At 37.9% G+C, this 72,089-nt stretch overlaps 2 protein-coding genes across 3 annotated transcripts; both read right to left on the reverse strand.

Moving 5' to 3' along the window:
* Positions 1–9,408: 9,408 nt before the first annotated feature.
* Positions 9,409–60,616, reverse strand: LOC110028288. 2 transcript variants are annotated; one of them, XM_020730074.1, is made up of 6 exons: positions 60,513–60,616; positions 36,584–37,846; positions 28,072–28,809; positions 27,667–27,877; positions 9,890–10,541; positions 9,409–9,599 (listed from the first exon to the last, which is right to left on the reverse strand). In XM_020730074.1, exons 1-5 carry the CDS (start codon positions 60,600–60,602, stop codon positions 9,913–9,915), a joined length of 2,931 nt encoding a protein of 976 aa, XP_020585733.1. In that variant the 5' UTR covers positions 60,603–60,616; the 3' UTR covers positions 9,409–9,599; positions 9,890–9,912. The 2 variants fall into 2 exon arrangements, with proteins under 2 accessions (XP_020585733.1, XP_020585734.1); XM_020730075.1 differs by lacking the exon at positions 9,409–9,599 and having other exon boundaries at positions 9,889–10,541.
* Positions 60,617–69,214: 8,598 nt separating this feature from the next.
* On the reverse strand, positions 69,215–69,760 carry LOC110028264. Its single transcript, XM_020730034.1, has 2 exons — positions 69,617–69,760; positions 69,215–69,484 (listed from the first exon to the last, which is right to left on the reverse strand). The coding sequence occupies exons 1-2, from the start codon at positions 69,758–69,760 to the stop codon at positions 69,215–69,217; spliced, it is 414 nt and encodes a 137-aa protein (XP_020585693.1).
* Between the last annotated feature and the right edge of the window lie 2,329 nt (positions 69,761–72,089).

Consider the following 72,089-nt stretch of genomic DNA (forward strand, 5'->3'; position numbering starts at 1 on the left):
TGCATTCTTTGCATTTTCACCATGTATTTTGTTTTATATTGCATTCTCTTGCATGTTCGCCATGGATTTTGATGCGTTTTGCATTCTCTTCTATATTCACCATTGTTTTTTGTTTTTCTTTGTATTTGCTTGCATATTTACATCATTAGGGTGTTATTTTGGCATTTTTGCATGTATCACTATGAACCCTTGCTTACCTTCCCAGTCCATTTTTCCTCCATGCCCAAAACCCTATACCTCGTTTCCCTCCTTAGCCGAAAGCTTAAACCCAATTTCACATCCAACCTTAACACTCTAGACTACCTATACACACTACTTGAAACCATATACATCTATAGACATCCTACCCAAAACTTTACACCAGTTTAGGTACCCAAATCGAAAAACATATGCCACCCATCTACCTAACCCGAAATGACATGATTTCAATAAAGAAATGAGCATTGCCTGCCGGTTTCTCAAGTTGAGCAATGCAAATTATTCTATTACTAGCATATCTCATAGGATCTTTCCAAGCATTGGCTTGTGCGGCCCTCTATGACTTGTCATGGTGAGCATTAGTTCATTTAGATGCTTAGGTTGGGACGAGCTTGGTGACCCCATAAAGATCCTATGGGAGGACTCTTAGCCTTTACATTACATGTCTTGCAGTTAGATGTTGGTTAGGCAACACTTTGTAGCTCTTATTTAGAACCAGAGGTAATGAGTGCTTAAATATTTTTGTGCACCATTATTCTTCTTTGACTTATGGCAGTTGTTGCACACTTTGAGTGCCTTTTGCATGCTTTAGTATATGTGAGGTTTGCACATTAGTATATTAAGTGCGGATTTTTCTTGCAGGGTGCCAAATTTGAAAGGAAGGAGCTTAATGGTTTTTACCAATGCATTTTTTGCATGTGCTGCTTAGCTCTCCTCTTGTTAAATACGGTCTTTTTACACATTGCAGGATACAGACCATGATAACATTTATTTTACATGTCGAGTGCGACTTTCTTTTGTACTGTTAGAGTCCCTTATGAGAGTCTATATTGAAAAAAAGCTACAAGCACAAATTTCATAGCTGAAGCATGAACCGTGCGAAGAGGAGTTGTATGCTAGTGCTTTATACCTTAATTTCATATTATCCTTTTTTTTGTTGATAATTCTAGGATTGGGTGTGTATATGCAAAGCTTGATTGTCAATTTTATTTTAATTTAGGATTGTATCCAACGACATTGTTGGCCTCTTATTTTTTTATATCGGTTGTTTATTTTTCAATATATTGTGTGTTTACTCTTTCTTATGCATTATGTTTGTCTGTATACAATCACGAATAGACTCATTAAAATGAATTTTTACTATAAAACTTAATTTTAAGAGATCACTAATAAAATTTAGTATTAAAATATTAAAAATTTTAAAATATGTTATTTTCTTGCCTACATGGCTTCGAGATAGTTTTAAAATGATCATAAAATGTACAAATATTATCCCTAAACATGTTAATAGGTACAATTTTGAACTAACCGTATACTGTATGAATATTACCTACGAGCATGCTAACAAGGCCTCTACACTCAGGATGTCTTAGCTCACTACATACATACTGCATTACCCGAGGAAATTACTCTTGTTTTCCAATATGACTGACCTATAATTAGGTGGTTGTCTAGTGTGGTATAAGATGTTAGCTATTTTTTCGAATCAACTGGAATTATAAGCCCTATGTGGGGCTGCTTGTAGCCTTTCGGGACTTGCAACCTTCGAAAGCCTTTGAGCGAAGATATTGTAAATCATTTGCTCTCATGGAGTCTTTCTAGCGAGGATCCTGTCAACTACTAGCATCTCATCAAGCCTTACTTCATGAGCTTGTCTTTCAAGGGCATGATAGCTTTCCTTCAAAACTTCTTATGGGGTCATCTTCTAGGGATACAGTAACTTTTCATCGAGTATTGCCTCATGGGCTTTACTTCTAGGGGTTTGATACATTCCCATCATCCATCTCTTATAACAACCATGAGTTAAACCAATCCCTCAGCGGGTCGATTCTCGTTATGTGCTAGCTTGAGAGGGTGGACAATTGGTTGCCCCGTGCCATGAGAAAACCCAATAATCTAAGGTGCTTTAAAAACAATAAAAATCTAAATTCAAACAAAAATATATGATCGATTTAATTTTAAATTGATTTGATTTAGTGGCACATGCTGCAATTATATTAGAATTACACTAAAGGAATAAAAAAAGACTAGAACCAAATTAGTCTTCACACATGCTTTGATATGCAGTTTCTTGATAATTAAATTGGTCAATTTAAATAAAATCGCTTTACTTAGTTTAAGTCAAACTAGATCATGTAACTGCACTCAGATCATCAATCTTTAAAGGATTAAATGATATTACCAAATGAAATGAGTTCGCATACATAGATATAACTGGAAAGAGCACACCTATTTTATTTTATTTAGGATCTGAAAATGAATCCATATTCAAGATCTTAGTTTGAACGAAGGTCTTCATAATACATCATAAAGTATAACTTAAATTCATTATTTAATACACAATTTCAACTAAAATAATATTTATTAAAAACCAAGATAAAAATTAAATAAGGGGCATGTAAGCACATTGTAGTATTTACATATCTAACACCTGAAATTTACTCTCTTTTTTTTTTAACATTTATACCACCCAAATCGTTCATCACATAAAAATATTACTATTTAACTTAAAAAAAAAAAAACAGTCTCATAATTGAAATACACATTTTCATGTATAAGTAAGATGACATATATATACGCAAAAATTGAAGTCTAGAAGTTACATATGTAAATACATAGAGAATTAAGTGGTATGTATGTAAATTTTCCTAAATAAAAAATATAAATAAATATGCCACAGAAACGAAGAAAATGCCACCATTAAATGAGCAGATAGTTGCCTTGATATAGAAGATGATGATCAGAGCTAAAATGTGACCGAACAAAGGAAAGTTATCATTATACCTTGCTTTCACTATTTAGTGATTGAGAGGTCTTATCTTCACAGGAGATAATTGCCCTAAAGCATTTATTCTATCATTCATGATTTGGGCTTATATAAAGCCTGACAACTGTTTTACAAATAAATCCCTAGACTTTTTCTATATTTCCTATTTATCAATAGGACCCTAAAGTAGAAATAAATCTCAACACTCCCCCTCAAGATGGGCAAAAGATATCCACTTAGCCCATCTTAGCCCATCTTGTCAGTCACATAACCTATACAAACCTAAAGAGCTAAGGCTATGGTGAGGTAGTTAGCCAATTACTCTCTAGTGGCTATATGAGTTAGCTCAGTAGTCCGTAATTTAACTTTTTCTTGATGAAAAACCTATCAATGTCTACATTGTTGGTTCCATCGTGCTACACCGTGTTGTTAGCAATACTGATGGTTGACTTGTTGTCACACCACAACTTTATTTGAGCTCATTGGTCCACCTTGAGCTCCAACAAGGCTATCAATCAAATTATCTCGACAACTCTTAAGTTCATGGCTCTGTACTTTGCCTCTGTTGTTGACGTCACAACTACCGACTGTTTCTTGCTCTTCCAAGAGAGCAAGTTGCCTCTTACGAAGATGCAATATCCTAATGTAGACCTCGTATCATTAGCACAACTCACCCAATCAAAGTCACAATAGCCCTACATGTAAATTCTTCCTGAAGATCAACCTCTTTGGTGCACTCTTCAAGTACCTCATAACCTGATACACTACATCCATATTACCCTTCCTTGGATGATGCATGTAGTGGCTCACCATGCTCACTGCAAATGAGATGTCAAGATGAATGTCACTCCGATAGATCAAACAACTTACCAATCTATAGCATCTTCACGATCAGCTGACTCTTCTGCCTCTACATTCAGCCTGGCCTTCTGATCAATTGGAGAGACTAGAGACTTGCATCCCAACTTGCTTGTTTCCTTGAGGAAATCCAATACATACTTCCTCTGGGACAAGACCATTCCCTCTGATTCACGAGCCACCTTAATCCCAAGGAAGTATTTGAGCTGTCCAAGGTTCTTCACCTCAAATTTTTTGCCCAAACTTAGCTTTAGCTGAGCAATCTATACCTCATCATCTCCAGTAACAATCATGTCATCAACGTATACAACAAGCATAGCAGTGTGACCTCCATGTTGTCAGAAGAACACCGTATGGTCAGCATTGATTTGTTGATACCCCATATCAACCATAACCTCTCTAAACTTGTCAAATCAGGCTCAAGGAGACTGCCTCAATCCATGAAGTGACTTCTTGAGCCTGCACACCTTGCCCACTGTCTGGTATGTATCAAATCCTAGTGGTATCTCAATATAAACCTCCAGAAACACACCATAAAGAAACACATTCTTCACATCAAGTTGATGTAACCTACACCAACTATTCACTACCAGAAAAACCAGTCTCTTCACTGTGCTCATCTTCACTACCGGTGCAAAGGTTTCGTCATAGTTAATGTCATATATCTGTTGAACCCTTTCACCACCAATTGTGATTTGTAACACTCTACATTCCCTTCAAGATTTTGTTTCACTAAGAAGATCCACTTGCACCAAACAACTACTTTTCTCTGTTAATAATGAAATTATCTCTCATGTTTGGTTTTTATCGAGAGCTTCAGGCTCTTCATGCATGGCCAATTTCCACTTGAGATCTTCATTAGCTATCTGCTAACACTTGGGTAAGAGACAAAGACCAAAAATCTAATGAATGTTTTATGTACATGTGATATGTTAGGGTATGAAATAAACAAAGCAATACCATGTTCTTACCCAAAACGATCAGGAGGATGTTCTACATTATTGTGAGATATCCTCCTTAAAGTTATGGGGTTGGAAGTAGGAGTCTGAGTCTGAAGTTGATGGTGTAAGTGTCTCAAGAGTTGGAATAAACTAGGACAAGAGACTTGCTGACATGAGTGACACTACAAACATAGTTTCATCATTATATTTCCTCCTTGTATAACCCTCAACTCCCCTCCAGCCTGAATCCCACCACCTCTAGGTTCAATCTTCTCATTCTCCGTCTCCTCAGTCGATTCATCCATAACAGGACAAAACATCACTTTCACATATACCAATATCTCACCATTACTACTTACCCCCTCTTAGTATTTGGCTAGTCACCAAAGGGTGAGGTCATTTCCAGGGTGTAGTACGATTTAAATTCTCCAAAGGACACATCCATGCTCGCAAAAAATGTCTTCTTTATCGGACAAGAAACATACCCATTTTGGGTAGCAGAATAACTCACGAAAACACACTTCATAGCTTTGAGATTCAGTTTCTCTATTGATAGTCTCTTGTCCTTCACAATACACATAACTAAATACTTTCAATGGGAAGATCTCACTATTATCTCCTTTTAACATCTAACAAGAAAACTTGCAATCTAACACTCTCGAGGGCATCCTATTAATCAATTGAGTAGCAGTCAAAATTGCTTGCTCCCACAAGTGCTTTAGGACATTCATCGCGATTATTATGCTTCAGGCAACCACTAAAAGGTGTTTATTATTCTTCTTTGCCACTTCATTTTGTGTCGGTGTGCATTGACATGTGGTTTGATGTTGTATCCCTTGGGTCAAAAAGCATTCTTCAAACGTCTTATTAGTATATTATGTCTCATTATCATACCTCAATAACTTCACTATTATACCATATTGAGTTTGGATTTCCTTGTGAAAATGTTTAAAGCAATCAAACATATCACCCTTATTTTTCACCAGATACAACCAAACAACACAAGAAAAACAATAACTAAAAGTCACAAAATGTCAATAACCATTTATTGAACTCATAGAACAAGGTCCCCAAAATCAGAATGTATCAAATTAAAAACACAAGAACTCTTATTCCCAACACTGATATAATAACTCCTACCAAGCTTTCTAAACTCGCAAGCATCACACAAGTTTTTGTTTATTTGCCTTTTCACACAAAGATGAATACAAACAACTTATTAAAACAAAACAAGAGTGCCTCATGCATCTGTGATGTAGACACATCCTCCACACTATCCAAATCCACCACTCCAACACTCTATCATGAATGTCAAAGTTAAATCCATTCCCTCTCTATCCAAGTACCAAAGTCCACTATGCTATGTTCCGATCCCAAGTATTCAGCCTGTCCCTTTCTTCTGAAAGATCACCTTAGTAATATCAAATGAAACAACACATTTTAGCTAAAAAATAATGACACTAACGAATAAAAAAAACACTGAAAAAGAAACATGCAAAATATTGGACAAAGTTATAGAATCGATACACTTCACTATAGCCTGACCAACTACAGACTAAGATGTACCATTGACAATCTATTCTTTCTGAAAGTGCTAGATGAGTATATGAATCAAACTCTCTAGCAGTACCTGTCAACTGTCGATATGCATCAGAATACACTACCCATTCTAATGATCTTGAGGTGAAAATAGCAACGAGCATGTGTATCACAAGTACCAGAGTGAACATAAGTAACAATGTCACCCATTGATGATGATGAAGTGGAAGCATCCTCGACCTCATCACAGCTGATTTTTGCTTCCTCTTCAACATCTCCAAGAACTCATAATCCTCATCCGTAAAGACCACACCTATCTCTCCCTCGTCATATGCAACCATCAGATTTGTTGGTAGCCACCTCTTTGACCACCAAAACCATGACCACGACCACGCCCATGACCACCAAATTGTCCACATCCACCTGTCTCTGGCCTACTTCACCACAGTTGTAGCACTTGTGAATCTTCCCCATGGCACCTGTCATACATGAGCTTGAGGCAGCCAAAATTGATTGTTTTCTTCGAAGCCTACTCAGCTCAAATTGTAGCCTCATGTGACTCTCCTCCTATGTCAACGCAACGATGGCCTCATTCGTGAAGGGATCGTCGCCTGTCTAGAAGGACTGATCTCTTTTGATCAAAGGTCGGGTTCAGATGAATAAAAAACTGCTTAGTCCTCATCTGTGCAAAGATCTCATTCTTGCACCCTGGATCACCAAAACTCAATATCGATGAAAAGTGGTCAAGATCTGTCCACAGTTACTTTAGATCTATTGAGTACTCCTGAATCAATCTATCATCCTATACCATTGTCATTATCTCATGCTAAATCTGAAACACCATCATTTGGTTCTCATCCCCAACATAGATCCTCTTCAGCTTCACCCAGATAGCTCTCATTTTTCGAATACCCATCTATAGATGAGGCAATCGATGAAACCATCGAGTAGAGTAGTTAAGTGTAAAGCAAGGCGTTTGTGGTCCTTTACTCATCCCCTTCAACACTGCCACTCTTTGGCTCGACCCTCATCAGATATCCCTCTAGTCTCTTACCTACTAGAACATCCTCGATCCGATGAGACCAACTCAGATATGTAGCGGGTCGATCAAGTTTCAGTTCCACAAAACTGAGATTTAGCTTCACATGCGCCAGAGCAAGTGTTGAGATAGAAGCTCCTGCCGAGGCGCTCGCTTCGTGCATGAGCCCCACCAAGGTCTTCAAAATTTCATGATCTATCTTCCCTAGAAGCTCCAATTCTTTACTTCCCGCACTATCTTTGTCTCCTACTATCAAACAGAAGGATCCAAGTTTAGATCACACAAATCACAAGTGAATTTGATTCTTCACATCTGTACGCTGGATCACGTTTGTGATTGTGTGGTGGCTTCCCTATCTTGTCTGCGATCACGTCGCAACCTTCTGCTAGCCCTTTGTGTCTCAATCAGGAAGAATCAAAAATAGAAGGAAGAGAGTTACAGGTCTCTAGAAGCCACGATCCTTCGTGATTGTATGCTACTTTTGGTAATTGTATGCTGCTATTACGCCGCTGACATCCCAATTAACTCTAGTCGCACCTGCTTCGCGAGGAAAAAGCAGAAAATTGGGAGTTTTAGTTCTCTATATGACGATCCTGACTGTTTCAGACCCAGTCTTCTACGTCGAATCGAGCGGTGTTGTCGCGACAGCTAGGATTTAGCTCTATTACCAACAATAAATAATTGCTCTAAAAAAATTGTTCTATCATTCATGGCTTGGGCTTATACAGGGTCTTACAACATTCTTACAAATAAATCCCTAAACTTCTTCTATATTTCCTAATTACCAATAGGGCCCTCAGTTAAATACAAATCTCAACATCTTTTGACCATCACTATTAACATCTAAATAGCAAATACAAGCAATAAATCTCCAAATTTAATAAACAGTTGAGTTGTAAATAAAGAATATAAGCAGCAACTAACAATAAACAATAAGCATTTTTATAAAATATAATGCAGCAGCAACTAACAATAAACAATAAGCATTTTTATAAATACAAGAATGCGTCATCAAACTGCTTACATGTAAAATGAGTTCTAGTTAAGTTTGGCCCCTCAATAAGCTCAGATCATTTGATCAAACACTTAGCTAATCCCACAATCAACTTCCAAGGAACTTGAGCTCCCACAAGAACCTGCTTTCAGTTAAAGATATGAACAATGATCAGGAAGAAGATACAGACTTTAGAGAGGATTCTCATTTTTCAGCCAACGAAGATAAGACGCCACCAAATCCAGTTAGCCCCAAGATAGAGATTCCAGCTAAGGTAACACACTGCTTTAGAAGGTAGTAACTTTGAGGTAATAGGCAGCCCAACAAAGCCTGAGATTATAATGCCTCGAGCCAGCATTTTTCAAACTTTGAGAGGAACTTCAGCTGGACCAACCTTGGATGTCTACAAGAGTCATGAGTTTGAGAAGCCAATATCACATACAAGGTTACCACAAATAAAGAAAATGCAAATATGTCAGATTTATACACCACCTCCTGAGTTACCGAATAGAAATCATTTTGGGCCATCTCGGGAATATCATGTAGAGTTACTTAGAGGTTATTTTCTGTTTCGCATGGTACCCCTCGTCAGATGACCAGACAGAAGAGATGAACATCAACTTTGAAATGTGCCTAATGAGCTTGGGGGGAATGAAAGTTCTACAATGGGGTCCAAGTTCTGTCATTGAAGATGCCTCTCCTGAGTGGCTGCTAGTGAGATTGACACAGCCTACCACCGATTTCATCCCCGAATTAAGTTCTCACAATCTTGTTAATCAACCACCACACGATAGACACTAGAAGTAGAAGAGAAGATTTCAAATGTAAGGATTCTAGATTTGCATTGCGAGAACCCTCCTCTAGATGAAGCTCCCGCTCTGGATGCACCAAAAGAGAATGACTACCTATTCTATCAAAATGTGTTGTGAAATGACAACATCGACAAGATCAACCCCCCACATCACCTTATCCTCCCTCGTCCTCGCTGCTCTCACTGTCCCAACCCTCCACCTTTGCTGCCGCAGCACACAACGACTTCGATTTGTTGTTTTCTGCTGTCCAACAACCCCATGTTGTTGTTTGGACTACAGCCCCTAACTGTCTTGTTGTTCCGGCGATTGCTCATCCCTCCTGCCACCTCACTATAGCTGCAACCCTCTTTCCTCAGCCACCAACAATTGCCCAACAGCCTCTGTCCTCGTCGTCCCCCACGGACGTCTTTTATTCCATGTCGTCATGTTTGTATGTTCTCTCTTGTTTTTCCTGTATCGTGTTTGTAATATGTTTAAAATTCAGAAATAATATGTTTTTCCAACATGATTTGGGCTAATAACTGTATTACTAGCATATTTCTGTTCAAAATAAATGTTGGTTCAGTATTTCCAACATTAAATGTAACAAAACATTTTTACCTTCTAAATCCAACTATGCTCACCTAATTTCTATCAACATATTAAACTGAGGAGAGTGCATAAACAGAATCTACAAATAAAAAATAAAAAAATAAATAAAATAAAATAAAAAATGCATATATATAGCACCAAAATCCCTACATGCTTCATCTTCACTGCAACAGTTAGTCATCGTCTGTGAAGTAGATGAAATCAGGTGAAGTAATAGGCCTCGAATCGATTACAGTTTCGGCATGGGCTTCGGCTGCAGGAAAGTTGGCCAACAATGATTCAAGCAGGCCATCATCAGGTCCGGCATAATGAGGCAGCTCAGACTGAGGTATACCAAAGTAATGGGGTGATGTCCCAAACCTTGCAGGCTGTAAGGTTCCAAAAGTATTCAAAATGTTTGAGTCCATGAAGGGAAATGGTGCTGGAAAAGAAGAAGCCAGATTTGGTGGAGGAACTGCAGGGGTTGCGGTAGAAACCAGAGAGGGGGGTGTGGGCTGCATAGTGGCAACTGAAGCAAGTGGTGTGCTGAAAGTAGAATCTGAAGCATGAGGGGCTCTGCCACGTTGAAGATGGGGAGCAGGTGAACGACCAGCATGCAGGTTCGGACGGAGATTTATGGGACCAGTCTGCAAGATTCCTCGGGGATTTACTAATCCAGTGGAAGACGCTTGGGGTCTTGAAATGGGAAGAAAATGCGGAGTTGAAGCCAGATTTGTATTCTGGTAAGCGTGAGGCTGAAACGTAGTTGAGAGTGGCACAGGAGCAGAAGCTTGAGGATGCTGAGAAGAATTTTGGCTTGGAGCTACAAAGAAAAAGCAGAATTAGTTAGTCAATAGAAGTTTTTGGCGCTCTGCATTGTATGGGAATAAGGATTAGAAAATATTGTTCTAGCAGTATGAAGTTTATGAGCTTTCCGGGTCATGTTTAGAATAACAAGCTTAGGATAATAAAAAATTGAAGCAGGTGTAAGCAATGCATTTAGATAATAAATAAAAATAAATTGTACATCTGTAATGTCAGAGGACTTAATTGTTTAAAGAATGCAAGCATTTCTGGTAAATAAGTGAAGATAATAAAGGTCTTGGTAGTTGTAATTAAGGTTCTGGGCTCGACTCACACTTAAATCCCATTCCATGCATGGACTTTGGAGTGGGCCAAAAAAATGTGCCATGTTTAGAGTTTTGCTGATAAAAAAGCTGAAGGTGCACTGTAGTTTAGAGTGGCAAATTAAATCTAAGGTTAATTGTTCTACTAAAGTTTAATGGCTGACCACAATTTTTTTCCAAATGACCAAAAAAAAAAAAAAAAACACAAATCTGATTACTTTTAGTTTTGCATGTGGTTACTAAAATTATGAATCTGGCTACTCTTTTTATGAACTGTTTAGTAATAATGGATATGGTTGCACATTATGATCTGGCTACAAATTTATTCTTCTCATTTTACCCCTCCATTTCCCTCCTATTAGAAATATTTAAATTGCCCATTGTACTGTTACTGATAACCAATTTCAACTTATAAATAACCAAAGGCATATCTATTTAAAATAACTAGATAATCTAAACAATATAACTGAATTTAGATTTAAATAACCAACTCCTCCTAACCTAGATAATGCTTAAACAACCAGATTCACAAAACTAGAAATCAGATTCAGATCATGAATGAACAATTCCATACACATTTACTTGCAATACCTAAATCACCCAAGAGAATACATAAAATTTTGATTAACAAGATCTCCATAACGATGATGGCGGGTTTCTTCCACGAGACGATGACTATAATGCTGAGATCATTGGAGCAAGGTGGCAGAAAATAGGTTACCTCTGTGCGAAGCCAGCAGAGATGGCCAACTACTTGTGGCAACATGATGAGGAGGGAAAAAACGAGTCCGTAACGGCAATGATAAAGAACAATAAAGGGAAATATGTTTGGCAACATGCATAAAACTAAATTTTGAATTTCCTTCAGTCTTCGACTCAATCTAAAAACGAAATGAAATACATCAAAGGACTGAAGAATAATTTAAGATCAACAACCATAGATAGCTGCTAATATTTGCCCAGAAAAAAATTATATTTCAACTTGTATCGCATGTATTCCACCAGAAGTTAGTTTGCCACAATTCAATTGCAATCTTGAAGATTTCGCTCGTCTGATTGCTCATGTGCTCGATCACAGGGCCACTCCAGCTTGTCATACAAGTTCTCAAGTTTACTTGCACATTGGCTAAAAAAAAAAATTGCTCAAAAACATCCTCTGTACATTCATAACATGGGCTTAAATAGGGTATCACAACATTTTAGAAATAAAATCCTAGAATTCTTCAATATTCTCTTTTTATCAATAGGACCCTAAATAAGATCCAATTCTCAACAGTCCCCCTCGAGATGGGAAAAAGATATCCACTAAGACCATTTTGTCACATAACCAAGACAAATCTAAAGTCCTTTAGTGAGGCAATCAGTCACTTGCTCTTCTTGTCACATAACCAAGACAAATCTAAAGAACCAAAGTCCTTTAGTGAGGCAATCAGTCACTTGCTCTTCGGTGGCTGCATGACTTATAGCTCCAGTAGTCCGTTATTTAGTTTCTCCTTGATGAAGAATCTATCAAGCTCCACATGTTTGGTTCCTATCGTGTTGCACCGGCTTGTTGGCAATGCTAATGCTAACTTGTTGTTGCATCACAACTTCATTTGAGTTCCTTGGTTCACCTTGAGCTCGACCAACAAGACTCTTAGTCACATCATCTCGGCAACTCCTAAGACCATGGAGCTGTACGCTGCCTCTACTATTAACCTCGCTACTACAAACTATTTCTTGCTTTGCTAAGAGAACAAGATGACCCCCGCGAACATGCAATATCCTGAGGTGGATCTTCTGTCATTTGCAAAACTCGCTCAGTTAGCATCATAAAAGCCCTTAATGTCTACATGCCCATTTTCCCCGAAGATCAATCCATTTCAAATACTTCAGAATCTGATACACTGGATGCATATGACCGTTCCTTGGATCAAGCATATAGCGACTCACCACGGTAACTGCAAAAGAGATGTCAGGCAAGTGTGACACATATACATCAGACAATCCACCAATCTATGTTACCTCTCATGATCAACCAGTTCTCCTACCTTTGCACTCAGCTTGACCTTCAGGTCAGTTGAAGAGACTGCAGATTTGCACCTCAGCATGCATGTTTCCGTGAGGAGATATAGTACATACTTTCCCTACGATAAGACCATCCACTCAAATCCACAAGCCACCTCAATACCAAGAAAGTATCTGAGTTGTCTAGAATCCTTCACCTCAAATTCATTGCCTAATTTTACCTTTAATTGGGCAATCTCCGCCTCGTCATCACCGGTGACAATAATGTCATCAACATACACAATAAGTATGTAGTGTGACCTTCAAGTTGAGAAAACACCGTATGCTCTGCATTGATCTAATAATATCCCATGCCCACCATGGCCTTTCAAAATTTGTCAAACTAGGCTCGAGGAGACTGCTTCAAGACATAAAGTGACTTCCTGAGCCTACACACCTTGCTCACTGTCTGGACTGTACCGAATCAAGCGATATTTCCATATATACCTACAGTAAGTCGCCATGAAAAAATATATTCTTCACATCGAGTTAGTATAACATATACCCACCATTCACTGCAAGAGAAACTAGTGTCCTCACTATGCTCATCTTTGCTAATGGTGCAAAGGTTTCATCATAGTCAGTCATATGTCAAACCGCATCCTTTCGCCACCAATCGTGCTTTGTACCGCTCCACATTCCCTTCTGAAGTTTGCTTCACTATGAAGATCCACTTGCACCCAACTATCTTTTCCTTGTCGGTAGTGACATTATCTCTCGAGAACCCTAAGTTCTTTGTGCAAAATCACTTTCCACTAGAGATCCTCCTTAGCAACCTATCAACACTTATGACGTGCAAAAATACAATGAATGCTCCATGTAAATATGATATGTTAAGATATGAGAGAAAGTTGGCAATATCAAGTTTCTATCTAAAACAATTGGGACGGTGTCCGACATTGCTAAAGTTAAGGGGTTAGGAGAAGAAAGTGGAGGAATCATCACCTGAAAGATCTGAATTGGTGGCAGATGGTGTATGTGTCTTGAGAGTCGGAAAGACCAGAACAAGGGACTAGCTGACATAAGTGGCACTGCAGACACCATTTTCTCATTTTTCTTCATTCTTCGTGTATACACCCATGACTGACCTTCAGCCTAAATCTCACTACCTCTGAGTTCACTCTCCTCATTTTTCGGTTCCTAAACTGATTCATCCGGCATCACAAGACAAAGAATTGCTCCCACGTGTACCACTCTCAACATTGCTACTCACCCTGTCTTGCCTCATATCTCCAATAACTGACGAGTCACCAAAGGGTGAGGTCACCTCTTAGGTGTAGTACGGTTCAAACTCGCTAAATCAAACATCTATGCTCACAAATAATCTCGTCTCTATAGGGTTCCAGCAAACATACCCATTATGAGTAGCAAATAACCTATGAAAACATTTCACAGCTCTGGGATCCAGCTTCTCTAAATAACCTATGAAAACATTTCACAGCTCTAGGATCCAACTTCTCTACTGATGATCTGTTCTTCTCAAAACATACACATCCAAACACCTTCAATGGGATGATCATGCTAGTGTCTCCTTTCAACATCTGACAAGAAGACTTTCAATCCAACACCCGCAATGACATCCCATTAATTAATTTAGTAGTTGTCAAAACTATTTTCCCCCATAAGTGCTTCGAAAAATTCATTACGATCATCATGATTCGAGTAACCTCTAGAAGGCGCATATTCTTCCTCTCTGCTAAGTTTTGTGTCGCTATGTACGGACATGTGGTTTGATGTTGTATCCCTTGAGCTGACAAGTATATCTCAAATACTATGTTGGTATACTCTATCTCATTATCAGATCTCAATACATTTACTACTATATCATATTGAGTTTGGATTGCCTCGTAGAAGCTCTAAAGCAAGCAAACACATCGCCTTTATTTTTCTTCAAATATAACCGAGTAACACAAGAAGAACAATCAATAAAAGAAATAAAATATTAATAACCATTCATAAAACTTGTAGAATAAGGTCCCTAAACATCAGAATGAATCAAGTCAAAAACACTAGAACTTTTATTCTTAGAACTGATATAAGAGCTCCTAGTAAGTTTGTCAAACTCACAAACAACACAACCAAGCTTTTGTTTACTTTTCTTATCATACAAAGACGAATACAACGGATTCAATAAACCAAAACAAGAGTGTCACATGTGTCTATGATGTAGCAACACATCCTCCACACTCCAAGATTTTTATACTCCATCACTCTCTAACATGAATGTCAGAGCTGAGCTCATCCCCTCCCGGTCAAAGTGCCAGAGTCCACATGCTACGTTCCAATCCCAAATGTCTGACCCGTCCCGTTCTCTTAGAAGATAAACTAAGAAATATCAAAAGAAATAATACATTTAGTTGAAGAATAATGACCTCAATGAATAAAAAGTTCATTAAAGGAGTATGCAAAACATTGGACAAAGTAATATAATTGATATTCTTCACTATATTCGTAAGAACTACAGGCTGCGATGTACCATCAACAGTTTTGACGCTCTTTGGTACTGCTAGGGGAGTATAGAAGAAAAACTATCTAGCAGTACCTGTCAGATGTCGAGATGTACCAAAATCTAATATCCATTCTGATGACCCATGGTGGAAATAGAGATAAGAGCATCTGTATCACAAGTACCTTTTTCAGAGTGAGCATAAGTGACAATGAAAAACTTGACGATGACTGGTTGGAAGCATCCTCAACCCCTTTCCTGTTGTTTCACATTTCCTCTTCAACAAATCCAGACACTCATGATCCTCATTGGTAAAAATCACACTTGTGTCTCCTCCTCTGTTATCATTAGATTTGCCCAATAGCTCCCTTTTCCACCTTTTCAACCACCAAGACCTCCATCCTATACACATCCAGCCATGACCAAGACCTCCATCCTATACACATCCACCTCTCTTTTCCTAGGTGGCCTAGGACATGTCTTGCGAAGAAATTCGACTTTACCATAGTTGAAGCACTTGCGAGTCTCCCCTGGACACTTATCATACCTGAGCTCGAGGCAACAAACGTTGATCGCGCGCCCGAAAGTCCACTCAATTCAAAGTGTAGCTTCAACCGACTCTCCTCCTGTATCATTGCAGCAATGGCTTCATCCAGTGAAGGAATAGTCGCCCGAGTTAGGAGAATTGATTTACTCTGATCAAAGGCCGGGTTGAGATGGGTCAGAAACTGCATAGTCCTTATTTGCATAAAGATATCCTGTCTCTTGTACTATGGATCGCCACAACTTGACATCGGGAGGAGTGATCAAGATCTGCCTATAACCGCTCCAAATCTATGGTGTATTCCTGAATCGATATATCACTATGTACCACTGCTAGTATCTCACATTAAATCTGCAAAACCCTCAAGTGGTTCTCTGTCAAGCGTAAATCCTCTTCAACATTGCCCAGATGTCCCTCACCTTTCGAATGTCATCTACTAATGAGACAATCAATGGAAACATCGAATTAGAAGTCAGGTGTAAAGTAAAGCGTGTGTAGTCCTCTACTTATCCCTATAGCATTGTCACCCTCTAGCTTAGCCTTGACTCCCGTCAGATATCCCTCTAGTCTCTTCCCTATCAAAGCAGACTCGATATGATGCAACCAACTTATATACGTGTCCGGTCAATCAAGATTCAAATCCAAAGGGGTGAGATCTAGCTTCACCTACGTAAGAGCACGTGTTGGGGTAGTGGCTCCCGTCGAGATGCTAGCTCCCTATATGAGTTCGATCAAGACCTTCAGAACCTCGCGATCTATATTAATCAAATGCTCCAATCCTTTATCTCCTGCACCATCTCTTTCTCCTGATATCCTTAATCATAAGAATCCAAGTCTAGATCCACGTGACTTCCTCTTTCTTGACCAGATCTTGATCTACTTCACCCTCAAAATCGAGATCCTCCTCATCACCTTTCTTTCTCTCATTCCGCTCCACATCTCGTAGCAGAAGTCATGGATCTCTCTGAGTTAGTTCCTCTTTGTTGCCTCCCCCTGTCCTTGCACAGTGTCGCTCCACTCTCGTAGAAATCACAGAAGTCATCTTCTACCCAAATCCCTCGCGATACAGTTGAGAAAGCAACTGGGATCGCAGCATACAAGGAACCCTGCAATACAATTTCGATTAAAGCTTGTTGGGAAGGCAACGACGTGATCAATCGCTTGAGCCCACACCTTTGTGAACAAACCTTGAGAGACAGTCACGATCAGAGCTTGCTGGGAAGGCAACGAAGCGACCAACCCGTGCGACATAGTCGTGATTTGGGAAGGCAAAGAAGTGATTGAACTCTGCGATACTGGGAAGGCAATGACGGGATCGACCCATGCGAAACAGTCGCGGTCTGGGAAGGTCGTGCTATACAATCGATATCTCGAAAGGCAAAGACGTGACCGAACCCGTGCTGCTGGGAAGGCGACGATGGGACCAACCCATGCGATTTAGCCGCAATCTCGGAAGCAGAAGACTTGAGGTGGCTGGGTTAGACTCTAATACCAAAAAGAAGAAATTGCTCAGAAAGTTCCTCTATGCATTCATAACATGGGATTAAATAGGATATTTACAACGTTTTATGAACAAAGCCCTAGAGTTCTTCAATATTCTCGTTTTACCAATAGAAACCTAAATAAGGTCCAATCCTCAACACTAAATATGCTCCTTAATGCCTTGATTGCATGATTGCTTTTGTGGACTCTCACGCTCATTGCACATATGTGAGTTAGCCTACAAATGTGCAACTAGTGTATGATATTCAATCTTTTTCCTACGTGCAGACTTACTGCCACATCTCACTTTGCACTGATGTGTGGGTCATCTTATGTTTTCGCTGCATCGTAGTGGTTGTCGTAGCTGTTCATGATGGCTGCTAGTAATCCATCTAGGAGTAACTTACTTTTATATCACCGCTCTACCTTTCGGAAGACTTTCTCATTTCCTAGTTTGATATCTCTACCCGCTTTTATACTGCATTTATTGGAAGCAAAAGTCAGTCATCCGTCCGCTTGATTCCAATTCCTTCTCACCAGTCGCCCTTCATGATGGTTTCTCTCCTACAGTTCTGTATGTTTCCCTAATTAGGCCAACATTGTCACCACCAATATCAATGGCTCTTATTGACCTGAAGGCTCCTCCTACTTTCAAACCATCAAATAATGTGACTTGTTGCTCCCGCTTCTTGTCCATAATATATGTTCAGGTTGTATTGCCAGGTTCAAGATTACATCCCTCTCTTTTCATCCATTTTCCATCAAATTTTCACTAAGACTCGGTCCCACCTCATCCCAAGCAAGATTCTACAACTCAAGGTAAACATGGGCTCATTTTCTTTCATGATGAGATCTGTAATCTTACTAGAACACTCCTTGTTTCTATTGTAAGAAAATTCTCCTTGGATTGACCAAACTTCAATGCTATTTGTATTTCTTATCAGATCAACGCTTCCCTGTGAATTTTCAATATTTCATCACTGTGATGCTTACGGAATGAAGAAACGAGGGAATAAGCATTTAAGGGGTGTTACTTAAATAAGTTTTAAAGTAATTATACAAACAATATGTAATATTAAAATATCACAACCATGAATTATTCCATCAGCCATTACATGTTAAAATAAGTGGAAAAACTTAAATTCACTAGCATGCTACTGTAAAGAACAATAAAATTAATCAAAAACTTTAGGAAAGTTTTCTCAAAACCGAAACTAATTTGATTACTTCATTATCTTTAAGAATTAACATATAATTTTGCACACCAAAATGATTGTTTTGAAGAATAGAATGCAATAAAATATATTTTTTTTTTGGTGATTTTGAGTAAAATAATTTATTTCAGGTATTTATACCTTATCAAAAAAATTGAGAATGTCTATGAAGGAATTGAAGCGGGGATCAATGAGCCTGGGTTTAGATCCGGTGAAATGAAAGATTGATGCTTTCGAGGAGTGGTGAGCAGAGAGACTTACGGTTAGCATTTCTGAAAAGTCCCCTATTTTGGTCAATTTGCAATTTGTTTTTAAATTAAACTACATATATATGAATTTGTAAGTGGTTCTACTATGAAAAAAATTTAAATACAGCGGAATCGATCCTAGGTTGGAGAAGTTAGATCGTATGTTTGGGGGGTATTGTGGCAACGAGCAACAATGCACGTGCCCTCAGTGAGATGAAGTTTGGTGGCATGCCCCAAAATTTGGTTGGGAGTCGACCAGTCGAGTGATTCCACTGAAAGCCCCAGCCCGGACCTCCAAGAACTCGAGGTAAAAATAAAAAGAAAATGGGAGTTGTTTTTCTTACAAGCTAGATATCACAGTTGATGGGTTCATGCAGCAATAAAAAATTTTGAATGCAACTCCAGAAATTTCTGAAGACATGCCGCTGTATTTGTTTTCAAAAAAATAAAAAGAAAATGGGAGTTGTTTTTCTTAGAAGCCAGATATCACAGTGGTTCATGCAACAATAAAAAATTTTGAATGCAACTCCAAAAATTTCTGAAGACATGCCGCTGTATTTGTTTTCAATGGAGTTGCTTGAAGATTCGACCCAGAGAGATTTTTTCATTGGGATGCCTGATAACCGTAGGGTGGTGTACCTATGATATTTTTATGAGCACAAGAACATTCAAGAGACTTTTTTATTTACAATCACATGGGATATTTATATTTGTTTATTATTTTTCATTTTACTTTGGATATTTAAACTGCTTGGGACATGTCTTTTATGCTTATTCCTTGATGCTTATACATTTAGCATATTGTTTGTAACCTTATATGAATGTAGTTAATTCATTAATGCTTATGTGTTAGCCACTTCAATACTGAAACACATGAATGCAACCAAAGAAAGATGTAGAAAAAGAGTTGCAGCTATCATATGTTTGATACACAAATATTATAACTCATACATAGAGTGTTCCTCTCGCTTGACATCCTCATATACAAGCGAAAAATGGGTTGGAGAGTTGCTTGTGAGCCACCTTACGAGATTTAGCAATATTTTCCGCTTGACACATGCAGTGTTCAACGATTTGTTGAAGGAACTACACAAAAATCATGAACTTCATGGCTCATTCAGAGCGAATTCGCGAGAGGTGTTGACAATAACCCTCTACATATTATTGCACAATGAATCAATGTGATGAGCAATGAAGAGATTTCAACACTCCTCCGAAGTAATTTGCAGATACTTTTCAATAGAGTTGAATGCACTTGTAAATTTTTCTTCACAAATGATAAAACCAATAGATCCTACGTTCGAATGGACCCTCGTAAAGATTTTCACGATGTGCGGTACATGCCATACTTTAAGGTAATTTCTCCAATTTATTGCATTCAATTTTCAAATAAATATCACAATCACACAGCCCTTCGATATCATTCTAGAATTGTATTGGAGCAATTGATGGAATACACAGTGATGCACATGTTTCAAATAATGAGAAGATCACATTCATCAGTCGTTGTGGGTATATAACGCAGAATATCATAGCAGTATGCGACTTCAATGTGTGTTTCACCTTTGTCATGACCGGTTGGAAGGGCAGTGCATATGATGGTTGAATTTTCAAAGCTGCAATACGAAATAAAAAGTACAGCTTCCCACATACTCCCACAAGTACGCATGAAACTGAGCTAATCTCCTAATTCATTTTTCCCTCAATAGTAATCTTGCAATTCACATCAGGTAAATACTATTTGATTGGTGCTAGATATCCATTGTAGCGAGGGTATCTTAAGCCCTATCTTGATACGAGATACTGCATACCCGAATTTGAAAGAGTCAGCAATGTCATGCGAGACAGAAAAGAAATGTTAAATAAAAGACATTCCTCCTTATGCGGTGTCATTGAGAGGATTTTTGGTGTTTGGAAGAAGAAATAGGTAATACTTCACAATATGTCATCTTACCTGTTTCGCAAATAGATGTAGATTGTGATTGTCACAATGGCTCTCCACAATTATATTGTGGACATCCTTCCTGTAATGACATCAACTTTCGTAGGACAGACGAGAATCATGAGCATGTCTGTGACGAGACATTTGAGTACCGTCTTAGACAAACTTTGTCACTGTTTTCCAGACCTGTACTAAATGATTACAGAGTTGAGAGAAAAAATTACGGATGCGATAGTATGAGAGTAATTTTAGTATTTATCATATTATTAATTGTAATGGTTGTTGAAAGAATTTACTGTTTATTGTGTTTGTATTTTATACCATTCATATTTATTTCCGTTCCTTGTATATTTCATATTGATTGTTTGGGTTTTCTACGTTGTTTGCAAGTGTTTTTTTCCTATTGTATTTCGTTTATTTTTCTTTTGGTGGATTTTGGAGGTCTGTGAAAAGACGTTTGACCTTATGAGCTCTTCTGGATGACCAATTTATCGTTGTTGGTTGGTGTCACATGTGAAATTCTAATGAAAACAACTAAATTTCTCTTTTTTTCGGCGCTACGATTTTTTATGTTCTTTTGAATGACTTTTTTTGGTGATATGTATATGTGATACACACGAGCTAAGTATTATGTTGGTTAAAGACAACCAATAACCCCTTTTTTATAAGGTTTGTCATCCTCTTATAGTGACAAATTCATTGGCTGATATACTGAATTCTGTGAGACCTCATAGCTGCATAAAACTATTTATTTCTTTTAACAATTTTTCCTTGTGCTATGTCTAATGAGATTTCTTAAAACATTCAGAAAAGATGAGCTCAAAGATTTTGGTACCTCTCAAGGATTGCACTGTTATTATGAACTTTTTTCGGTGGTCAGATGAGCTAGAATATTCCACTGCCAAGAGTGATCGGGAATGAAGAGTATCCCTGAATGACAACTTAGCACGTGACATATGTCGTCTGCATTTTAAAAATAATATTATCATATTATTAAATGTTATACTAATATTTTTTTCTTAATTTTAGCAATCATGATACTGTTAAGTGAGGTGTACATCTTTTTTTGATAATATTTTGTATTGGATTTTTACTTTAAAAGTATAAAATGTATTGGTATGAACAGGTCTGTTGCAAACAATATTATTATACATGGACAGAATGATCATTTGTCCAGAAACAACTGCAACACAACTGTTTTCAAACTGTAAAAAAAAACAAACAACCCGCTTATCCGCAACAATTTATTATTAAGTTGCAGCAGCCCCAAACAGACCCTAAGTATTTACTAGCTATGACAACTTCAGTAACATCTTTCTCAAATAGCTTTAAAAGATAAACTATAGTGTCATCCAAACAAACCATTTTTGTCTAGGAAAATTTTCCAACTTCTCTCTCTTTTAATTGCATTTGCACTTGTTTCTAGTCTACACTGTTATCAACGAAGAAATTAAAATAATATTATTCTTGTTCTTACTATCAGTTTTATTTGATTCTTTCTTGCCTAACTTCTTTACCAATTCGTAACAAATTTCCTAGTACCATGGCACTTTCAAAGGTGAAAACTTCAGTAGCTTCAACAATGTAATTACTTTCCTGCACAGAGCTTCCTTATTTCGCCATCCAAAAGCTCCAATGAAATATTAATACATGAATTTTCAATGCCCGCAAACATTTTTTAACCTCTTTCTCTAACGGAGCAAATCTCTCAAACAAACAAAACTAAACTCTCATTGCCCTGATGGATCTCGACAGCCGAAACCAAGCCAAAGGACCTCTATAAAAACATATAGCCAACAAAATTCTCCCAAGTTTCTCAACCTCATCACTTGCCTCTTCATTTAACAACTGACACAAGGGCTTTCCTACAAAAGCTAAACCGGTTTAACCCGAAACGGTTCAATCGAGAGAAGGGGCTGAACAGGCCCCTCCCCTCTTTTCATTAGGTGGCAAATTTCCCCCTTTCTGTTTTCGTTTTCCACCTATCAATCTCCTGTTTATAAGTGTGTTTGCTGTCTAGGTTTTCAGTTTATATTATTTCTGATTGCAGATTTGTGTGGACAGCCGTCAACGTCCTATTTTCCCATTGAGGGCTATATCTGACGGTTAGAATAGTGCTCCGGTTGTATCCCTCTCCCCGGTGGTGATTGATCTTCTCTGACTTCCACCTCCACCTCCCTTCCTTGTCGCCAATCACTCTTCCCCGCAACTTCCAGCCTACAGACGTCCATTCCTGGCTGCCTCCTTGCCGGCCGTATACTACTTGGCTCCAATCCCAACCACGTTTCCCCGCTGACTCTATCCTGCCCACCTGCTGCCGTCCTCCCCTCGTCTGATCCCAGTCGCCTGCTCCTCTTCTCCACCATACCATAACCCCAAATACTTCATAGTCCCTCTATGCCGTTCACAACCCGTTAACCTGGTACTCTTTGCGCTTTGTCCCCCTCCCATGAACCGCACACTAACTCTTCCTTCCCCTCCCATGAACCCAGCCTGGCCATTCCTTCCCTTAACTGATTTTCCTGCAGCCCTTCTAACAACAATCTTCAGTCCTTCCAGTTCCTGTCATAAGCCTCCCCACTCTGTCCAAACCCTGCAGCAACCTTTCCACAACTCCCACAATCATTACTGCAACCATTCCCAAGTTTCCGAACCTCTGCCCAGGCGCTGTCCACCACCCTCACCGGCACCCTAAGATCTCCCGTGTTTGTATTGCTGTAATTTTTCTATAGTCAAGAGTTGGTGTTTGTAACCCTGTTAAAGTTCAGCAATAATATTATCATTTTATTTGTGATTTGGGCTTCTTCTTCTCCTCCGATATCAACAACTTGGCACCATATTCTGCCAAATAATAAAAAATGTTAAATTTAACCTTGTTCACCGACACCTTATGGATGGAAGCCTAAAAAACTGTAATGAAAGGATTGGACGCAAAAATAGTATTAGCTTGAGGAATTCCAGAATCTCAGAAATATGGTAGCGAAACACAGTGGCTTGAAACTTATCCGCGGATAGCAAGAACTCTCACTATCATAACCCCCTAACAACAGGATTATAAGAGCAATGGTGGAAAGCACTGCAAATACCAAGACAAAATTTGGTGGAGCTGGCACTTTTTGCGAGATTTAGTTGGACTGGCAAAGGAAGAGTTAATTTTGAGGTTGTAGATAACTTTTATGTGCTATATAGGTAACTATATAATGAGTGAGTTTTAGGCGTTCAATTTGTGTGATACCGGAGTTAACCCAAACAAGAAAAATTTATTATTGTTGAAATTTAAATAGATTACAATAAAGATTCTTCAAAACAAGAAATACGTTATAACAATGTAAAAGATAACTTGAGGCGACGGCGACAGGGTGGAGGATGGCTGGACAATAGATAGGTGTAGGATGAAGAGGTAGTTGTTAAGGAGGTGGGGGGTGGGTGTTGGGCGGCCGCAGGAGGGCAGGGTTGAAAACTGGCGGAAGTTGATTGGAGATTTAGAGGTGGCGGCAGCAGTTGGGTTGACCGGAAAGGGCTGGTGGCTGAGGGATATCAGAGGGCTGGTCAATAGCAGCTGGGATGTTGGTGGGCTGATCGACAACAATCTGGGAGGTTGATGTGGATATAAGCGGCCGCAGAAAAGGGAAATCAAGCAGGAAAAGGGGAAGATACACACAAACTTGGGACGAGTTACAACCGAAGCACTTTCTTGCAGTCGGATACAACCCCAGAAACAAAAAAGAGGGATGACGAAAGCTGCCCAAACAGAAATCACAACCAAAACTGAGCCTTGAGCAAGCAAACAACAAATATATAATGAAAGATAGAATAGGAGAGGAGGCCCCTCAATCTTGGGCGACAAAGCAGCCTCCCTCGGAGAACAAATAGAAAAGGAAAGGTATGAGGGGAGCAAACGGTATCTGCTACTCCCATGCTTGGTCGGCCGGTCCCACTAGAACCAATAAATTCAAGAGTCACGCCCCACATCAATCTCCAATGGTTGGGGGAGCTTCGGTCTCAATAGTTCAAGCTTCTATCGACGCGTTGACGGTGACAGAGTTGTTGTAATCTCCCGGTGCTGAAGGATCTTCGACTGCGGCCCTAGTACCACTCGGATCCCACTGGCGACCGCACAGTCTCCCAAAACACAAGTGTTTTCTCCACTTGCAAGCATACGACCGTATCAATCCACTCTTCTGGGGTCCACTACAGAAATGAACAGAGTCTGCGTGTTTAGCCTATGTTGTTGAATACTGCCAAATTAATCCACGGTCAGCTCAACCAAAGCTGACATGAGAGTAGCCTAAACCTCTCCAAACGGCGGTGGCCATGGTGGTAAGATATCGACCATGATTTCCTGAAATGATCTATGTCGTGATTATCTCATATCTGGAGCCTGTGTCTCGGTCGTATCCTCTTTTATCATCACCAAAATTGGTCCTACTGATGTTGCTTAGCTGGCAAGGACGCTAGTGATCTCATGCACCACTGAAGGGAGAACTATGTGCTTCCTATCCTTAGTAAAGGAATATATGTTTCTGAATCCGTAGTGCCAAGTCATACAGTCAAATTGTCACGGTCTCCCAAACAAAAGGATACAAGCATCCACGAAGACCACGTCACACAACACATGATCCTGCAGCTGGCTCCCAATCGAAAACTCCACTAAGCACCTCCGGTCGATGTTAACCCTGTTCTCCTTCTTCAGCCACATAAAAAAATATGGCTATGAATGCCACTTAGTCATGAGGCTCAACTTCTCCACATCAATGTAGACGTCACGTTTCTACTGCTCCCTCCATCGATGATGAGACTGCATACCTTCTCAATCACGATGTAACAGATGTAGAATATATTGTGACAAAATCACTGCAAAGCCCTCGTATCATCAGTTTGTAGGACCCATCAAACCACGAGCATCTCACCCTCATCAGGTGGAAGATGATGTACCTCAACCTGTTCCTCCGTTGTCTTCTTGTCGCTAACCTCCTTCATGGCGTCTTGCTCGGTAAAAGAAACAACTCAGCTAGAGGCGAAGTGCTCAAATCAGTGACATCTGAAGCATTTTCTGGCAAGGACTTTAGTAGGCATTCTACTCTTCTCAGGCTTCATCTCATTGAAGGTGTCTCTGTCCTTATTCCAACCAATTTTCTCAACTCTCAAAGGTGTGCTCCTGCTGGTCTTCAACTGTGAATGGTTGCCTAACTTGTAAGGGTCGTCTACTATGTTTATGTTGTCTTTCCATTTTCAACACTAGGGTCTGGACATCTCCAAGTGACCAATAGGGTTGCAATTGTATTACGTTACTGATAACAGGTTTCAGGCCTTACAAATAACAGGCAATCGTATGCTGCTTTGGCTTGACCAGCTGGCACTCCATCTGAAATTGATCAAATTGGGTCATGAACTCCTACACTGTTCGATCTCGTTGCTGTAATCTGCAGATGATTGATCCTCGAAAACATATCCTGAAGGTAGTGGGGTGGCAGGTATTTTCTCTGCATCTCCTTCATCATCTTCTCCCACTTTGTGATCTTATCACCATCCTCTCTCTTTCTGTCTTTGTAGGTTTTGCCACCACAAAGGATTGTTCTTCAACTTGATGGCTACTAGTTTAACCTATTTATCCTCTGACACATTCTTATACTTGAAGATTAGCTCAACAAACTACAACCAATCGTGAAAGTTGTCTGAATCCATACCTCCATCAAACTATGGTAGATCCACCTTTATTTTGAAGTCCTAATCTCTTCCATATGGGGTCTCCTCTCCCGGCCTCCTTTGATATTGGATTTCAAAGATTCACGGTCTTTCTTCTTCATCACTGAAATCCTCCTTATGGAAGTAGTAGAAATTCTCATCTCTTTTGCCTCTTCGATTTTCCATGTCACCATCGAGAGAAAGTCCCCCATAGGTTTCATCATTCATCTCTGCAAGTCTCCGTTGGAGATAGAAAATGAAGAGAGGCCCCTCCCCATTGGGCAACAAAGTGGCCTCCCTTGGGTGGCAAACAAAAATAAAATTAAGGGAAGAAAGATGGTCGGGGGAGGGCGGGGTTGTTTGCTGTATTTCACACTCCCATGCTTGGTCGACCATTCAGAGTTTTAAGGATTGTGCATGCAAATCCTCCTAAAAAATTGGGTTAGTAGTGTTTATGATTTTATTCAAATTTGATACAATGGAGATCTTAATTCTTGTGGCTAAAAAATTACAGAAAGCCATCTTGCATTGTATGACATATTTTCTACTAAAAAAAAGAACTACCAATTTCGTCTCCATGGAAGAGAATGAATTTAAGGACAAGAAAGAAAAATTATGCAGCCAAAAGAAATTATATAGTATATATGGATTCTTTAACAACTCTATACATGAATTCTGCAGTATTTACAAAATTTTGACCCGATAAATGGTGGAAAAAATGAGCTAATTCATTACTCATACAGCTTAACGCTTCAATGTGCAACTTCACATCCAGTAAATAGGGTACACAAGACAGATTGAAAATGTTAATAACAATGAAAAAAAGATATTATGGCCTTCAATTTCTAGAGTTTAATCAATTTAATGACGCATCAGTTTAGCTGCATTAGTAGCACTTACCCAATTAAAAAGGAAAGCATAAAAGGAAAAGAGGAAGGAGTTCTTCAGTAGACTGATAAAACAGTAAAGCTAATGAGTGACACATAAGCCGCATCAGCATTCAACTTAGATCTAACTTTCAGTTGATAAGGCTTTCAATGATCTCTATTTTTTTATTATGTATTACCACAAATGTAAAGAACTAAATAAAATATTAAAATCCAGAAAAGAACATCTAGAAACAACTTCTGTTATCAATGCACATAATGAAGAAAACAACGAAAAAGCTAAAACTGCAATAAAAATAGAATTTCCTAGTGGCTCAAGTTTCAGACCTTGGAAAGATGTTGATGAACCTTTTTGATGATCATAGAAATTCGAACTAACATCCTCCGCAAAAGCTTTATGCCAACAAATCTTTTGAATTATTTTAAGAAGTATATTTTTTTCTTGAAGATACTCTTTCTCAGCATCCTGCAGTAGCATATTATATTTCCTTCTTACCTTCTCCATCTCTTCTTCACACCTTGACTGAAGCAATAGTTTCTACCAAAAAAGATGCAGAGTATCCAAAACAGAAACATAATAAGTAGCTGAATGAGTTTAATTGATTCACAGAATAAATCGAGAAATAAACAAAATTAAGTCAGCACCGAATAGTTGGGTACTTGGATCATGGTTAATTGATGATTAGAAAGTCAACAGTGAATGTAGGCTTCAATGAAAGGAAGTATAAGTACCTTCTTCTCATGTTGCTTAGTACATGAAATATCTTGTGTCTGGACTCTGATTAGTTCATTCCTTATGGGGTCAGTATGAATTGCTTGGCGTGGCACTGATGAGAAATTCTGGAAAAATTGGCTTGGTTCATCTCGTTGAATGTCAGTGCTTCTCAGATGTTCCAAATGTGTCCTTTCAAACTGCAGATCTTCATGGGCTCTCATAGGATCAGGGATCTGCTGGATAGATGGCTCGCCTTCAGAAACTGCAGCTTGAACCATAACTTCAGCCTGTTGAGTAGAAGAATGTGACCAATCACAAGCCCTGCCGTACTGGATAACAGTGTTTCCAAGATGTTCAGAGGCTATTCCTTCTGATGGAAGATACTCCTGGGGTCTCAATGGTTGAATGGCATTCTCTGGAATCTGACTGTTAGATGGATCACTTTCAATAGCTAAATTCATGGTTTCCTGTTGAGCTGGAATTTCAGACAGTTCAACAGAATGATGTGGCTGGGGAGTCGCTTCTTGGTTTCCTGTTGGTGGAAGCCTTTCTTGTTCATGCTCGGCTTGAGGTAATGGAATATTGGTAGAGTATGATCGTGCCACGTCATTACAAGTCATCATCTCAATATGAGGTGATAGGTTAACAACTGAATCTGAAGCTGTAACAGTGACCTCTTGGGCAGAATCCGTGTCATGATTATTGTCATTGGTAAGAGCCTCAGCAGGTCTTGTATGCTTATTGGTACATAATCCCTAAGAGTGTGAAATCAGAATTAAGAACCACTTTATTATAAATTTTCCTATAAGATATGACTCCCCAAATATTAAAAAATGGAGAAGTGAGAATATGGACAGAACTACTTTTCCCTTTCCCCTTCCCCTAAATATGGACACAACTATTATTCCCTCAACACCTCTCCACTAAATACCAATAGGGTCATATATTAAGTTGCGAAAATGTTTTCTTCAACATTTTTAAAAGCACATAGTTTCAGCCAATTCCAAATTTGCTGAATTCATGAAAAAAAATCTTGTAGAAACTTGCTAGAATGTCTGCATAATCATAGTCATAAATGTTTTTTTAAAGAGTAGAAATCTATCCCAAATATTTGCTTAATGAAAATAAAGCACTCTAGTTATAGATAAAAATGAGGTCAACTAAAAAAGGGCACAATGTCAGTTATTAATTAAATTCCACACAAGGAGCCACTCAAATATTTACATATTAAGAATGTTATATGCTGAATTTGAATCGCTGACCACTACCCTGATATCCAAGGTGCATATTACTTGAGCTAGAGCTCTTTGATAAGAAAATAAATATAGAAACCCCGACGCAGGGGCTATCTTGGGCTGAAGCAGCGGCTGAACCTTGGAACGGTTCAGCTTGGGATGCAGGGGCTGAACAAGCGGTTGAAACTTGGACCGGTTCAGCTAGAGATGCAGGGAGACCTTTTGGCCCACTTGGTTGGGTAAGCGTTGCGGCCCAAGGAGAAGGGTTTCCCCTAATTATCTACTACTATATATATGTTATTCTCTTTGTTAGGGTTCAGTTTTTGCTTTTCAGATTTCCACCGACAATGTCTTTCTCCCTTGTTAGGGTTGTATTCAAGGACAGATGATACTCCTGCAGTATCCTGTTCTGAGATTGTGATTATCTTCATATTTCTTTCCCCTTTCCCTATTCCCCTTGCTTGCTTGCTTCCTTCTGTGCCTTACCCATGCCCCCTTCATGCTATCACCGCCACTCCCTACACCGCAACCTGCTATCCTGCCACCCAGTGCTATCCCGCCACCCAGTGCTATCCCAACCTGTTGCCGCCCACTCCTTAGCACCACATCCTGCGGTCCAGTCACCTAGTGCTACTGCCACGCCTCCCCATGCCACCCACTCCTTAGCACCACATCCTGCAGTCCAGTCACCTAGTGCTACTGCCACGCCTCCCCATAGCCCAAATGCTTCCGCACCTCCATACCCTTCCCTACTTTTCGTCCAGCCGCAGCCCACCATTCTCGTCATCGCCCTAGGATGTCGCTTATATTTATGTCATTTTGTTCCTGTTTTGAGTCTTTGTTGTAACCCCTCAAAATTTCAACAAAAATATTTTTATTTTCTTACTCTGTTTGGGTTAACTCTGATATCAATTGGTATCAAAGCTAACGAAATCCAAGTCCTATCTTAAGGTTTCCTAGCATCCGCCATACCCATGCCATCCCCACAAAAAATTTTCTTCCCTATCCTCAAATACCTTCTACCAATTCTTAGACCTTAATCATGCCACAAGGAGACACATGTCGGAACCTACCAAGGACTCTATATAGCGAGAAATCCATCAATTTTAGCAAATACTTCCAGGGATTGATGTCGGGAGCCCAAAGGAAATTACCCTCGATGGTGGTTAGGAGGTCGAATGGAAGAAAAGGACGAGGATTTGAATCCCTTCCATAGGAAGAACTTCAGTGAGGAGTACAAACCAAGACGCTTCGGAATTCATTATCAAAGGAGGCTAAAAGAGGAGCCAACATATGGAGGATAGATATTACAGAATAAAAATGAATCTCCTAGAATTCGATGGAGGTATGGATCCAAATGATTTCATCGAATGACTGCAGTCATTTCAGAGAATCTTTGAATACACATAAGTGCTATAAGATAAAAGGGTGAAGCTTGCAGCCATCAAATTTGAGAAGAGCACTTCCCTGTGGTGGGAAAATTACAGAGGCAATAAGAGAGAGAAGGCAATGACAATTACAAGGTAGGAGAAGATGAGAAAGAAATGCAGAGAAAATACCTACCACCCCATTACACCCAGGATATATTTTTTAGATATCATCACCAACAACAGTGAGACCTATCAATGGAGGAGTTCATAGAACGATTTGATCAGTTGCAGATGAAATAAGTTGGTCGAGCCAGAGGAACATACCATAGCCAAATATCTGGGAAGCCTAAAGCCCCCTACCAGTAATTTTTCGCAACTATGACCCTATTGGTCACTGGAAGATGTCCATAGCTTAGCTTTAAAGGTGGAAAGGTAACAGAGACAAAGCAGACAACAACCTTATTTAGGCAACCAACTACAATTGTAGATGCCAATAAGGCCACACCTGCAGGAGTTAGGAAGATCAAACAGGGAAGTGACTAGAAAGCTCTGAGTGGAAAGAAACCCCAAAAGGATAATTGCCCAGTATAGTGCCTGTGAGGAGATGATTTAAGTGTCATGACTACGAGCACACAACCTCCATTAATCCCACGAGCCAAGTTGTTTCGTTCACGGAGCAGGGCGTCGTGGAGGAAGTGGATGAGGATGAAAAAGAGGACGACCTAGAGGAAATCCAACTTAAAAGCGATGAATGCTAGTCATAAGGAGGGTCATTTAGACTAAGCAAAATAGGGATCAATTGTGGCTAAGACAAAATATTTTTTGCACCAAGTGTATCGTGAAGAGAAAGACTAGTCTGATTATTGATGGTGTGAACTGTGAGAATGTAGTATCCACTATGATGGTGAAGAAACTGGAGTTGACCACACAGAAACATTTTCAATCCTGTTCCCTTACCTAGTTAAAAATGAGAAAAGAGATTCATGTGGATCAACAGTGCTTGGTTGAGTTTTCTATCGAAGATCAGCTATAGGAGCAGATGTAGTGCGACAAGGTACCTATAGACGCTATTCAGATTTTGTTGGGAAGGCCATGATAGTTCAACTGCAAGATTCAACACGACAGTTTCAAGAACCCTTCTACATTCAAAAAGGATGGAAGACACATGTTCTCCAATTAAGGATGCGAGAGGGGTGAACATCACATAGTAGACGATACTCCCATGAACCACCTTCATGGAGTCAGTGCGAATGGATTTGGTCCTGTTAAAAGGGATTGAGTATGAGGTTGAGATACCGACGCCCATACAACCATTGTTGTGTGACTTTTTGGACGTGATGACCGACAACCTTCCAAAGGGATTGCCGCTACTAAAGGACATTTAACAAACCATAAATCATATCCGGATTAGTATTGCCAAATCAGTCTACCCATAGACTTAGACCTTCAGATTATGAGAAATTATAGTGACAGGTACATGAACTCATTGCGAAACATTTAGTCAGACAGAGTCCTAGCCCATGCGTTGTTCCCGCCTTGATGGTACCTAAGAAAGACGGATCATTGAGAATGTGCATTGACAATCAAGCTATTGACAAGATTACTATCAAGTACAGTTTCTTGATGCCTCGACTGGACAATCTCTTGGATTAGTTGCCAATAGCCATTGTCTTTTCCAAGATCGACTTATACAACGAATAAAGCCAAATCCAGATGAGACCAGAAGATAGGTGGAAGATTGCTTTCAAGACCCAGAATGGATTATACGAGTGGACAGTCATGCCTTTCGAATTATTTAATGTGCCCAACGCGTTCATGAGATTGATGAACCAAGTGTTCCGAGCTTGCATCAGGAACTTTGTAGTGGTGTATTTTGATGATATTTTGGTATACAACAGATTTGAGGAGCACTTACAGTACCTAAGCACAGTCTTTGAGCTTTTGCAATCAAAGAGGCTATACATCCATCCAAAGAAGTGTCATTTCCTAACAGCACATGTATGTGTTTTGGGCTATATCATTTCTAGTGCAAGCATTTAAATGGATTCCATAAAGATCAAAGCCATTGTGAGTTGAGCACCACCTCAATTTTTTACCGAGTTGAGACACTTTTTAGGGCTAGCATTAAGCTATGGACAATTCATGGAGAGATTCAACATTATCACAACTCCCCTGACCAAACTATTAAAAATGAAGAGATTCTAGTGGACACATGTAACTTAGGTTAGTATCGATACACTAAAGGAGAAGATGACTCAGGCACTGATATTGGCACTACCAGAATTCAATCTGTTGTTCAAGCTGGAGTGTGGCAGCTCCGCTTAGGTTAGTATCGATACACTAAAGGAGAAGGTGACTCAGGCACTGATATTGGCACTACCAGACTTCAATCTGTTGTTCAAGCTGGAGTGTGGCAGCTCCAATGTGAAAATCGGAACAGTGTTATGCCAACAAGGCCACCCAATAGCATTCTTCAGTGAAAAGTTGAATGACTCCAGTGATCAACAGTTCTATGCAATCGTGGAGCTCTTAATCACTAGAGTCACTACCTACTGACAAAAGGTTTCACCTTATTCAAGGATCATAAGGCTTTGAAGTTCTTGAACAGTCAGAACAAACTGAAGGGCAAACCCGCGTCCTGGGTAGAGTTCTTGGTGTCATTTCAGTTCGTACATAAACACAAGATGGGAAGCTAGAATCGAGTAGCAGATGCACTAAGTCACTATCACTTGATGATCACTTCTATACAAACTTGAGTCGTAGGTTTTGAGGTAGTGAAGGAGTTGGACTGAACAAATGAAAATTTCACAGGAACCTGAGAGCAGTATGAGGAGAAGCCTATCGAGTACTATCACAGGGTTGATGGTTACCTATTCCACTAGAATAAGTTATATATCCCTAGATATTCGCTGAGAGCCCATTATTTAGGAAAGTCACAGTGGAGGACTTGCACGACACTTCAGGAAGGATAAGCCTTTAGAACTCGTAAAAGAACACTGTTTTTAGTCCCGACTGATGAGAGATGTGAAGTAATACATCAGACAATGCCAAATTTTTCATTTGGCCAAAACCAAAAAACGGAAAGTAAGACTATACCCTCTATTACCCATATTGAAGGCTTCGTGGGTGCAAGTTAGCAAGGATTTCGTGGTGGGTCACCCGAAAATGCAAAGAAACAAGGATTCAGTAATACTTGTAGTGGATAGATTCTCGAAAATGACACATTTCATATTCTATCAACCTACGCAGGATGCATCACATATCGTTGATTTATACTTCAAAGAAATCATGAGACTACACGGAATACCCAGGACCATTAATTTCGACACAATGTCAAGTTTCAAAATCATTTCTACAGGACATTATAGGCAAGCTTGGCACTAAGCTTCAACTTATGGTTAGACGAAGGCTGTGAACAAAAGTTTGGAGAGCCTTCTGAAGTGCTTTGTGGGAAAAAATATTAATTAGTGAGATTTGATTTTAACTCAAGCCAAATTTTCTTACAACAAGTCCATGAGTGAGACCATGGAGCACTCATTTGAGATTGTGTACAGGCGCAACCCTCTCAATCCACTTGACACTTGACATAGTACTACTTCCGACATCAAAGATTGGTGAGAATGCTAAGAAGATATTACAAGAGATTCAAAAGCGACAGGAGGTAAGGAAAGGTGATCATCAAGTAGAATTGAAAGTACCAAACAAAGGAAAATAAGACTTAAAGAAAGATGACTTTTCAAGAAAGAAACGTAGTGTGAATTCAGTTGCCGGTGGAAGTTGTTGGCAAACTCAAGCTCAGAACAGATGAGCTTTACAGGATTCTCAAAAAAGTGAATGACAACACTTATAAGATTTGCCTACCAGGGGACTACAAATACTTTCAACATAACAAATGTGACTCTGTACTACGAAGAACTAGAAACTTTGATAAAAAAGGTTGAGTCTCTCCCAACTCAAGGAGACTGACGCGGGGGCTATCTTGGGCTGAACCAGCAACTAAACCATGGAATGGTACAACAAAGGATGCAGAGGGGCCAACCAACCCAATTGGCTAGGTTAGGGTTGCCGCCTAAAAGGAGAGGTCGCCCCACCTCCTAGTTATCTACTACTATATATATGTTATTCTCTTTGTTAGGGATTTGTTTTTCCTTTCAGATTTCAGCCGTCGACGTCTCTCTCTCTTGCTAGATTTGTATCTGAGCGCATGTGATGCTTCGGCTGTATCCTGCACCGAGGTGGTGTTTATCTCCATATTTCCTTCCCTATTCCCCTTGTCTGCTTGCTACGCACCTTCCCTGCACCCTCTTCCTGCTATTAGCATCACTCCCTGCACCGCCCAGCGCTGTCCCAACCAGCTACCGTCCACTCCCTAGCACCGATGTTGCTGTCCAGTCACCTGCTGCTGCTGCCACCCCTCCCCGCAACCCATCTGCCCGCTGTCGCTCCTCTGTATCCTTCCCTACTTGTTCAGCCGCAGCCCACCATTCTCGTCCTCACCCTAGGGCATGTTTTGTGTTTGCCACGCCTCCCCATAGCCCATCTGCCCGCTGTCGCTCCTCCGTATCCTTCCCTACTTGTTCAGCTGCAGCCGACCATTCTCGTCCTCACCCTAGGGCATGTTTTGCGTTTGTGTCATTTTGTTCCTGTTTTAAGAGACTTGCTTGTAACCCCTCTAAATTTCAGCAATAATGTTTTCATTCTGTTGCGATTTGGGTTAACTACGGTATCAAACCCTTCACGTTTGCATGAAGGGACAATTTTGACAAGGAAAATGTTATCTCAAACATCAAAGACTGATCTGCTAAAAACTCTATAATTGCTTACAGCACATTAAATATACAATACTAAGATGAATTTACTCATCAGAGATTTATTAAATAAACCTCATCACAATTCTTAGTTTTAAAAATGTTAAAAACTTACGAAGAAATTAGAAAAAACGATAGTAGGGATTGGAAAGGAAAGACACACAACCCCTTTAACCCAACAACTACAAGAAAATGAAAAATGAAAAGGTACACAATAGCATGGGTTCCATTAGCCATAAAATAGTGAAGCTAAAAAGCAGTTGAATCAGCTAAATAGACCGTCAAAATTCTTGGAGTATAGCAGCCATTTCCGGTATCATTTTGCAGCGATTTCCACACTTCAACAATTTTTTCATTCAGAACCAAAAGCTATAGGCCAAAACCTCAATATAATATGGAAAATCATGCATGAATTACAAGAATCCCAACTCTTCAGGCCATGACTAAAATAACAAGTTGTTTTCATCTCCCAAAACTTTACACTTCCCTATGTACAAATCCTAGAAGAATCCTATCATTGATTGCTGTATCAAAAACACACCTTTCCACTCCGAATTTCATAATGAAATTTTGTATATTTAATTGAAAATTGCAGAACTCAAATAAGCCTTAAATAACTAACAAACTATTACACATGAGGAATCATGAAATGAACCATAAAAGTTTCAAATTTATACAACACAACCAACAAGTTGAACTAAAATAGAGATTTAATTAACTGTCAATAGAAAAACAAAAAAGAAAGTTTTACATACATACCGCTCAATTCCTATGCATTTACATGTCTAATACCTAAAATTCAATTTTTGCATACACACCAACTTATCTATGCATGAAAAGGTGTATTTCACATTTCAAAAGTTAAAAAATATGGCATTCTTGATGTGATATTAAAATATGGGGTGGTATAAATGTAAAAGATTAAAGTTTAGATGTTCGATATGTAAATACACATGAATTAGGCGGTATGTATGTAAATGCCCCAACTAAAAATTACAATTATCAGCATTAAAACTAAAACTGCAGGAATTTCTGCAATTTCAAATGAAAATATCTTAAATGATGCATACAATAAGAACTGCTGCAGAAGCTCCCACAGAATGATAAAAGCCATACCTGCGTTGAGGACAGAGTACTTGCAGGCACATAACTTGTTAACCCTTGCACCGGGGAAAGAAGTACAGTCTGCTTTGGTTCTGGGTCAGGCACCAGTTGTACATTTGAATCGGCCCAACATTCCTGTTGATTAAAATTGAAACGTTCTAACCTACTGAATGGTTTGAACACTTCAGATTGAGGAGCTGAAATCCCAGAATTCATGGGTAGCACATCTGACAGCCCAGGACAATTTGCTGTTGCCGCAGACAATCTATTTTGCACAATTTGTTCCAAATCATCACCTGTAGCTAAAGTACAAGAAGCCAGCGTGTCATCTCCCGGTCTATCATTTTCCTCCTGTTCGTTCAAAATATTTGATGGAACTTCAAGACAACCTTCATATCCAATGATTGTCCCATCAGAAGGGCATGTGAAATCAAAAATTGTAGCTCCAGTTTTTCTGTAATTAGTAGTTAATTCACTAGTCTCTAAAAAGTTTTCTAGCCTGAATCCACTTTCAGACCTAGGAATAGCATCCACGGATTCATCCATCACACCAGTTTTAGACTTTAGCTCTTCTTTTTTTAGCATATCGAGCTGCATGGACAAAAGTTTTTGCTTTTGTTGTTTACGGTGCTGATCAAACCTGCCCAACTTATTAGAGAATTCCTGACGCAAAATATTTATTTTGTCTTTTCTGATTCTCTCATCAATATGTATGGAGCGAATAAGTTTCAAATCAAGTTCATGAGTTTCTTCCAACTTCAACTTGTTCTTATTCATCTGTTTATGAAAATTACATAATTCAGCTAGCTGCCTCTGAGTAAGATCTTTTGATCTTTTCAAAAAGACTTCGTCAATAACATCAATTTGATTTTTAAAAGGATTTTCATTATAAGATCCAAAGTCCGGGAGGCTTTCACCAATTGGATGACCTTGCAGTGATATTAGCTGTTTAGAGGCCTTGTCACCAAAGTGAAACTCATCGGCCACTCCTGCAGTCAAATTGCCATTTGCTTCTGTATCCATATCCCTCCAATCTGAAGCTTCTCTTACATCATTTACTATTTTTGAAGGCGATTGGTTATCCGGAATGTTTTCTACGCTCAAAGTCTCCAAAGCACCTGTTTGGCATGGAAACTTTTCCTCCAATATCTGCAACTTTGAATACACAGAATAAGCCTCCTGATCAGTACATTCAAATTTAAGTTGTTTCTTTGCAACTGAAAGAGATCCACAACGATCCAAGCTGTGCCCTGACATAGATGCTGCTCGCCAACACTGGATGTTTAAAATACGAGAATTTTAAATTAAGAAGCATGCGGAAGACATACAGGTAGGATTACAGTAAAAGAAAAGTAGACATCCATAAGCATGAAATTATACTATAGCATAGGAATGTTTTCTCATAAAATAATAAATTTTAGGTTAATTGTTCAAAATTTTTAATTATTAATTGGCGACCAATACACCCCAGTGTACAGAATTAGATGCAATAGGATTATAATTTATGAAAGATGTTGGACGGTTAGAAGACATACAGGATTACAGTAAAAGAAAAGTAGACATCCATAAGCATGAAATTATACTATAGCATAGGAATGTTTTCTCATAAAATAATAAATTTTAGGTTAATTGTTCAAAATTTTTAATTATTAATTGGCGACCAATACACCAACTCCCAGTGTACATAATTAGATGCAATAGGATTATAATTTATGAAAGATGTTGGACGGTTAGAAGACATACAGGTAGGATTACAGTAAAAGAAAAGTAGACATCCATAAGCATAAAATTATACTATATCATAGGAATGTTTTCTCATAAAATAATAAAATTTAGGTTATATACAAATTTTTAATTATTAATTGGCGACCATTACACCAACTCCCAATGTACAGAATTAGATGCAATAGGATTATAATTTATGAAAGATGTTGGACGGTTAGACAAAATGATGGCCTTCAATTTGAAAATATTTTTCTTCTGTTTAAATTGATTTTTTTTAGAAAAATTTGCAGCATCAAATAGAAAGCTGTGCAAAAACCCCTACCTTCCAGCCCAACCAAAATCCTCACGTGTTGGTTCTATATGCCTCGCACCTGCACCAAGCCCACTGCTAGTGCAACCTTCCAAGCCAAACCACCGAGGATCCCAACTTGCTCTATTTTCCTTTTCAAATCAATTTCATGAATCCACGGGATCCTTGATGCCATCTCAACAATCGCAATGATATTATAAGTATTATACAGTTATTATTCCCTATTTTACTTGTTTTATATTAGAAGCTCTCTAGGATTGATAAATATTACATAAATTTCGAAATAAAGGATGCAACAAATTCTCTCCAAGTCACATTCCAGGATTTTTAAAAGGTGTTTAAGATCTGATTTAAAGGGGAGAGGTTGTGGGATATCAAGAGAAAAAGGGATTCGCAAAGTCAATGGGGTTTGGAAGGGTTTAAAGGAGTTCGACAGTTGTCCAAGCCTAAAACGACATTGAGGATGACAAAACAATGATTTTGGTGAGGTGCGGCAGCAGAGGGAAGATTCAACACTTGTTCTCTTCCATATACAAATTCACCACTTGAAGAAAAATAAGCTATAGCACACCAAAAAGAAAAGAAAAACACATAAAAAAAGTGTCTCGGGCATAAAGTTTCCCATCTCGGATCTCACGAGATGGAAATGCTGTCAAAATTTCAATCCCATGCATGCAGGATAGCGGGTTCCGCCCCCGCACCACTCGGCTAAAAGAGGGATTGACTTCTTTGGAAGCAGCCGAATCCTCGTGGTGTAGTGACATAGAATCAATATTAAATGTGGGGGAGAGATTAAAATCCCCCAGTAAACCAACCTTGCAGGCATTATCATTATTCTTTTGGTAAATTTGAATGAGCCATAAACTCAAGATTTGAGCATTCCAAAAGAACAGGTAATAAACGTCTCTTTTATCAATCTAATTCACACCAAGTCACATTCATTAAAGATATAGAATTTTTTGGACTTAATAGCCTTCTGATAATTGATTATTTGCTTGACAATTTTCTCCCTCACATGTTCATGAATGGTTTGAATTTCTCTGAGTCTAACCTCTACATTCACACTAAGTTCAATAGCATATAGTGATGGAAACTAGCACAAAACTTGTGAGAGCATTCCGCCCGTATACAACCATAAAGGGATTATAACCTATGGATTAACTAGTGAAACAAAGCAAACCCGACCTGAGAAAAAATAAATCTTATTCTCTGAAATCATTACCAACATGCAATCGTAGATTGCCTAAACTACAATTCATCACTTTTGTTTGTCCATTTATCTGTGGGTATTCTACTAAACCGAACTGGAGTTTTCGCCCAACTTAATCCATAAAATTATCTCTATGCAATGTGTGGTGCGTCCATCGTCTTGTGGGAAAATACAAAGTATATCAACTTAGAGAATTGGTCTACTACTACCATAGCAGAATCATAACTCCGTTGTGTCTAGGGAAAATACACCACAAAATTCAAGCTTACGTCAACCAAGGCAACCCCTAGATGCAAATTTGAGTATATAAATTTATTTTATTCCTGAGTCTTAGCAAATTGACATACTCTGCAATGACTAACATGCTACTCCATATTTCATACCAACCTAGACCAATAAAAATTCTCTCACAGAGAAAATTGCCTGGCCTTTGCCTAAACATTCGGTCAACCATCTATTATTACACTCACATAAGATATTCCTTCTTAATGAATTCTAAGAAATATACAAAATATTCTGTAACACAAATCATCATCTAATCTATGGAATTGTTCGTATACTCTAACCCAATAACGAAACCAAATCTCCCAAAAATCATTGTCAACGGTATACAAATCCTTCAACACTTCAAGTACTTTGATAATAGTGATTAATAAGTAACAACTCAATGCATCAATAGCTCAATCTTGACTCTCTGCTTGTGCTTGAGCATAAAAAAAAGAGTGAAATTTAACCCATAAGGTGTGTCTACCATTTTTACTACACATTTCAAATTCTTCCACAGAGGAACACCCCTATTTAATTTGATGATAGCTACCTTTAGCCTTCTATTAATTGAAATGATTTTATATTCAAAGACTCGTTCGAGTCACTCAATGAACTCGTTCAGACCCATAAGACCATCAAAATCAAGCAACTCAACCTTCACTCCAAAATTACCCTCTCCTTCTATACTCAATACCAAACCGACATTGCATCCAAACTTTGTAGCTTAAAACTTGGTAAAAGGAGTTTTCATTACTCTTACATCCAGGTGATCATAGTTATTGCTTTGGGAGAATTCCTCGTATTGCCTCTTTTCAAAATCAACAAGCCTCTTTCAATTAGAGGATTTTTAGCTGCATATCCTCTATGATAAGCTCTTGAGCACCTCATGGAGGCATTCTCTATGGCAGTATAACGACTTGCTTCTCATTTGAGCGTCAGCTACTGTAAAATTATTGATATAAGGCTGGCCGAGCGTTTATGTTTAGGCGGTAGGTGTAGAGACATATTTCTAGAGCTAGGAAGGTTAGATTTTAAAAGTTTAAGGTTAATGTCAAAAATTGTGAATAAAAGTTGGCTCTACTACTTAAATGACACCATTCTAGAATTCCTAGATGGTGTTTAAGGAATGGATTGAGTGGGGAGAGGTTGCAAAAAAACAAGAGGAAAAGGGTATATGCGAAATTGAGGAATGGGATTAAAGGTGTTTGTAAACAGTCTACCGAAGGAGCATCCATCACATGTTCTCTTCAAAATACATATTCACCATTTAAGAGAAATAAGCCACGAATCTTCAAATTGGAGAAAATAGATAAAAAAAATTTCCAAATACCATAAATCATTGCAGAAGTGCTCCCATCAAGTTAAAAAAACATATTTATATTAAGACATATTAAACCTTAATTAAAAATCAAAATATAATAAATAAAGGCCCATAGAACCTGCCACAATAACCAGGCATTTTCCCGGTTTGGGTCCCACAAGATGAAAATCTCGTCCCGATTCTAATCCCAAATACACGGGACTTGCAATTCTGCTCTTATGCCACTCCAATTATTATTAAAGTATCAGGGCCCCAATCTTCTTCTTTTATTTTATTTCATTTTCACAGTTTTCATTAGTGCATTAGCACAGTCTTGTAGCCTTCATTATTGCATTATCACAAAGCCCTAAACTCTCCTACTTGTAATAATTGCAACTTTTATCATTGCATCATTGCAAAAATTTATCATTGTTGTACCATTAATTGTTACATTGTCGTAAACCTGCAACTTCATCTCCATATTGCTACATCTTTTCCCTTCTTTTTTTTTAAAAAAATTGAACCATAGCTTTCTCGTCAAAGACAACAGCAATATTATGTGCATAGACTGCTCTTAGGTCCTCTTGAATTTAAAAGAAACAATTTAAATCCAACAGATATATTATAAAATATACATTAAACTACTATTTGAATGAAAAAAACTATCTCAAACATCATAATTGATTTCTCGATTTCAAGGGAAGGAGAAAAGGAGGTCCATTTACAAGGCAGAAAAGAATAAAATTGCCTGCGAGGAGACCTGGTTAAACATCTATAGCATGTGATTGTACTATCTCCTCCCATAGCTTTAAAGTAACGAGATCATTCCGCATAACCAAACTCATCTCAAAATTTATCTCATATATCCCCTATATCGTAATAATAACCATACTTGTTTGGTTTGAATAGCTTAGGGAAAGGCAGAGGAACTTAACTTTTAAGTTATTAATTGTAAATAAATGAAAATGACTTAATTTTGTTGAAATTTTCAGGGAGTTCTGACGAGGAAGCTGAGACAGAAAATAGGAAAGGAATTTCTTTTCTTCGTTAATTCAAATTTAATTACAAAATAAGATTAAAGGTATTATTAACCTTCTTAAAATATAATTAATTAAATTATAAATTGTTAGTGTATTAATGAAATAACACTGTCTTTGTCGCGTCTCAGCTCTGGGTGTGAAAAGTTGAGGGTTGTATTAGGTAGTCGACAGCAAGCGTAAAACTTGTCAAAAAAACATGACATGAATCATGACATGAATCCTTTAAATTCTCCTTTAAATTCTCATGCAAATGTTAGGGCATCCCCTGTAAGTGACACACAGTATGAATCGAATACAGTGAAAACTATGTAAGGGCCGCCGCACTGGCACCCGAGTGTTGTGCCAAATAAGCAAGGGTTTCCACATTATGCACGAATGCGGGAGTTAGTCCATGAAATAAATATTAGGATAAGATCTTAGAATATAGGTACTAACAAATAAATTAATGAAATTAGTTCATATGATGGTTCATAGGAAGATAAATATCTTATGTATCCAATAAACTAAATGGGTAGAAGAAAAATCTAAAGAGATTTGATAACTTCGATTTTAAACATTGTTATTCAGATAGAAGTCGCACTAGCAATGGTGTAAGTGAAATTATATATAAAATTTTGAAACATAAAGTTGTAATAGAACTGAAATAATATTATAGCCCTTAAGATTGTTATCGTTACTAAGAACTTTAATGATATAAGTGATTATGCTCCACAAGTAGGTTTAGATATAGATTCTAAAGATAAATTTTGGAATGACCTAGAGAATTAATACAAATTATACTACTTGAAGAAACAATTTTTATTGGAAGAAATTTATACAGACCTGCTGGTAAAGTAATAGAAGATTTTGGAAATATTCATGGTGTTTACGGTTTTAGAATAATTAATGAAGAAGGTTGTCATTTTAGATTTTATTTTAGTGTATAGTTTCTTTTTTGCTAATATTTTACTTAAGAAAAGAGAAGCACATATTATTACTTCTAAGAATGAATCTACTAAAACACAAATTGCTTATTTTATTATGAGAAGAAAAGGTCATCAAGAATGTAAAGATTGTAAGATCATTCTAAGTGAAAATATAAGTGTACAACAACGATTATTAGTTCTAGATTTTAATATTAAAAGTTGTAAGATAAAAAATACTAGAATAATTGTCATAGAATTAGTTGAAGGGTACCTAAAAGATACAAGTAAAGATAAAAAATACTAGAATAATTGTCATGGAATTAGTTGAAGGGTACCTAAAAGATACAAGTAAATTAATTTTATGGGTAAACTTCAAGATTTTAAATTTGAGATCTTCATGAAAAAGCAGATTCTATGACAAATAAAGTAAGAAACACTAATAAACAAGTGATAAAATATGTACTTCGAGAATAAAAAAAAAAAGTTTATAAATGAAAATAGTTGGCGGTGGAATAATAACATGCAAAAAAAGATAAAATAAAAGAAGTTGTGTTATAAAAATTGGGTTTTAATGTAAAAGCTTGTAGAACTAAAAAAAATATAATGTAGCCCATAGGCAAGGCTGTGAAATTGGCTCGAAGAGCGTAAATTGCTCGAAAAATTGGATCGAACCATTCGATCCGAATTAAAGGATCGAACTTATTTCGATCCGATTTCGATCCAACCTCGACACGGACCGGGATCGAAATAAATTCTTATGTATTTACATAATTAACACCTAAGCCTTTAGTTTTACATGCATAACACATTGCCAACGCGATTGGTGAGAAATTTTTTGCTTGAGTGGAGAATCAGGGATTTGAATCCCATCTGGTTATAAAAAAATATTTTTTTTTGTTGATAGGCTGGCCGATCGGGCCAAGGCGGGCTCAAGCCAGACCGATCTTGCTCATGAGCCAAAAATGGCTTTCAAGCCGGCCAGAAAATCAAATCAATCTTACACCGAATCAGATGATTTTGATCCGGTTAAAAAAATTCAATCTGATTTCAAGCCGGCTTTGGATAAGCTCGAAATCGGATCGTTCACACCCTACCCTTAAGCAAGCTAAGAGGACAATTTATGACACTAAGTGTTTTTCTTTTATTCGTCTTTATAATAGATTAAATAATATAGAGGGTGAAAAATTTATGTATAAACTAGCCAAACAAAGAGAAAAGAAAAATAAAGATTTAACTCAAGTGTAATAAAGATGAAAATCAAAAGAGTGTTTCTTATAAAAAGATATTTAACATAGAAGGGTGAGCTATTTTGATAAATTTTTTAATAATATTTCTGAAAAAACGATCAACCTTAGTGATGTCAATATCGTTAATAATAATAAAAGATTTTATTTTTACTGTTGCAAGAGTAAAAAAAATAAATGAAAGAGGCTTTAATGAAAACTAAGTGTGAAAAATTAGTAGAACTTAATAATATTCCAATTAAAAGGTGGACATATTTAGGAGATTTGGGAGTTTCTTGGCTTACTAAACACTTAATATTATTTTAAAAACTAAAAAGATGCTTGAGTGGAGAAAGAGTATTTTAGTCCCCATTTTTAAAAATAAAGGAGATGCACAAGAGTGTGCAAATTATAGAGGAATTAAGTTGATGTATCATAGTTTAAAATTATGGGTAAATTGAACAAATGTTAAGATGTATTACATTATTTCTCATAATCAGTTTAGATTTATGTCGGGCGGGTCTAGTATGGAAGCTATACATTTATTGAGAGGTTTGATGAAGAAGTATAGAGACAATAAGGAGAATCTACATATGATTTTTATTAATTTAGAAAAAGCTTACAATAAGGTTCCAAGAGAAGTCCTTTGGACAGTTCTAGAGAAAAAAGAGATTGATATTACTTATATTCAAGTCAATAAAAATATGTACACTGTACTTGTTACTTGTGTTTGAACCGAAGGAGGTTTGACCAAGTATTTTCCTATTTCAGTAGGATTACATCAAAGATCGGCTTTAAGCCCATATCTTTTTGCTTTAGTTATGGACACTCTTGCTAGACATATTTACAGGAGGATGTACCTTGGTGTATGTTTTTCGTTGATCATATCCTTTTTGTCAATAAGATTAGAGAAAGAGTTCAAAAAATACTTGAGTTGCGGAGGTCTGTATTACAGTCTAAATGCCTGCAATTGAGTAGATCTAAAACTGAATACATGGAATGTAATTTTAGTAGTAGTAACTCTAGTGGCAGAGTTGTAACTATGAGTGATCAAATCATTATAAGATGTGAACGTTTTAGAAATCTCAGGTCAATTGTTCAAAGTGATGGTAATGTAGATGGGGATGTTATTAGTAGAATTTAAGTTGGTTGGTTAATGGAGGAATGCATTAGGCATATTGTGTGATAGAAAATTACCCATTAGACTGAAAGGAAAATTTTATAAGATGGTGGTGAGACCTTACAATGCTCTATGGAGCAGAATGTTGGCCTTTAAAAGAAGAGCATAAAACAAAGTTATGTGTTGCTGAGTGTCGGTCAACTTTTTTCCGATAGATAGATTTGGTTAGATTTTGAAAATATGAAATATGAAAATAATTTTATGAAATAAATAAATCCGTTAAAGGGTTGGTGTAGCTCCAGTGGCAGACAAAATTAGCGAGTCGTCTTAGATGGTTTAGTCACTTAAACGTCAGCCATCAATTGATCCTGGTTAGGACGTTTGAAAAGTAGATGTTTTAGATTCCAGCCAACCCCACTTACTAAGATAAAGGGTTGTTGTGGTTTGAAAAGTAGATGTTTTAGATTCAACTGATGTTAAGAATGGTAGAGGTAGAACTAAAAATAATTTGGCATGTTGAAGAAAAAAATATTCTTGGTTTACTAGAATTAAATGAAAATATGACACTCAAAAAGACTTAATAGAGAAAAGGGATTCATGCAGCCAACCCCACTTACTAAGATAAAGGGTTGTTGTTTTTGTTGTTGTAGTGTATTAGTGAAATAGGTTAAGGTTAATAATATATTAGAAAACATTTATATTAATTAATAATAAATAACTATTTAGATAAAAAGGCCAATGAAAATGTCAAAACAAATAGGTTAGAATTCTTGTGAAAAAAGCAAGATTGGAAAAAAAAATTAAACATTATGTGTTATTAGAAGCTAATTAAAGCTCAATGCGTTATTATAGGTGGGTAAATATTTTTATTACAATAGTGTTTCCCAGGTTTCGTTTAAAATGCAAAAAATCACATATTTTTTAAAATGTTAAATGTAATAAATAAAATTAAATATTCTTGAATCAAGGTCAATAAGGGAGATATTCTTATATAACAATTCCTCACACTTCAAAATATTCTTTATGTGCCTAAATTATTTGCTAACCTACTACCCATTTAAAAATTACCTAACGATTTCAAGTGTTGTTTTGTGATTTATCCTACATATTGTGTCTTCTAGGAATAGAACAAGAGTTGAATGGTTGAACTTGTTTAAGAAATCACTCATACCTACCACTTTAAAGAGTTTAACAATAAAAGAAAAACTTCATGTAACTAATTAGTATTATTTCTTTCTTAAATCCCATAAAAAAATTAATGACATGGGACGCATCCTTCACGCACACGAAAAAGCATGGTTTGGCTCCCACAATCCCACGGATAAGAGATCCCGCGATCCCACAAATAAGGGATCCTCGCAATCCCATGTGTACGATATCTTAGCGATCCCGCAAGAACAAGATCCTCAAGATCCAGAGATTGGTTTGCCTCCTTATTTCCGTTGTTTTTGTTTGTTTATTCTTGTTTGGTTTCTTTCCATTTTCTTTATTTAATGATTTAGATTATTACTTGATAGGGAGATTTTATATAATGTGTTTTGGGTTGTTTGTAACTCTAATTTTTCTTATTTTTGAGACATTCATTTCCTCCCACACGATTTTTTTATGTGATTTATCACGAGCTGAAGCACAGTTGAATTCTCTGTCATAGTAGCGACCGGTAGGATAGTGTCAAAAGCATCAAACTTGGCTTATTAGCTCTCGATAGGGCTGTTAACTAGAAAATAGCTGAAGAATAAGGACGAAAGGAGAAAAAGAGGAGAAAAAAAAATTAGAAGAAACTTTAGGGGAGATATTATGTGGGGTAGCCCGTTTGGGGTAAGTTTTGGCAATATAAATCAAAGCTTAAGAATTTCATAAATTTCTAAGGATATTATGATATTCCAGGTGGTTTACTAACATGAATGTAAGCTTAAACTAACACAGACGAAAACTATGATTTAAATGATGAATGTGGTTCATGCATATGATTTATGAATTTATGTTGAATGGAATTATGATAGCAATAATGTCATTAGTATTGTAACAAGTAGACTATTACATGAATGCTTCTAAGTATGGATGATAGAGAACGATGAGATTCCCAACTTGTAATATTCAGATAGAGATAGAGAATTCAAGAACTATTGGTATCAGACAATGATGGAGAATTCGACAGCCGTTGGCATCGGATATGGATGAAAATTCGAAAGCTATTGATATCAGAGAGGCTACTGATAATTATTATTTTAGAAGGAGCCCAACATTTATCTATAATTAATTTAGTCTTCGGACTGGGTGATCACCCAATGACATGAAATGATATGAATGTAGTCAAAGTTTATGCAATTACAAGTGGCAATCCTAAGAGAACATTACGTATTTATGAAATTCATATGGAGATGATTATGATTGTTCATGAATGAAATGCACGTATGGCACAATTGCTACTATTTACTATATTTAGGTAATTTACCTTAAATGTTACATTTGAATAAAGCAAGTTTATATTTATATTTTTTGTCACGCATATGAGCTACTAATGATCATGCAGGCTATCTTCTTTTTGTCTATAAAATCTTATTTAGCATTAATTATTTCTCTTATGTTATTGACTTTCATGAGGAGGTAAAGAGCACCAAAGCGAGTCACAGAGTATGATATTATATAACTTCTGCATTGTATAATTTTAGAGGTTGTATAACTTCTGCATTGTATTTATTAAGTTGAATTTTTAGCAGCTTTGTACAAGTCTTAGTGGCATGATTTTTACACTTCCAAATATATGAGAATGTGAACATATTATGAATGTTTGTGACGATTGAGTTAGACTGTTTTATTACCCACTGAATTGTGATTATAAAAGTCACGAAGAGTGTGGATGAGAATTTTTTTTGACTGAGTTACCTGTTTTTGTTGTACCACAGTCCTATAGGGGGTCAATGGGGTGTGACATTAGAAGGGGGCCAAGTATTCTAGAAAAGCTATAGTCTTCAAAGAATGTGATACGGTGTGGATTAGGTTGAAAAAGAGGTTTCCTACAAGGTCATTTGAAAAGCTCAAGCAAAGATGCGACAGTCCATTCAAGATTTGCTAAAAAAAAGATTAATGACAATGCATACAAGATTGATCTGTAAAGAAACTAAAATAATTCTGGCAACTAAACCATGTTACGAGGATTAAGAAGCTTTTGAAGAAGGGGAAGTCTCTCGTGCTTAGAGAGAGAGAGATGTAGGAGCATCACCACCTATTGGGACGCATGTACGAATTAGGAATTTACCATTCCAAGAATAATGTTGCAAGAAATTTCCAGCTACTTTGTTGTTACAGGACTAGTTGGCCCTATTTTTTTTACGTTTGAATTCAAATTTGGGTTTACTTGATGTTTTAATATAAGTATGTTGCTTAGAGTTTGATATGAAACTTTTACTTCGGTTTATGTTATTTAGAAATTTTGTTTCTCTTTTTTCTCCATTTTCTCCTATTTGGAGAGTTCTAGCATATTTTTCTTTAAACAATATATGTATCTTGAAGAGAATAGGTGGACTCTCCCTTGGCAACTCAACCTCGTCGAAATCATCATTTTTTTTCCTCCTGCTATTTTTATCCCGGATAGCAACTGGGATCCTTTAAGCCGCCTTCCAAACACTACCACGTCGCATATCCTATTTTCTTTTGTTATTTGCAACTTATCCCCACTAAATACAATTCATAAACACCTTTAAGATTTCTAGAACAGTGTCATAGCAATTCCTCTTTACTCTAAAATCAGCCCACCACTTCTTTCTCTCTCCATCTCTTTGTTCCTCTCTCTATCCCTCTTCCTCTCTCTAAACTTTCTTCATTCAATAAAAAGCAAAGTAAAAAAAAATATAAAAAGAATAAAAGTAAAAAGTGAGTAATAAGAAAGAAATAAAAAAGAGAAGAAAATTTAAAATAATAAAAATACATTTAATCTCGATGCAAACTTCACTTCACTTCACTGTCAACCTGATGTCAACATTCTCTTACTAGTGAAAATAAAAATGCAAAGCTCACCACTATTTAAATATCTGTGCGCGTCATTCCAACACGACCAATAAATTTTAAACTTTTCCATACATGTCTTTCTTGGCATGAGAAGGAAATAACCCATATGTGCGTTCTTGACATATTAGAAGAAAAGATCCGATTGTCATATAAATACCCGTACACATCTTTTTTTAATTTGATGGAAAAAACAAATGTTACAAATAATCATGCCGATTCAAAAGCCCGTAAAAACCTTTCTTGGCATAGTGGAGAAGAACCACAGCTGTGGAGTCTTAATACACCGACCACGCATGCCTTTTTCAGAAGAATGGTCAAACTTAGCTTTCTCCTTAATGCCCGCAATGGGAGAGAGACACCAATAGACAAAACTCAAACAAGACTTATGGGAGACTTAATAGCTCGAAAACGAGTAAAAATAAGGCTTGATAGCCCACCGAAAAGCAACATTATAACTTGATAGCTTGCCATTGAACATTCAAAATTCAAAGAAACAGATACTAAAAGCAAGCAACAAAATGAATTGTTTTGAAATATGCAATAAAATTATAACTCTCAAGTTGACAGTCAGATCCACAACACATACATACAAGCGAATAGAATAAGATATTTTTAAGCTCAAAATAAAACATTATGTGCGTCTTAATGACAACATTTATGCACAAAATCAAAAACAGATAATTTCAAGTAATCTACACACATCGAAAGATGACTTTTAACTCACACACACCACTTCAAAAATCATGCAAGTGAATAAAAAAGTGTGCACACAAAGCAATAAATCCCTCCACCATCCATTTTAGGCTAACAATGATAAATTTCTTCAATCATAAAGTCAATTTGTGCTACCATAAGCTATGTAATAATCAATTTTGTGAAATCGAGTAAAAAAAAAATAGCAACTTAAAATGTATCTCAAATTCAATAACCCAAGATTTCAACTGAAGCAAATTTATAAAATTCTACGAGCCAAATCGATATAAAGCATTAGATATAAATTATGAATGGAATGAGAGAGAAAATTTATAAGATAGAGTTAATTAAATTAATTAAACCTTAATTATCCTAAATCTCTCCCTGATCCTACGTTATTGTTCCTGTCTTCTTTAATTGCAAACCCCAAGCCAGGTCGTGACTAAAATGGTATGAGAGCAAGAGGTTTAGATTAAATAACATGAATCTTAATGAAAAAACTAATAGGGTGATTAAATGAAGATATAAATAATAGAATTTAAAATTTTAAATTGACTCTAATTAAATTATATTTTTGTTATTTCAGATCATGACAGAGGTCTGGGATGATAATGTAAAATTTAGTGTACCTTAGAATGTCACAGGCAATGCTAGTGCATTTTCTGATATGATGAATGTTGTGACAGAATTCATTAAGAATTCGCAATCCCAAGCTAGTATTAGTGAAGTAGCACCAATAGATAAGTATTTGAAGCTCTTTCAAGATAAGAAACCATCTTTATTTTTTGGAGCAGAGGACCAGTAGAAGTTAAAACTCACTATTGAGAGTGGACAAATACCCACCAAAAGGGAGAGTACCCTTGCCACATTTGCTTATTATTGATGGGTTGTCATATCCACCAAAAGGGAGAGTACCCTTGCCACATTTGCTTTCAAAGAGAGCCATAAGATGGTGGCAATGATAGATGCAGGAGAAGTTTGGATGTAGAATCAGCCACTTTGCGCAGTGGGACGAGCTCGTGAGAACATTCAGCGATTAGTTTGTACCACTGTCGGCTTGGAGAAAAATGCAAGATAAATTCATTATGTTAGTACAAAGAGATCGATCAGTTATGCAGAAAAAAGTAGAGTTCACTATGCTATCGAGATATGCATCTTAACTTGTTTCAAATGCAGAGGAGAAATGTTAAAAATTTCTTTCTGGACTGAAAGATTCAATCAAGCAGACGTGTCTTTCCAACAAACTTAGAAGCGTAGAGATTTGCACATGAGAAGTAGTTCGAAAGAAGTAACACCAACATAACATTCAAAAGAAGAAGATGAAATCCAACACCGGTGAAGTTATTAGTCAGACTGGCGGCAATACAATGTAGCCCTGTGTTAAATTTAAAAAGCAACATCGTGCTGAATATTTATTTGGATTCCAGGTGTGTTACTTATGCAGACAGATCGACATCAGAGGATAAACTGTCCTAATTTTGTTCAAAGATTTGCATCAGATGCTAACACAGAAAGGGATTCAGTTTAGAGAATTTTCAGGAAGAATCTACATTTAGATGTACTTAGTAGAGGATAATAGAAGATGGCACCGGAACACATAGTGAACTGCGAAGACAGAACATTCGCCAAAGAATCTATTCATTACCTCATCAGGAACCAGAAACACAAGTTGCCACTGATACAGATACATAGAGTTTGATGGATGAGTTGTTTTTGTCACGACCCGGCCCAGGATTTGAAATTAACGAAGGAGGCAACAGACGATCGGACGGTGGAAACTAAATTTTCTATATTTATTTACTATAAATGTTAAAAAATTAAAAATCCACTAAAACATAAAATAGTATAATTAAATTTACCTCGTTACAGGTAATTTGCGTCTTCTATAATCGTTTTTCTTTCTATCGTTGATCTTTTAATTATTTAAGTAACCTGAAAAATTAATTTACAATAATAATGAGCTAAACAAGTCAGTAAATACTCATGATAGTAAAATTTTTAATAAATTAATATAATTATTTGAAATGTTATTCAATGAATCTTACTATATCAATAGTATATCAATATCATTATATATTTATACAATCGTCACAAGAGCAACGACTAAAAATTGTACACGTAAATTACTTTAATATAAATATCTTTTTCCATTTACGTGCACGATTATATATAAATGTTCTCCCACTAGTACCATAAATGGTGATTTCATTATATCCAAACATGCACAAACAATCATCATAAAGGGTGATTTCATTATATCCAAACATGCACAAACAATCATACTATAAAATATCATTTTTTTCTAATAATGAATATTTCATTATTGTTAGCAAGTCAATTAACATTATTGTACAAGATTCAATATCTACATTAATTTAAGTAAAGCTGAGCACACAAGTCATTTTTACAACATGAACAAACTTCAATATAACCTTAAATAATAAGTATGCAGCACTATAACAATAAATGTATTTAGTCGAGAAAAAGCAAAATAATATCATTGCATAAGAGCATAAGTACTCACCTCGATGTCAATTAATTTTTCTTGACATCAACCCTTCTAAAATTTAAAATCTAAAATAAGCATGTATAAAATTTAATTAATTTATTATTTTAATAAACTTATACCTTCTCATTATTTAAGTATTATACCTTTTCATTATTTAAGTATTATTTATTTTATGAAATCCCACTTAATTTTGATTTAAGATATATATATATGAGTTGTCCGGATGGGTCTTCGTTTTCGCTCTGCTAGGGTTTCCGCTCATAATGAACCCTAGCTTGAAACAGACGTATGATTTTTCCCTCGTTTTGATCTTTTTTGTCTGTCATCGGCTCTGGTTGGCGGACGAGCTCACGTCGTCTGCTTCGAGCCTGCTCGTCTGCTGCGTCATCTACGAAGTAGATCGTGTCGTCTGCGGCTTGCGTCTGCAGGTTTCGTCGTATGTTTTTGAGCTGCTCGTTTGCTACGTCAAAGCCACTCAACTGCTCCGCCATAGTTCTGCTCGACTTGCTCGGCTGCTCGTGTCCTATTCGTTGGAGGCAATCGGCAAGCTGCGCGATTTGCTGCAGTGCTTGTGTGCAGCACGCTAACGGCATCAGAGCTTTCCTATGTTGCCGCCATCACCGGTGAGAACCCCGACAAACTCTCCTATGCTACAGTGGTTCACAAACGCAACTCTCATTTCCACCTCGCCAATAGTCCGATATTCCCGCAAATCTACAATGATTATGTTGCAGAGCATAGAGATTGCAATCTCACAAAAAAAAAGTAGAGAAAAAGACAGGCAAACCAACAATATTCTTCTCTAACGCTGAAAGTTTAACTCGTGCAGGAAAATACAAATTTACATTAGCCAGAAAGTTCAAATTAGGTTGCCCTAAGATGGATATTATCAAGAAGATTTTTGAATATTTCAAACTGGTTGGAGATTGGCAGGTGGATCTTTTTTACGGAAGACATGTTATGATACAGCTGGGCATAGATGAAGATTACACAAGAATTTTCTTGAAGAAATTCATCATAATCGAGGGCAAACATATGAAATTGCTCAAATGGACCCCTCATTTTGATCCAAGTCAAGCGCTTATCTGGTTCTCGTTACCTGAACTCAAGATTCAATTCTTTAACCTACATATCTTATCTGCAATTGAGACTATCCTTGGAAAAACTTTTACAGGTAAACTTAACTACAGTTCATTTCTCAAATTATTCCTCTACTGCAAGGATTTTGATTGAAAGAGATATTGTTCCTCTACTGCAATGATTTTGATTAAAAGAGATATTATATTACCAGATGTAGAAGAAATCTGTCTTGGCTCTGTTCACAATGGTTATTACGAAAAAATTATTATGAAACAAAAATTTTACTATTGCAAGCACTGCAAGATGTTTGGACACCCGCAGGAGAAATGTTTTAGATTGCATCCACAGTTGAGAACCAATAGTCAAAAGCATGAACATATTATTAGTGCACCCTATGTGCCTCAAAGCGCTCCTAGCAAACCTGAGGAGGGAATCACCACAAGACAGGAGTTGGTGTCTGCCACTCGAATCATTTCTCCTGACCATACTACAACGGATAATATTCGGACCGAAAATCAGGATAGCCCCGTAGCTCCTATTCAGGAAGCATCAGGTGCAGAGGGGTTACAATTCACATACACTGAAACCTATGATGTGGCAACGATTGTCTTTCCTTCTATTGCGGTTTTAATATCTAAACAGACCAAGGATCACATGAGCCAGTCTTCAGATGAATAATGACAAGTTTACACTTCTCGGCGAAAGAAGAAGGTTGGGGGCACACTCCAACTTGAAAACTTAATGAATGACACTTTGGTTACTCCTGTCAATGACACGGCTCATTAAAGTTTATTATCTGGCTCCGCTCCTAAAACTAGAAGAAGAGGCAGGATTAAACTGGCTCATCCCTAGCTATTTGTTTTCTGCTTTTTTTATTTTTTTTTTGAGTCTATCTGTGTTTTTTTGTTGGGGTATCAATGTACTTGGTATCGTACGGGTAGGGTGTCTCTATTGGACCCTCTCATACAACCTTTATATATCTTTTCTATTTCAATAAATCAGCCCTTGGGCTTTTCAATATATATATATATATATATATATATATACGTCATGCTCTGCTAGGGTTTCTCCCAATGACGAAATCCTGTGCTAACTCCTTTGGCTTCGTCGTGCTCGACAACAAACAGTCCGTGCATTCGACTTCTCCTATTTCGAGTGGTTCGTCTTCCGCTGGTTTCTTCGTGCTCGCTCATCGTCTTCTTCCTCGGGTCACTGTTTGCCGCAGCATTTTCTCGTTGTTAAGAGGGTGTTCTCACATCTTTCTTGCCGCAACTACGTTCGTCCTTCATCGTCCTAACGCTTCGCGCGAGCTTCCTTGCATAATGTCGCGACTTCCTCTGTTATGGTTTGTTCACGTCTTTCTTTCCACAACTACGTTCGTCCTTCATCGTCCTAATGCCTCGCGCGAGCTTCCTTGCATAATGTTGTGACTTCCTCTGCTATGGTCTCCGTTCGATCATTGCTCTGCGGATCGAGCAGCAAAGGAGTTAGACCCACTGTTCGACTCTGAGCTCTATGGCTATTGTTCCTTCTCAACCACCGACTACTTCAGTTTCAAACCTTGGAAATGCTTCTTTTGTTGATATGGTTGGCTCTATGGGATCAAATTAGGTTTTTCAGGTTTACCACAAATCATTCGAAGGCAAGGAGAATTGCAACCTTATTAAGAAGATGAGTAGAAAGTGTTGTAAACTGGCTCTATTTTTCTTTGATGTTGAAGTTTCCAACCTGGTTAACAAGTTCAAATTCACCCTCATTGGGAAGTTCCAATCGGGAAATCTCAAAATAGAAATTGTTTGAAAGGTTTTTGAAGGTCTCAAACTATTGGGACTCTGGAAGGTTGGCATCTTTGATGGAAGACATGTGATGATACAATTATCTGCCAAAATATTTTCCAAAAAAGTTATGACAATAGAGGAAAAATATATGAAACTGCTCAAGTGATCTCCTAACCCTAGTCAAGAATCACCTATAGTTCCAATCTGATTTACACTACCTGGCTTAAAGTTGCATTACTTAAACCACCAAGTCCTCTACTCTATTGGAGCTACACTAGGGAGACCAATGAAATTGGATACACCCACCTTCAATCTAACCAGGTCTTCGTTTGCAAGAATTTTTATTGAAAGGGATGTCACTCTCCCTGATGTTGATGAAACATTTGTTTGACACTGCCCACAATGGGTATAGGCAGCCAATTATAACTGAACAAAGACCATACTACTGCAATCACTGTAAATTATTTAGGCACACCCTTGTCAAATGTTTCAGCCTTCACCCACAGTTGAGATCGACATGTCCTAACAACACCATCCATGTGGAGGAAAATATAGCAGACATTGTTAATCTTCCATAAATGTTGAATGAGAATTTGACTAATAAGACTACTCCTCACCAAACATACCAGCAGCTTCCGCCTACTATTGTTGAGGCAGCTCTTCCTCAGATTACAAATTCTACAAAGTGTGTTGTAGCAGTTGCTAGCCGAAGTATCTCGGATCCACCTATTGCGAGAGAAGAGGGTACTCATGTTATGGAAGAGTGTCAGGATCAAGGTGTGTTGCATGCTGAGTCAGATCAGCAATTTACCTCCATCGAAGATCCACCTATTGTTCACACGAGACTTCCTCTGCCAGATGATTGGCAGGTTTACAAAACTAGAAAGAAGAAAAAAAAAATGTCAGATCTCAGTAACTCTCAGAATGACTGTATCATTGTTTCGAGCGGAAGCCCACATCTCAACATGTTGTTGGACTCCCTCCCAAGATCCAGGGGAAGGGGAAGCGATAGATCCACCGACTACACCCACCATGATTAGGAGTTGCCTCTTTATGCTTTATTTTTTGAGGAATACATTTGTAATCCCTGTGAGTGGGATTTTGGCACCCACTCACTAAAACCTTTGTATCCTCTTTTTTTATCAATGAATATTGTCTTTTCAAATATATATAGCTGACATATATATTCATCGGTTGGTGATTCCCTGCATTAATTCTACGGCTTCACCCTCTAATTTCGTCATGTTGACGACAAAGAGTTTCACGCCAATCAGTTTGACGACAAAGAGTTACACGCCAATCAGTTTCCTAGTACCCGACGTCGAAGGGTTTCTCTCCTTCGGCTTTCTCGCATGTCTTTCCTCTTCCTAACGCATTCGTGCCTTCGATTCAACCCAACGTCGAATAGCTACCATCGCAGCAGTACCCGACAACGAAGGCCTCTTTCGTTTTCGTTGCTCTCGCACCGCTACTGATACATTTCACGCCTTCAATTTGGCCCGACGCTAGCAGTCTTCTTTCCTCGGATCGCACTCGACGATCTTTATCGCCCTGCCCGACAGAAAGTGAAGTTTGCTCGCCTTTTTCTAGCAGCCAGCTTGTCAGTCATTCTGGAGATGGCCTCGACGATGCATTCCTATACCAATGCACTTGTCAGCGACTTTCCAATTCCTACCCGTGCTCCTCTTTCAGGTTCAGAGCCTGGTTTTCATATTGACTAGTCCTACAATGTTCCTCAACCTTTCCACAACGCTCTTGAAGGTGGTGGTGATCAAACTTTCATTTAAAAACTTGGCAAAAAAAATGGGAAGTCTGCTCTTATTCTCACTAAGATTGAAATCAGTACTCTCGCTTCGTCTTTGTGCTTTGCTCTAGTGGGGAATTTCCTTTATGATCACCCAAAATTGAAGATCATTCGGAAAGAATTTGATGATATGAAATTATTGGGCAGTTGGAATATTGGCTTACTTGATGGTCGGTATATACTTATTCAGTTATCTAACGATGCCGATTACAAGCATTTTTTCTTGAAAAGTTATCAAGATCGATAATTGTTTTATGAAAATTCTGAAGTGGATTGTCGATTTGATCCAAAAGCGGAGCCCTCTATCATTCTTGTTTTGATAAAGTTTTCAGGTTAAAATTACATCTGTTCAACTTAGAAATTCTCTACTCCTTAGCAACTACTTACGGCAAGTCTCTCAAGTTTGATAGTCTTACGCTTGTTGTCACCAAACTGTGTGGCTTGTGTGTTCGTTGAGAGAGATATCGCTCAACCAGCTCGAGATGAGATATGGATTGACACCACTCACAACGGGCATTGACAAAATATTAAAATAGAACCACAACCTCTTTATTGCTCTCATTGTAGTATGTTTGGCCACAATTCTACTATTTGTTATCACTTGCATCCTCATCTTTGCATCCTCATCTAATTGCATCCTCATCTAAGGCCAAATATCGCTAAAGATAAATCACCCACTATCCCTGCCGAAAAGGTGCGACCCGATTCTGTTGCCAACACCATTATTCCAGATGAAGAAAATCATACTACATGTACAGATCCAAATGTGCTTATATCACTCACTGTTATTGAAGAAGACTCACTTATATGTCAAGACACACGAGAGTGTTTCTTCTGATAAAATATAAGCTGGTACAATAAGTAGTTGCTTCTAATGTTCAACAACCTACACATATCTGACAAACTTTAGACCAACCCAATGATAAGGCGAGACAAGCTTCGGATGAGGAATGACAGGTTTATTCCAGGAGGAAGAAGAAGAATGGAGGCCGACTCGAGCTCGGGAATTTAATGGATGAAACATTGATTGCTACTGGCAATGACACTCATCTTACCAATTTATTAGCTGGCTCATTCCCTAGAAATAGAGACGAAGGCAAGGCAAAATTGGGTCGCTCTCTAGCTACTTGATACTCCGTATTTTGGCACTTTTTAGTATTTTCTCTACGTCTCATGATTTTTCTGCATTTTTTTTTTTTGAAACCATTTGATCTGGTGGTTATTGTGTGGGGGGGGTGCCATGCTTGGGCCCTCACACACAATCTATATGTATCCTACTTTTTATTTAATAAATTAGTCTTTGGGCTTTCTCAAATATATATATATATTATTATTATTACAATTAAATCACTTAAAATAAACATTACTTTACTCAACTGAGCCTTAAACAGTGTGAGAGAAGTTTGCACGCGAGTCCCTTTCCCGCACGCGATAAAACATTATCTTCCCCCTTGCACGCGAGATCCAGATTGCTCCGTCCTCCCCTAAACTTGGCTCCTTCCTGCACGAACTCTTAACATTAATGCTTCCTTCCGCCTTCGTATGGCAGCAACGTACGCGGACCCAGGAGAGCTCCTTCCTTTGCATGCAGAATTCGCCTCGCACATCGTCTTCCTTCAATTGCCTCAGGTCGCAACTCGACTCACCAAAGCAGCACTGCGATCTTCTTCTTCCCTCGAGCACAGCGCACGGCGTCATTTCCTCATGTAAGTAAAAATAAGGCACTTCCTCTGCTTTCGCTTCCCAACTCATCATTTCCTCTCCCCCTCTGTTCGACATTTCAGTTTCTCTCTCGAGTATAGAAACATAACGGTTACATTATTTTGGATATTATGTTGGATTTATCATATGTATAGTTTATCACATATGCTTACCAACTAACAAGAAACAGACTTTTATAATCACTTTATGTTTTATCCTCATAACATATATAACTCATGTGGAATTCAAGAATTTCGAGGACAAAATTTTATAAGGAGGGGAGATTGTAATAACCAGTATTATGAAATCGGGAAAAAAATTTTTTGCAACTTTAAAATTTGCCCCAAATTTCACAACCTCAAATTTCAACAAGAGCAATTTTATAAAATTATAAACTTAAAATCGATCAATTCGATATAAAGCAGTAGATATAGATTAAGAAAGAAATGGAAGACATAAAATTTATAAGATATTGAGTTAATTAAATTAATTAAACCTTAATTATCCTAAATCTCTCCATAATCCCGCATTTACTATTCCCATCTTTGTTAATTCCTAGCCCCAGGCCGGGTCATGACAAGTTATGTATCTATGGCATATAAATTAACCTTAATAAAAAGTTCTATCACATCCACGAGAAGCCTGATTATTAGTATGAGCTTCTATAAATGAGAAACCTCAAACTAAATCATAAAGAACTCCCAAAATAAAGGTAAAACCTCAAATAATATCTTATCCGAAGTTCAATCTACCGTCTAAAATTTTGACCTAGAATGACAACACTTATAAAAGAGACAGCACAAATTTTCATAACCAGCAACCATCAAAACAATCAAGCTTTTGCTCCTTTTGCAAGGATATGAGAGAGAATTTATATTTGTAATCCATAATTAAAACTTTACTCATAAAAAAACATGTGCAGTGCTAATTCTAGTGAGCAAAGTAAACTGATTATGTATAGATGCTTGCTTAAATCAATTGCTAGGAGTAATTAAACTAAAGCAAAATACCAATAAGAGTTCTAAAATAGTACTTTGCTTCAGAATGAAATGAACCAATTAATAAATTTTGAATGATCCCTAAATACAGCTAAAGTATGACAAATCTTAATTATCACATAAAAATTTAAAAACTGCAAATAGATGTCTCAAAATATTTTCAAAACATGTAAAACAGTAGACCAGAATTAGTAGCTTAGCAAATTTATCAAAAGAAACTGAAATGTTTCAGTTAATTAGAACTAATCATGATAATAACTACTGTCTCACCAGAGAAATCTTCAAGGCCTGTAACACGGTTACTCGATTTGTACTCACGTCATGATTAGTCATAATATAGAGAAGAAACTTTTGAGCCATGTCCTTGACAGATTCCTGGCATCAACAAAATAGATATCCAGCATCACAAACAAAGCTCAGGCACCTCCATCCAATATAATTATTACTTTCAATATTTACCATTATAGATTGAAGCCAACAAATTTATTCATCAGTGATTTTTCAAAAAAAAAAAAAAACTCTAGAACGCATAACCAAAATGTTTCGACGATATGATTACCCAAATCTAATCAAGTTCAAATGCATGAATACACGTACTGCGAGCATTAAAGATTTATAGTACAATTTGAAATCAAGCATTGCATTAAGAAAAGCAACATAAACCTCAATAAATTTGACCATAAAGCATTACCACTTTCAATAATTTAATTAATAGCAAGTACCAACACAAGGATCCAAATAGGGTGTAACTTCCCCTACTAAGTAGCAAAATAACCAACAATGCCCCGAGATCAAGCACATATAGAAATGTTAAATATTGGCTTCAGCCAAATCATGTCAAATTGAGCATAACAATCCTTTTTTAAATATAAGTGTTTTGGCCTATACTAGTTTATTTTGAATCACATTTTGAACAATAAATGGCCATGAGCTAGTGATGTAATCCTCTTCCTTCTCACTCTATTGAAATATCAAAAAAAAAAGCTAAGCAATATTTAGTTTCAAAGGCAGAGTTTGAAAATTAGACTAGGATAAGATCCCAATGATCTCTCCCAGCTAGATGATAAGGTCAACCAATATTTATTTGAATTTTGGGGAATTGACATTTGCCGTAGAGGCTTGAGCCCACCGGTTGATTATCTTCTAGGCTCAATACTTAGGAACATTGTCAATTAAAGACATCATTCATATGTGGATGAAAGTTGGCTGAATATATTGAGTTGATGAGATTTGGTGTTACATCCCTTCTTTCTCAGAAGAACCACGTAATGCAATAATTGGAATGTGTACTGGAGTAAGTCTGTTATCATATACTAAGAGTCTATATTTTGTATGTCAGGTCTTGTTGCTTTCTATATAATCCACCACATTCGAAATAGATAAACCACTATTTATTCTCTAATCATTGCTAATACAGGCAACAAAAATAGAAGCATTTTTTAAGGCTTTTGATCGGTAGTTGAAGATTGAATTGCATAAAAATGTTATAAAATTAGATGCATCAAAGAAGCGTAGCATTTTAAAGGAACAACCAGTTGTGTGGATGATTAATGATTGTTCAACCTATACAATCCTGTCGTATGGAGAAAACATGGTAGTATAGTACGGAGCACTCAGAATTATTTTGATTAGTTATTTGATAAACAGTCATTGGTTTGATTTTTATCATATATTCTCACCCATGAATCATTCATTTTGATTACAAATCAATAAATTTAGAAAAGGAGTTGACAAGAAAAATTTTCCATCCTCATTTATCACGTAAAATATATATATGTGAGGGTATCTGATTCAGACCATAGATCAAATTATGATTGGAACAGAGGTTTCTAGATTGACTAAAATTGGACTAAAAACAGTACTTTTGGTAATTTTCATATTAGCAAACCAATATGAGATTCGGACTTGATGATATACAAACAAGAAAAGAATTTCAAAAATATATTCAATACTATGAAGAGATGCAGGTTGAAAAAAAAAAGTTGTTAAAAAATATAAAAGTTTTTTCTTATAAAAAAAAAAGTATAGTCAACTTCACACAAAACTTTTAGAATATTATAGCCGCTGTTCTTTGAGAAGTAGAAACCCATGTGATATAATTAGGAATAAGGTCATTTTTTTCAAAAAATATTACTTAGAAAACATTATTTCTTTTAGAAAGGTACTAATTAGGAATAAGGTCATTTTTTTCAATAAAAATTACTTAGAAAACATTATTTCTTTTAGAAAGGTACTATAGTAAATAGGGGTAATAAGATAATTAAAAGTTGCCTATAAAGAAAATTGGCTACCCAAGTTTCCACATGCAAATACCTAGTCTAAAAGAGGTCAAATTCCATCCAAAACTTTACCTATAGCTGTTTTATCCCCAGTTAAAAATTATAGAATGTGATCAAGATTTTTATTGTTTTTGAACAAAGGCCATAGGATGATATCGAAAATAATTGTGGGTATGAATCCTAGCCAAATCTTCTTTCCATAATTTCTTTATACTGGTTTCTGTGTTGTTCACCTTTGTGGTAAATTTTAGCGTTTCTATGAAAATTTGCTGGAGATTTTCAACTTTTTAGGTTTGCCTTGCTCTGTCTTTTAAAAGAGTGTCAAAATAGCATCAGAACTTAGGAAAAAATGCCTCCCAGGAGAAACCCACCTTAACAAAACCAAGAACTAGATATAAAAGAAATGTTTAGGCACATCCAATAATTGCAAACAAGATTAGTAGTACCGAATGCAGGAAATAGAATCACGATCTTTCATTTGGATGATCATCATTTAGACCGTAAGGTGGAAAACCCTTTCCATCAAGGATTTCAAGAATCGTCTAATCAAGGCAAATCTTATAGAAGGAGGAAACCCATTAGACAAATCAAGATTTTGGGGATAAAATTGATATTCATGATTTCAAGGATGGTCCAAATCCCGGTGACTTTAGAGATTGGCTTGATATTGTCGAACCCGTATTTGATTATAAAGATATTCTTAATAATATACACGTCAAATTAGTAAAAATTAAGTTTAAGAAAACTATTCTATTTGGTGGGAGAATCTTAAAAGAATGGGGACAAATAACGGCAAAATAAAAATCATCACAGGAGAAAAACTGAAGAAGTAACTAATAAAACAATAATATTTACAATCTCAATTCAGACATGATTCCTTCATTAAACTTCATAATTTTCAACAACGAAATTTGTCAGTAGAAAAATATATAGCTAAATTTCAGCTTATGTATAAATATGATCTTGTTAAATCCAAAGAACAATCCGTTGCCTGATTTATCGGTGGATTGCGTCCAATCATTGTAAATATCATACAACTACAACAATTTTGGATCTGATTTGATGTTACTAAATTACCTCTAAGGGTACAAATATAGAGAGTAAATACTATTAAATTTTTTATCAAATTTAGGATAAAAATTTCAAAGAGCTAGTAAGAAAACTGGCGATGATACCCACCACATGCCTCCAAAAAATAACCTTCCTAAATATGAACAAATATCATGAAGCAATAAAGCTAGCCCTTCCAGTACTAAAAACTTACAATATAAAAGCTTCTAATGCCTGTAATTTGGGCACATTGCATTAATTTATCCAGACAGACGTGTGTCCTTAGCATAAGAGACCACAACCGAGGAAGAAAAAAAATTCAAAGATACACTTGGTGATGAAAACGAACACTTACGTATGCAGAGGAGAGAGAACTTTTTGTGGTTCAAAAGGTATTGAACACGACCGTAGGTCCAGAGCTTGATTGATACCGGAGTTAACCCAATCACAATGGAACAGGAATATAATTGTCGAAAACTCAAACGAATTACAATAAAGATTCTTAAAACAAGAATAAACAACACAAAACACAAATGACCCTTCTAGAGTGAGATCCATAGTGGTGAACACCAGCTGAACAGCAGGTGAGAAGGCTTACTTGGGCTTGCAGCAGCAGCGGGAGGTGTGGGGTGGCAGCAACAGCAGAAGAGCTGGATGTAAGTGCGGCTGCAGGTTTGGGGCTAGAGAGGATGCAGCGGGAGGTGTGGGGTGTAAGTGCGGCTGCAGGTTTGGGGCTAGAGAGGATCGTGATAGTAGCAGGAGATGATTGGAGAAGGTTACGAGAACAGATGGAGGCACTGGAGAGAGTTGCAACAATGGCAGGGGGTGTTGGAGAGGGTTGTGGTAGCAGAAAGGAAGAAGCAGGGGTGGAGCCAGGGAAAATAGGAAGGGAAGGTGCGCAGATAGGATGGCAGCGAGCAAGGATAGGAAGAAGCGAAGGATTACGTGGGGATAATCACCACCGTCGAGAAGTATAAAGCCAGAGCACCACCTATCCACAGATAAAACCATAGCAAGGAAGAAAACGTTAATGGCAGGAAATCTGAAAACATAACTTGAACTCTAACAAGGAAAACACACATATATATATAATATGATATCGGAGTTAACCCAAACCAAGGAAAACACATATATATATATATAATATGATATCGGAGTTAACCCAAACCATAGTAGAAAAATATATATTATTACCAAAAAACAAATAGGCGGTTACAATGAACACTGTAGAAAAGAAAATTACAACAAACACAACACAAACTCACATTAAGGCTCAACCCATGGGTTATGGAGGTCTGATAACAAAGGTAGATGGATGAATAGGGGTTGTAGGTGGTTGGGACAGCCAAAAGAGGGATTGGAATCGCGTTGGCAGTGAAACGGAATACTAGGACAGCAACGCAGCAGGTGAGGTGGCGAGCAAAGCGGCGAAGCGCAGTTAGAAAGGCTGGAACAGCCAAGCGACAGCAGATAAACACTAAGATTGTTGCTTTCCGGATAACGACAGCAAAGGGCGCGAAACATGGGGGATTGGAGGCTGATTGGCGGCAAGGGACGGCTGTCCAGAACAGCGGCCGCGAGCAAGCATGAGAGTACAGCAGTGCAAAATAGCAATAACAGGGAAGGATGACAAGGAGTGGCGAGGTCACACAGCCGAAACACGACTTGGAACCCTAGAATACAGCCTTCGAATGGAAGAAGAGAGGATGGTGGTTGTCCCAATACAAAACATACCAAAAACTACTAATTCAACCCCTAATACACACATGTAGGGAAGGACTAAAAATAAATGAAGAATGATAGGAAAGAATGAATAAGAAAGGAAAACGGGACTGTTTTGACGGCCCGACTCATGTCTCCCGCTCTATGTTTCCTTGTAGTATTGTAGCAGCTACAGTACCGCAAGAAAAGTGTGCGGGATAAGGCTTCCGCGTCAATCTGTCGAGGTTAAGAGAGCTTCGACTTCATTCGCCGAAGCTTTTGGCTCTCTTTTTACATCCAAGGCCAGTCTCGTTGATGCTCCTTTCAAAGTCTGCAAAATGCTTGCTCGAGGCATCATAATCTCATATATTGTTGAAAGGTCCATTACATCTGTCACTACGTTCTCGAATAGTTATTATTACCTCTGTCGGAATCTCTAACTTGGGGTCAACTGGAATCGATGGTGTCTCTTCCTCGATGGCTGAAAATTGAGAATCCTCTCTGATGTATGTATCTTCCGGATCACCATTTCTCTTCAACTGGAAGCCAGTCCTCCTGCTTGTGTCCTCACTGTCTTTAGTGTCTATTGTATCATTAACCAATTTTTAAAAAACGTCTTGCTCCGTGAAACAGATCACCCCGTGGTAATGCAATCTGATTCAACATGTCCAAATCCATGGCACTTGTAACACTTCCTGGCTATAACAGATTTAAGGGTGTGAATTGGGTCCACCTATTCTCCACTCTGACTCTGTTTCCCTCAGACAGAGCCAGATTGGATATTATACTGGGTGTATTTCTCATTGTAAGACCCTGAGGTGGTTGAGCGTTGCTTGTAAGATGTGTGGGCCGCCCGATGAAGCTAGAGTATGAATGGTTGGTAGGAATTGATGCTGGATCTCCCACTTCATCTTCAACTTCTCAAGTTTTCCACAGGTTGGCTTTTCTCTCAGTCTCCTCTGATACTGGATTCCAAAGTGTCGAGGTTGATCTTCTACATCAGTAAAGTTCTCTCAATGGAAGAGACTTGGATCCTCATCTTTGGCTCCCCTTCAACACTTCTGATCCCGATCTAGGGTAATCTCCAATTGTATTTCATCCTCAATGTCGACAAGCATCCAATGAAGTTGGTGGATCTCTCATTGTATCTTCTCTCGGAAAAATGGCTAGGGTTCAGGAATGGGAGGTGAAAGAGGGTAAAAATAGCTTATTTAAGGTTGCTGATTTTGAAAATCAGCGAAGGGAAATTAGGGTTAGGAATATGTGGTAGTGGAATGAGTATTTGGCGGTAGGAAAAAAAAATTTGGGTTAAAGCGACGAGGCATGTCTTCTACATCACTAAAGTCCTCTCAATGGAAGGAATTCAAATTCTCGTCTCTAGCTCCCCATCGACTCGCCCGATCTCGATTGAGGGTAATCTCTCATTAGATTTCATCCTCAATATCCACAAGCCTCCGCTGCAATTGGTTGATCTCTCATTGTATCTTCTTTCGATTAGGTCCAGACGTGCATCTCCTTAGTGGCATGGGTAGGTCTTAGGGTTAGGAGGTGAAAGAGAGTAAAAATAATTGGTTTAAGGTCGCTGATTTTGAAAATCAGCAAGGGAAAATTAGAGTTAGGGATATGTGTTAGTGGAAAGAGTATCTAGCGGTGGAAAGAAAATTTTTGGGTTATGACTAATGCTAGAAAACCCTAAGATATGATTAGGATTAAGCTAGCTCTGATACCAATTGATACTGGAGCTAACACAAACCACGGTAAGAAAAAATATATTATTATCGAAAACAAGAAAGCGGTTAAAATCAAAACACTAGAAGGAGATATTACAACAAACACAACACAAACTCACGTTGGGGATTGACCTATGAGTGGTGGAGGTCGGCTAGGTGGTTGGAGAACAAAGGCATATGGCTGAAATAGAGTTGTAGGTGGTTGGGACAGCCAAGGGAGGGGTTGGAATCGCGTTGGCGGTGAAGTGAAATACCGGGACAACAAGGGCAGCAGGTGAGGTGGCGAGCTGAGCAGCGGCGCTCAGCTAGCCACTGTAAGAAAGGTTGGAATAACCAGTGGATTGCAGAAAAACAACAGGTTTATAGTTTTCCAGATGATGGAAGCAAAGGGGACGAAGCGTATAGGCTGCAGGGCAGCAAGGGGCGACTGTCCATAATGGGGGCCACAAGTAAGAATAGATGGAATGAGAAGACTGCAGTGAAAAAAAGCAGCAGTAGGGAAGGATAACATGGAGCGGCAAGGGCGATGAGGAAAGGATAAAGCACCTACTGGGAACTAAGACGTAGTCGAAGCATCACGAGGAACCCTAATATACAGCAATCAAAGAGAAGAAAAGACGTCGACATCTGTCCCAATACAAAACACACCAAAAATTACTAATTCAAACCCTAATGCACACAAATATAGGGAATGATTAAAAATGAACAAAGGATAAGAGAAAAGAAAGAATAAGAAAGAAAAACGGGATTGTTTTGCTAGCCAGACTCCCGTCTCCCCCTCTATGTTCTCCAACAGTAATGTAGCAGCTATAGCATCGCGAGAAAATTGTGTAGGAAAACGTTCCCACATCATAATAGTAGATAAATAGGAGGGGGAGAGCCCCTGAAACTCTTGCACCTGTTCCTCAGTATCCTCACCAATCTCTGATGTCAGCAGAAGTGCTACCCAAGCTAGGGTCGGTTGGCCTTTGCACACCCTAGCTAAATCGGTCAAACTTCCTTCAGCCTGTTCCGCCAAGGCGAGCCCCGTGTCAGTCTCCCTGGATTGGGAAAGCTTCGACCTCATTCGCGGAAGCTTCTGGTTCTTCATTGTAGGAAGTCATGTTTGCCACGTTGAAGGTAGCTGAAATGTTGTAGTCCCCTGGTAGGTCAATCTTGTAGGCGTTGTCGTTCAGCTTCTTTAGGAATTTGAAGGGTCCATCTGCACTGGCCTTAAGCTTGTCGAAAACCCCTACTAAAAAACTTTCTTTCTTTAGTAGGATCAACATTACGGCCCATTCTTGAAAAGACAACTTTTTCAAGTCTTGTTGGTCTGTGATTGGTACTTGTGGTTCTGCTTAGTAATCTCCTTTCTCACCTCTTCGTGTAGCTTCTGAAACTCTTGCACCTGTTCCTCAGTATCCTCACCAATCTCTGATGTCAGCAGAAGTGCTACCAATTTAAGTGGAGTGAGTGGGTTGCACAATCTCAAATGGTATGCATGTCATGGTCAAACTTGTAGATTTTTTGCAAGCAAGTTCGGCTTGAGCTAGAATAAAATGCCACTATTCGATATTTTTTTCACACAAAGCAAGTCGGAAGATCCCCCAAACTCGTATTCACCAGCTTTGTATGACCAACGGTCTGAGGGTGAGCTCCTGAACGGAATTGAAGCCTGGTGTCGAGGTTTTACATTGGGTCCTCCATAAATGACTCAAAAATTCGGCATCTCTAACAAATGTGATGGTCCTTAGAATCCCATTTATTCTCAAAAACTTACCTAAAGTACAAATCAGCAACATGCAATGCATCCTGCGTCCGGTGGCAGGGCACAAAGTGCACCATCTTCGAGAATCTATTCACCACAACCATCACAGAATTCTTCTTCCGCTATGTTCTCGGGAGACCCACGACAAAGTCCATGCCGCCATCCACCCACGGGGCCTCCAGTATTGTCAAAGGAACGTATAATCTTACATTTTGTTCCTTAGTTTTGGCCAAATGACAAATTCGACATTGTTAAACGCGTCGCTCAACATCTCTTATCAGTCAAGGCCAATAAAAGTGCTCCCACGTGTGCAAGAGTCTAATCCCTGTCAAAATGTCTTGCAAGTTCTCCAAAGTGGCTTTCTTGAAAATGGACTCTTAGCGAACATCTAAGAATGCACAATTTATTCTAGTGGAACAGTTAAGCATCATCACTATGGTACAGCTCGGTAGGCATCTCCTAACACTACCCCCAGATCACTCTGATATCTTCATTTGTCTCGTATAGCTCCTTCAATACCTCAAAACCTATGACTCGAGTTTGTAGCGAAGCGATCAACAAGTGATCGCGGCCCAGTGCATCTGCTACTCGGTTTTGGTTTTTCGCCGTGTGCTTAATCAAGAACAAGAACGACCATAAGAACTCTACCCAAGGCCCGTGTCTGCCCTTCAGTTTTCTATGGTTGTTCAAAAACTTCAAATCCTCACTATCTGTGAACAAAGTGAACTCGCTCGTCTGTTGATAGTGAATCCAGTGATTAAGAGCTCCTAAAATTGCATGGAACTTGTCGTGATTTGAATATTTCCTCATGTATTCATTCTACTTCTCACTAAAGAATGCTACGGGGTGGCCTCTCTGGCTTTATACTTCTCTGATCCCCACAATGGAGGCATCACACTCCACCTCGAACCACTGATTGAACTCTAGTAGTACCAAAACTGGTGTCTGGGATAATTTGTCCTTCAGCGTGTCGAAACTGGTCTGAGTTGCATCTGTCCACTGGGCAGTCATGGGAACGTTAATGGTACTAAAACTCCTGACAAATCACCTATATAATGATTCTAGCCCAGAATGGTCTCGATCTTTGTAGAATCCATCAAGACGCCTGCACAAGATACAATATAGCCTAAGAAACATACATGTGCAATCAAAAAGTGGTATTTTCTTAGATGAGCGTATAGCTTTTCTGATCGCAAAACATCAAAGTCTGTTCTTAGGTGATGTAAGTGCTTCACGGATTTGTTGTATACCAGAATATAGTCAAAGTACAGCACTACGAACTTCCCGATGTGAGCCCGGGACACCAGATTCATCAATGTCATAAATGTGTTGGTGCATTAGACAACCTGAAAGGCATTATTGTCCACTCGTATAATCCATCTCGAACTTTGAAAGTAGTTTTCCACTCGTCCCCTAACCTCAATCAAATTCGGTGGTACCCGCTGCGAAATTCGATCTTGCAAAAGATAATGGCTTTGTGCAATTAATCAAAGGGATAGTCAAGACAAGGTATAGGGAATCGATATTTGATAGAAATCGTTTAAACGACTCAAACATCAATGCATATTCTACATGATCCATCTTTCTTAGGCACCATCAGGGCGGGGACATCACATGGGCTAGTACTCTCTCTGACCAAATCTCTCGCAACGATATCTTGTGCCTGTTGTTGTAAATCCTCGTACGCCATAGGTCTCAAACTATAGGCAAACTGATTTGACAACACTTATCCGGAAATTAGATGTATGTTGTGATGAATGCCCCTCAGTTGCGGCAATCCATTTGAAATATTATCGATCATCACATTTTGAAATTCACGTAGTAGCGGTTGTATAGGTGTCTGTATCTCAACCTCCTCCTCAATTCCCTCTAGCAAAACCAAAGTCATTGCCACTGGAGCCTCTCGAACCGACTTCAAGAAGGTGGTTCACGGAACTACCATCTTCTCTTTGATGTCTACTCTCACGTCTTTGATGAGTAAAAGCGTGATGCATCTCCCATTCTTTTCAAAATGAATTATGTATTCTTGAAGCCATCGTGTTGGGTTTTACGATCGAATTGTCATGACTTCCCCAACACAATATGACAAGCGTCCATAGGGAGCACGCCGCACAACACTTGCTTCTGTTACTAATCTACGACGGAAACTCAACCAAGCACTGTTGATCGAAGTGTATCTCATTCTCCTTTTTCAACCAGAAAAGAGAGTAAGATTGAGGGTGCTTCTATGTCCGACCCCATTTTCTTTACCATCATAATGGATACTACATTCTCACAGCTCCCACAGACGATAATCAGACTGCAGACTTTTCTCTTCACCATACATTTAGTGCGAAAAATACCGTGCCTCGGCCATGAATGACCCTTCTCCAGCTCTTTTCATGTGACTCTCCTTACAACCAACATATCTCCCTTATCTCCCTGGAGCTGAAGTTCCTCCTTTGGAGCCTCCTCTGCTTCCTCTTCCTCCACTTCCTTGACGACACTCTGCTCCACGAATGAAACAACACATTTCATGAGACAACTAGAGGTTATTAGTGTGTAGTAGTGGCATCTGAAACATCTCCTAGCAAGCACTGCACTGGGTGAGCTACCCTTTCAGAATTATTTTCACTCAAATCTGTCTTGTCACTTCCTCCAGGTGAACCCTTCCTCGCAGCGGCAGTTGTAGGTGGTTGTTTGCTTTGTTTTTGTTGTTTTTTCACCTTCGAAGCTAAAGCTTGAACATATCTCGATGACCAGAAGGCTGCAGTTTGACAATATTGCTGATAGCGGGCTTCAGACCCTCTAGATAACAAACTAAGGTAAGTTCCTCAAGCTCAACCAACTCATACTTCATCTGCAACTGATCGAAATATGTTGTGAACTCCTCCACCAATAGATTTCTACTATAGATTAAGGAGTCTTGGAAACATATCATGGTCGTTATGGACTGTTAGGTATTTTCTCTACATCTCCTTCCCCATTTCTCCCATTTGGTAATCTTGTCAGCACCCTCTCTTTTTCTCAACCTCTGCAAATTTTTCCACCATAAGGAGGCATTCTTTCTCAATTTGATGACCACAAGTTTTACCTTTTTATCCTCTAGCACTTCTTCGTATTTGAAGATTCTCTCAATAGACTGCAGTCATTAAAAAAAGAAGTCGGGATTCATACCTCCATCGAACTCCGATAGATCCAGTTTTTGTTGATTTCTAATCTCTACCACCAAGCGTTCTCCCTTTCTAGGGTTGTATACAAGGATAGGTTGTGCTCTAACTATATCCAGCTCCGAGGTGGTGATTAACTCTGTTGATCCCTCCTTCTACCTCCTCCTCTCTGTTTTCCAACCGCCGCCCCT

The sequence above is a fragment of the Phalaenopsis equestris genome, unplaced genomic scaffold (genome assembly GCF_001263595.1).
Source record: "Phalaenopsis equestris unplaced genomic scaffold, ASM126359v1 Scaffold000507, whole genome shotgun sequence".
NCBI classification, from domain to species: Eukaryota; Viridiplantae; Streptophyta; class Magnoliopsida; order Asparagales; family Orchidaceae; genus Phalaenopsis; species Phalaenopsis equestris.

Excerpts from the sequence above, each read along its gene's own strand:
- LOC110028288 (XM_020730074.1), bottom strand. The coding sequence starts at position 60,602 with ATGGCTCAAAAGTTTCTTCTCTATATTATGACTAATCATGACGTGAGT. Across the intron at positions 37,847-60,512 it reads AGGCCTTGAAGATTTCTCTG|TGTTGGCGAGCAGCATCTAT; the intron begins GTGAGACAGTAG and ends TTAAACATCCAG. Across the intron at positions 10,542-27,666 it reads TTCATCAACATCTTTCCAAG|CTCCAAGCCAAAATTCTTCT; the intron begins GTCTGAAACTTG and ends TTTTCTTTGTAG.
- LOC110028264 (XM_020730034.1), bottom strand. The coding sequence starts at position 69,760 with ATGACTGCCCAGTGGACAGATGCAACTCAGACCAGTTTCGACACGCTG. Across the intron at positions 69,485-69,616 it reads CCATTGTGGGGATCAGAGAA|ACGAGCGAGTTCACTTTGTT; the intron begins GTATAAAGCCAG and ends CACTATCAACAG.